The 72,089-nt window shown below is 47.4% G+C and overlaps 2 protein-coding genes across 2 annotated transcripts; both read right to left on the minus strand.

Moving 5' to 3' along the window:
• Nucleotides 1-10,567: 10,567 nt before the first annotated feature.
• LOC119284958 (tubulin alpha-2 chain) lies at nucleotides 10,568-13,745 on the minus strand. The gene is made up of 5 exons (XM_037564146.1): nucleotides 13,219-13,745; nucleotides 12,676-12,890; nucleotides 11,767-11,966; nucleotides 11,138-11,646; nucleotides 10,568-11,036 (listed from the first exon to the last, which is right to left on the minus strand). Exons 1-5 carry the CDS (start codon nucleotides 13,329-13,331, stop codon nucleotides 10,724-10,726), a joined length of 1,350 nt encoding a protein of 449 aa, XP_037420043.1. The 5' UTR covers nucleotides 13,332-13,745; the 3' UTR covers nucleotides 10,568-10,723.
• Nucleotides 13,746-13,881: 136 nt separating this feature from the next.
• Nucleotides 13,882-16,279, minus strand: LOC119284957 (beta-hexosaminidase 2-like). The gene is made up of 2 exons (XM_037564145.1): nucleotides 15,270-16,279; nucleotides 13,882-15,186 (listed from the first exon to the last, which is right to left on the minus strand). The coding sequence occupies exons 1-2, from the start codon at nucleotides 16,102-16,104 to the stop codon at nucleotides 14,222-14,224; spliced, it is 1,800 nt and encodes a 599-aa protein (XP_037420042.1). The 5' UTR covers nucleotides 16,105-16,279; the 3' UTR covers nucleotides 13,882-14,221.
• Between the last annotated feature and the right edge of the window lie 55,810 nt (nucleotides 16,280-72,089).

The raw sequence follows: 72,089 nt of genomic DNA on the forward strand, positions 1-72,089 counted from the left end.
ATATCGGAAGTGTTCCGGGTGAAATCGAGATTTTACCGGAGTACCGGGAGGTTACCGGAACCCCCCGGGAGCTATATGGGCCTTAGTAGGCTTTTAGTGGAAAGGAGAAAGGGGCAGCCCAAGGTGGCCGCGTGCCTCCCCCCTTCCCTTGTCCTATTAGGACTAGGAGAGGTGGCCGGCCCCCCTCTCTCTCTTTCCCCCCCTCAAGGAGTCCTATTCCAACTAGGATTGGGGGGGGGGGAATCCTACTCCGAGAGGGAGTAGGATTCTCCTGGCGTGCCCCCCTTGGCCAGCCAGCCCCCCCTTGGATCCTTTATATACGGAGGCAGGGGGGCACCTCTAGACACACAAGTTGATCCTTGAGATCGTTCCTTAGCCGTGTGCGGTGCCCCGTGCCACCATATTCCACCTCGATCATATTGTAGCGGTGCTTAGGCGAAGCCCTGCGACAGTAGAACATCAAGATCGTCACCACACCATCGTGCTGACAGAACTCCTCCCCGACGCTTTGCTGGATCGGAGCCCGGAGATCGTCATCGAGCTGTACGTGTGCTAAGAACTCGGAGGTGCCGGAGTAACGGTGCTTGGATCGGTCGGACCGGGAAGACGTACGACTACTTCCTCTATGTTGCGTCAACGCTTCCGCAGTCGGTCTGCGTGGGTACGTAGACAACACTCTCCCCTCTCGTTGCTATGCATCACCATGATCTTGCGTGTGCGTAGGAATTTTTTTGAAATTACTGCGTTCCCCAACAGTGGCATCTGAGCCTAGGTTTTATGATTATGATGTTATATGCACGAGTAGAACACAAGTGAGTTGTGGTCGATATAAGTCATACTGCCTACCAGCATGTCATACTTTGGTTCGGCGGTATTGTTGGACGAGACGACCTGGACTGACATTACGCGTACGCTTACGCGAGACCGGTTCTCCCGACGTGCTTTGCACATAGGTGGCTTGCGGGCGAGTGTCTCTCCAACTTTAGTTGAACCGAGTATGGCTACGCCCAGTCCTTGCGAAGGTTAAAACGGAGTCTATTTGACAAACTATCATTGTGGTTTTGATGCGTAGGTGAGATTGGTTCTTGCTTAAGCCCGTAGCAGCCACGTAAAACTTGCAACAACAAAGTAGAGGACGTCTAACTTGTTTTTGCAGGACATGTTGTGATGTGATATGGTCAAGGCATGATACTGAATTTTATTGTATGAGATGATCATGTTTTGTAACCGAGTTATCGGCAACTGGCAGGAGCCATATGGTTGTCGCTTTATTGTATGCAATGCAATCGCGATGTAATGCTTTACTTTATCACTAAACGGTAGCGATAGTCGTGGAAGCATAAGATTGGCGAGACGACAACAATGCTACGATGGAGATCAAGGTGTCGCGCCGGTGACGATGGTGATCATGACGGTGCTCCGGAGATGGAGATCACAAGCACAAGATGATGATGGCCATATCATATCACTTATATTGATTACATGTGATGTTTATCTTTTTATGCATCTTATCTTGCTTTGATTGACGGTAGCATTATAAGATGATCTCTCACTAAATTATCAAGAAGTGTTCTCCCTGAGTATGCACCGTTGCCAAAGTTCGTCGTGCCCAGACACCACGTGATGATCGGGTGTGATAAGCTCTACGTCCATCTACAACGGGTGCAAGCCAGTTTTGCACACGCAGAATACTCAGGTTAAACTTGACGAGCCTAGCATATGCAGATATGGCCTCGGAACACAGAGACCGAAAGGTCGAGCGTGAATCATATAGTAGATATGATCAACATAACGATGTTCACCATTGAAAACTACTCCATCTCACGTGATGATCGGTTATGGTTTAGTTGATTTGGATCACGTGATCACTTAGAGGATTAGAGGGATGTCTATCTAAGTGGGAGTTCTTAAGTAATTTGATTAATTGAACTTAAACTTATCATGAACTTAGTACCTGATAGTATCTTGCTTGTTTATGTTCATTGTAGATAGATGGCTCGTGCTGTTGTTCCGTTGAATTTTAATGCGTTCCTTGAGAAAGCAAAGTTGAAAGATGATGGTAGCAATTACACGGACTGGGTCCGTAACTTGAGGATTATCCTCATTGCTGCTCAGAAGAATTACGTCCTGGAAGCACCGCTGGGTGCCAGGCCTGCTGCTGGAGCAACACCAGATGTTATGAACGTCTGGCAGAGCAAAGCTGATGACTACTCGATAGTCCAGTGTGCCATGCTTTACGGCTTAGAATCGGGACTTCAACGATGTTTTGAACGTCATGGAGCATATGAGATGTTCCAGGAGTTGAAGTTAATATTTCAAGCAAATGCCCGGATTGAGAGATATGAAGTCTCCAATAAGTTCTATAGCTGCAAGATGGAGGAGAACAGTTCTGTCAGTGAGCATATACTCAAAATGTCTGGGTATAATAATCACTCGATTCAGATGGGAGTTAATCTTCCAGATGATTGCGTCATTGACAGAATTCTCCAATCACTGCCACCAAGCTACAAGAGCTTCGTGATGAACTATAATATGCAAGGGATGAACAAGACTATTCCCGAGCTCTTCGCAATGCTGAAAGCTGCGGAGGTAGAAATCAAGAAGGAGCATCAAGTGATGATGGTTAACAAGACCACTAGTTTCAAGAAAAAGGGCAAAGGGAAGAAGAAGGGGAACTTCAAGAAGAACGGAAAGCTAGTTGCTGCTCAGGAGAAGAAACCCAAGTCTGGACCTAAGCCTGAAACTGAGCGCTTCTACTGCAAGCAGACTGGTCACTGGAAGCGGAACTGCCCCAAGTATTTGGCGGATAAGAAGGATGGCAAGGTGAACAAAGGTATATGTGATATACATGTTATTGATGTGTACCTTACTAGAGCTCACAGTAGCACCTGGGTATTTGATACTGGTTCTGTTGCTAATATTTGCAACTCGAAACAGGGACTACGGATTAAGCGAACACTGGCGAAGGACGAGGTGACGATGCGCGTGGGAAACGGTTCGAAAGTCGATGTGATCGGGTCGGCACGCTACCTCTACATCTACCTTCGGGATTAGTATTAGACCTAAATAATTGTTATTTGGTGCCAGCGTTGAGCATGAACATTATATTTGGATCTTGTTTAATGCGAGACGGTTATTCATTTAAATCAGAGAATAATGGTTGTTCTATTTATATGAGTAATATCTTTTATGGTCATGCACCCTTGAAGAGTGGTCTATTCTTATTGAATCTCGATAGTAGTAATACACATATTCATAATGTTGAAGCCAAAAGATGCAGAGTTGATAATGATAGTGCAACTTATTTGTGGCACTTCCGTTTAAGTCATATCGGTGTAAAGCGCATGAAGAAACTCCATACTGATGGACTTTTTGAACCACTTGATTATGAATCACTTGGTACTTGCGAACCGTGCCTCATGGGCAAGATGACTAAAACACCGTTCTCCGGTACTATGGAGAGAGCAACAGATTTGTTGGAGATCATACATACAGATGTATGTGGTCCGATGAATATTGAGGCTCGTGGAGGATATCGTTATTTTCTCACCTTCACAGATGACTTAAGCAGATATGGGTATATCTACTTAGTGAAACATAAGTCTGAAACATTTAAAAAGTTCAAAGAATTTCAGAGTGAAGTTGAAAATCATCGTAACAAGAAAATAAAGTTTCTACAATCTGATCGTGGAGGAGAATATTTGAGTTACGAGTTTGGTGTACATTTGAAAAATTGTGGAATAGTTTCGCAACTCACGCCACCCGGAACACCACAGCGCAATGGTGTTTCTGAACGTCGTAATCGTACTTTACTAGATATGGTGCGATCTATGATGTCTCTTACTGATTTACCGCTATCGTTTTAGGGTTATGCTTTAGAGACGGCCGCATTCATGTTAAATAGGGCACCATCAAAATCCGTTGAGACGACACCTTATGAACTGTGGTTTGGCAAGAAACCAAAGTTGTCGTTTCTTAAAGTTTGGGGCTGCGATGCTTATGTGAAAAAGCTTCAACCTGATAAGCTCGAACCCAAATCGGAGAAATGTGTCTTCATAGGATACCCAAAGGAGACTGTTGGGTACACCTTCTATCACAGATCTGAAGGCAAGACATTCGTTGCTAAGAATGGATCCTTTCTAGAGAAGGAGTTTCTCTCGAAAGAAGTGAGTGGGAGGAAAGTAGAACTTGACGAGGTAACTATACCTGCTCCCTTATTGGAAAGTAGTACATCACAGAAAACTGTTTCTGCGACACCTATACCAATTAGTGAGGAAGCTAATGATGATGATCATGAAACTTCAGGACAAGATACTACTGAACCTCGTAGATCAACCAGATCGAGATCCGCACCAGAGTGGTACGGTAATCCTGTTCTGGAAATCATGCTGCTAGATCATGATGAACCTACGAACTATGAAGAAGCGATGGTGAGCCCAGATTCCGCAAAGTGGCTTGAAGCCATGAAATCTGAGATGGGATCCATGTATGAGAACAAAGTATGGACTTTGGTTGACTTGCCCGATGATCGGCAAGCAATTGAGAATAAATGGATCTTCAAGAAGAAGACTGACGCTGATGGTAATGTTACTATCTACAAAGCTCGACTTGTCGCAAAAGGTTTTCGACAAGTTCAAGGGGTTGACTACGATGAGACCTTCTCACCCGTAGCGATGCTTAAGTCTGTCCGAATCATGTTAGCAATTGCCGCATTTTATGATTATGAAATTTGGCAGATGGATGTCAAAACTGCATTCCTGAATGGATTTCTGGAAGAAGAGTTGTATATGATGCAACCAGAAGGTTTTGTCGATCCAAAGGGAGCTAACAAAGTGTGCAAGCTCCAGCGATCCATTTATGGACTGGTGCAAGCCTCTCGGAGTTGGAATAAACGCTTTGATAGTGTGATCAAAGCATTTGGTTTTATACAGACTTTTGGAGAAGCCTGTATTTACAAGAAAGTGAGTGGGAGCTCTGTAGCATTTCTGATATTATATGTGGATGACATATTACTAATTGGAAATGATATAGAATTTCTGGATAGCATAAAGGGATACTTAAATAAAAGTTTTTCAATGAAAGACCTCGGTGAAGCTGCTTACATATTAGGCATTAAGATCTATAGAGATAGATCAAGACGCTTAATTGGACTTTCACAAAGCACATACCTTGACAAAGTTTTGAAGAAGTTCAAAATGGATCAAGCAAAGAAAGGGTTCTTGCCTGTGTTACAAGGTGTGAAGTTGAGTAAGACTCAATGCCCGACCACTGCAGAAGACAGAGAGAAAATGAAAGATGTTCCCTATGCTTCAGCGATAGGCTCTATCATGTATACAATGTTGTGTACCAGACCTGATGTGTGCCTTGCTATAAGTTTAGCAGGGAGGTACCAAAGTAATCCAGGAGTGGATTACTGGACAGCGGTCAAGAACATCCTGAAATACCTGAAAAGTACTAAGGATAAGTTTCTCGTATATGGAGGTGACAAAGAGGTCATCGTAAAAGGTTACGTCGATGCGAGCTTTGACACTGATCCGGACGATTCTAAATCGCAAACCAGATACGTGTTTACATTAAACGGTGGAGCTGTCAGTTGATGCAGTTCTAAACAAAGTGTCGTAGCGGGATCTACATGTGAAGCGGAGTACATAGCTGCTTCAGAAGCAGCGAACGAAGGAGTCTGGATGAAGGAGTTCATATCCGATCTAGGTGTCATACCTAGTGCATCGGGTCCAATGAAAATCTTTTGTGACAATACTGGTGCAATTGCCTTGGCAAAGGAATCCAGATTTCACAAGAGGACCAAGCACATCAAGAGACGCTTCAATTCCATCCGGGATCTAGTCCAGGTGGGAGACATTGAGATTTGCAAGATACATACGGATCTAAATGTTGCAGACCCGTTGACTAAGCCTCTTCCACGAGCAAAACATGATCAGCACCAAGGCTCCATGGGTGTTAGAATCATTACTGTGTAATCTAGATTATTGACTCTAGTGCAAGTAGGAGACCGAAGGAAATATGCCCTAGAGGCAATAATAAAGTTATTATTTATTTCCTTATATCATGATAAATGTTTATTATTCATGCTAGCATTGTATTAATCGGAAACATAATACATGTGTGAATACATAGACAAACTTAGTGTCACTAGTATGCCTCTACTTGACTAGCTCGTTAATCAAAGATGGTTATGTTTCCTAACCATGAACAAGGTGTTGTTATTTGATTAACGAGGTCACATCATTAGTTGAATGATCTGATTGACATGACCCATTTCATTAGCTTAGCACTCGATCGTTTAGTATGTTGCTATTGCTTTCTTCATGACTTATACATGTTCCTATGACTATGAGATTATGCAACTCCCGTTTACAGGAGGAACGCTTTGTGTGCTACCAAACGTCACAACGTAACTGGGTGATTATAAAGGAGCTCTACAGGTGTCTCCAAAGGTAGATGTTGGGTTGGCGTATTTCGAGATTAGGATTTGTCACTCCGATTGTCGGAGAGGTATCTCTGGGCCCTCTCGGTAATGCACATCACATAAGCCTTGCAAGCATTACAACTAATATGTTAGTTGTGAGATGATGTATTACGGAACGAGTAAAGAGACTTGCCGGTAACAAGATTGAACTAGGTATTGGATACCGACGATCGAATCTTGGGCAAGTAACATACCGATGACAAAGGGAACAACATATGTTGTTATGCGGTCTGACCTATAAAAATCTTCGTAGAATATGTAGGAGCCAATATGGGCATCCAGGTCCCGCTATTGGTTATTGACCGGAGACGTGTCCCGGTCATGTCTACATTGTTCTCGAACCGTAGGGTCCGCACGCTTAACGTTACGATGAAAGTTATTATGAGTTTATGCATTTTTGATGTACCGAAGTTAGTTCGAAGTCCCGGATGTGATCACGGACATGACGAGGAGTCTCGAAATGGTCGAGACATAAAGATTGATATATTGGAAGCCTATGTTTGGATATCGGAAGTGTCCGGGTGAAATCGAGATTTTACCGGAGTACCGGGAGGTTACCGGAACCCCCCGGGAGCTATATGGGCCTTAGTGGGCTTTTAGTGGAAAGGAGAAAGGGGCAGCCCAAGGTGGCCGCGCGCCTCCCCCCTTCCCTAGTCCTATTAGGACTAGGAGAGGTGGCCGGCCCCCCTCTCTCTCTTTCCCCCCCTCAAGGAGTCCTATTCCAACTAGGATTGGGGGGGGGGGGAATCCTACTCCCAGAGGGAGTAGGACTCTCCTGGCGCGCCCCCCTTGGCCGGCCAGCCCCCCTTGGATCCTTTATATACGGAGGCAGGGGGGCACCTCTAGACACACAAGTTGATCCTTGAGATCGTTCCTTAGCCGTGTGCGGTGCCCCCTGCCACCATATTCCACCTCGATCATATTGTAGCGGTGCTTAGGCGAAGCCCTGCGACAGTAGAACATCAAGATCGTCACCACGCCGTCGTGCTGACGGAACTCCTCCCTGACGCTTTGCTGGATCGGAGCCCGGAGATCGTCATCGAGCTGTACGTGTGCTAAGAACTCAGAGGTGCCGGAGTAACGGTGCTTGGATCGGTCGGATCGGGAAGACGTACGACTACTTCCTCTACGTTGCGTCAACGCTTCCGCAGTCGGTCTGCGTGGGTACGTAGACAACACTCTCCCCTCTCGTTGCTATGCATCACCATGATCTTGCGTGTGCGTAGGAATTTTTTTGAAATTACTGCGTTCCCCAACAGTGCGCCCCCACCTTGACCGCTTCCTCCTCTCTCCCACTAAGGCCCAATAAGGCCCATTGACTCCCCCGGGGGGGAGGGTTCCGGTAACCCCTCGATACTCTGAAAAATGCTCGAACTCATCAGACACCATTTCGATGTCCAAACATAGCCTTCCAATATATTGATCTTTATGTCTCGACCATTTCGAGACTCCTCGTCATGTCCGTGATCACATCCGGGACTCCGAACTACCTTTGGTACATCAAAACACATAAACTCATAATACCGATCGTCATCGAACGTTAAGCGTGCGGACCCTGCGGGTTCGAGAACTATGTAGACATGACCAAGACTCATCTCCGGTCAATAACCAATAGCGGAACCTAGATGCTCATATTGGTTCCTACATATTCTACAAAGATGTTTATCGGTCAAACCGCATAACAACATACGTTGTTCCCTTTGTCATCGGTATGTTACTTGCCCGAGATTTGATCGTCGGTATCTCAATACCTAGTTCAATCTTGTTAGCGGCAAGTCTCTTTACTCGTTCCGTAATGCATCATCCCATAACTAACTCTTTAGTCACATTGCTTGCAAGGCTTATAGTGATGAGCATTACCGAGAGGGCCCAGAGATACCTCTCCAACAATCGGAGTGACAAATTCTAATCTTGATCTATGCCAACTCAACAAACACCATCGGAGACACCTGTAGAGCATCTTTATAATCACCCAGTTACGTTGTGACGTTTGATAGCACACTAAGTGTTCCTCCGGTATTCGGGAGTTGCATAATCTCAGAGTCATAGGAACATGTATAAGTCATGAAGAAAGCAATAGCAACAAACTGAACGATCATAGTGCTAAGCTAACGGATGGGTCTTGTCCATCACATCATTCTCTAATGATGTGATCCCGTTCATCAAATGACAACACATGTCTATGGTTAGGAAACTTAATCATCTTTGATTAACGAGCTAGTCAAGTAGAGGCATACTAGGGACACTCTGTTTGTCTATGTATTCACACATGTATCAAGTTTCCGGTTAATACAATTCTAGCATGAATAATAAACATTTATCATGATATAAGGAAATATAAATAACAACTTTATTATTGCCTGTAGGGCATATTTCCTTCAAAAGCCTTATCTGCAAATGGTTTTGGAAATTGGAGATTTCTGAAGGGATACGACGGCAAATACTGTATAAAAATACCTTGAGAACCAAACCTTGTCAGAGATTGGAACTACACCTGGTGGCTCTCATTTTTGGCAAAGCCTGATGGGAATCAAGTTCATATTCTAGTAATATGCTAAGAGGATTATTGGAGATGGGGCTAAAACACTATTTTGTTAAGATATTTGGCTTGGAGATGAATCACTTGCTACAAAATTCCCTAGGCCGTGTGATGTATGCTTCACTAGTGAAGCTACTCTGAAGCAAGCTAAAACTAAAGGGTGGGATCTATTCAAATTCAGAAATTTTTACATGGAGAGACTACAGATAAGTGGAGCAAGCCCAAGGAGTTGGTGGATAATGTGTCATTGAGTGGAGATAAGATAAAGTGGCATCAAAGATCGGAAGCAAACATAATTTCACTGTTAGAGATTTCTACCTTCAACTGAAAGGGAATGATCTTGTTGGATACATATTCATATGCAAATTGATGATCCCTCTGAAGAACAAAGTTTTTTGTTGGCTTGGCTCATGCTTAGAAGTAGCATACTTACCAAACATAACCTGATCAAGAGAGACCGGGTTGGAAATGGAAAAAAAATATCTTTTCTGCGCGCAGGAAGAGTCCATTACCCATCTTATGTTCGATTGTGCTTTTTCCAGGCTAATTGGACAAGTAATCTTATGCGCATTTGACATTCCTAGACCCCCGATGATGTTGGAGACATGGTTGAGGGATGTTGAGATCTTTCCCAAAAATTCAGCAAAAAATAGTGCTATGTGGAGGAGTGACTATTTGCTGGACTATGTGGAAAACTAGAAATTATGCGTGTTTTAAGAGAAAAAACCTTGATGATCCTGGAACTGTAATTTTCAGATTTTGCAATAATTTGAGTAATTGGAGTATCTTGGGAAAAGCCCCGGACGCGAAAGCATTGAAGTGCGTGTGAACTGTGAAGCTGATCAAGATGGTGATTCAAGATGTCTACATCTTGTGATGAGGTTGAAGCATAATCTTTGACTTCTCGAAATCTTCACCTTATGAGCTACATCTGATCGCATTTCCTCTCGTGAGTACCTGGGAAGTGTGGACAAAACTGTAGCTAGAGATTGCACTCTCTGCCTTCACCCATGTCTCAGCATTTCTTTGTTTCCTTTTGCTTTAGTTTCTTTGCTCTAAAGACTTTGGCGATTCCTTGCTTTCTTCATGTTGGATGCGCTTCTGGCTACCGCACGTCGTCTCTCCTCTTCGTAGTTTCATGATGCTGCATGCCACTCGGTAGCTTTTTTTCCTATTTTGTTTATGCTTTTTTTGGGGCATGATTATGTTGTTGCCCCGGTCGCCTTAGTTGCTTTGTGACTTTGGATCTTATTTTTTAGCATTAAAACTTTATTCATCAAATAAGAGCAAGATCATTTACATAAGAATGCAGAATAAAGTCCGGGACAGCGTCCCAAGTTTTAGACTTGCTAAGACTAAAACTATGCTTTGCTAAGTCATCCGCTACCATATTAGCTTCTCTGCTACAATGAGTAAAACTTTGGATCTGGTTGTATGGATGGTGTATGAATGTTTGCTTTATTTATAAAGCACTTGCCTATTTCTAGACATTTCTATAATGAAAATCGACAAGGTAGCTCGTTGTTTAAAACAAAAGCGACTGAAATAAATGCTTCGTTGGGACTTAATAAAATCTGCATCGTATGGACTAGATGCTTTGCTTTCACAATAAAACAAATGAAGTCATACCCTGCAATTTCTCGCAGTACAAAAACTCTCCGTTCATTATTATGATGTATCACTACTCAGTACTCAACTCAGTACTCATCGCCTTCGTCGTCGTCGTCTTCACCCTCGGCTCCGACCTCCTCGTAGTCTTTCTCCAGCGCGGCCAGATCCTCCCTGGCCTCCGAGAACTCCCCCTCCTCCATCCCTTCCCCGACGTACCAGTGCACGAACGCGCGCTTGGCGTACATGAGGTCGAACTTGCGGTCGATGCGCGAGAAGACCTCGGCCACGGCCGTGTTGTTGCTGATCATGCACACCGCTCGCCGCACCTTGGCCAGGTCCCCTCCCGGAACCACCGTCGGCGGCTGGTAGTTTATCCCGCACTTGAACCCAGTCGGACACCTTCAATTTGCACGCAGCAGCAACGCAAGGAAGAAGGAGAAACAGAGTCTCAATGTCAGGTGATAACAATGGAGAAACTCGAGAAGGGATTTCGGACATACCAGTCGACGAACTGCACGGTCCTCTTGGTCTTGATGGAGTGGACGGCGGAGTTGACGTCCTTGGGGACGACGTCGCCGCGGTACATGAGGCAGCAGGCCATGTACTTGCCGTGGCGGGGGTCGCACTTGGCCATGACGCTGGACGGCTCGAACACGGAGTTGGTGATCTCGGGGACGGAGTGCTGCTCGTGGAAGGCCTTCTCCGCGGAGATGATGGGCGCGTAGGAGGAGAGCATGAAGTGGATCCTCGGGTACGGCACCAGGTTGGTCTGGAACTCGGTTATGTCCACGTTGATGGCGCCGTCGAACCGCAGCGACGTGGTCAGGGACGATATCACCTGGGATATCAGCCGGTTCAGGTTGGTGTAGGTCGGGCGCTCGATGTCCAGGGACCTCTTGCAGATGTCGTAGATGGCCTCGTTGTCCAGGAGCACCACCACGTCGGTGTGCTCGATCAGCGAGTGGGTCGAGAGCACGCTGTTGTATGGCTCCACAACGGCCGTCGAAATCTGAAACAGGCAATGGTTTCAGTGAAAATGGTCTAGCTGAAACTTGCTCAAATTTTGTGAAGTTTGACTCAGGACAGAGCTAATATGAAAAGTAAATAAATAGAGAGGGAGTAATAGTACCTGTGGTGAAGGATAGATGGTGAAACCGAGCTTGGATTTCCTGCCATAGTCGACCGATAGGCGCTCCAGAAGCAATGAACCAAGTCCTGAGCCAGTTCCGCCACCGACAGCATTGAAAACCAAGAAACCTTGGAGGCCAGTGCAGTTGTCCGCCAATTTTCTGATCCGGTCAAGGCAAAGGTCCACCACTTCTCTTCCAACTGCAGCATCAGAAACAGGGTTTACAGAAAGGAGTATTTGTTAGTAGGAACATAGGGCTGTTTCCCAAGCATGACAATTTTAGTACTCGACCTTGTAGACATTTCAGACAGCGTGCAAACAGCTCAATTTCAGCTGTCTGAAACGACTTATAAAAAAGAACGGAGGCAGTAGTTAAACTGGGTTGCCTCAAGGATGAAAGGGTGTTCTATTCCTTGTATGGGCACTAAACCTCAGCATGAAATGATTAAGTTATGGACATGACTCCCACCTGACACCTGTAGCATGTTGCTTGCAATTGGTGAATTCTACTCGTATTACAATTAGAGACATTTTCAATACCCATTATTTATACTGAAATTCAGTATAACGCTTCTGAGCTCGAAATTCCATATGGACTCTTGACTAAAGTTCTTTATCTTAAACAATAAGAAAAATATATTTTCTATTTCTCAGCCGTATTAAAAATAACCAATTAAATTGTGCACAACTGACAAAAAGAACTGACCAGTTGCTCATTTCCAAACATAAGTTAGAACAGAAATTATAAAATCTTCAACTACCCAAATTTCATTAGATGACGAATCGACGATCAACATTCAAGATCCTCAAATTATAAATAAGAATCGCTCAGTTGACTTCTAAATAGTTGGTGTTCAGAAAAGATCTTTTTGGCAAAAAGGTAGGTGAGACCGAAGCATGGTACTCTACCTGTGTAGTGTCCGCGGGCAAAGTTGTTAGCAGCATCTTCATTGTGGGAGATGAGCTGCTCAGGATGGAAGAGCTGGCGGTATGCCCCCGTCCTCACCTCGTCGATGACCGTGGGCTCCAGATCGACGAACAGGGCCCTCGGAACATGCTTCCCTGAACCCGTTTCGCTGAAGAATGTGTTGAATGCATCCTTTGCAACCCCAACCGAGGTATCACTGCAATCCGATGATAAAAACTTCAGATGGAGCTGGTCAGTTTTTTCAGATTCTATCATGCAAAAACCAAATTGATCCTGAAGCAAGTGGTGTCACCAAATCACAAACAATACTTCGGGCTGTGCTGCTCAGGGGCACGCTAAAATTAAACAGGATCATCCAACCCATCTAACAAAAAAAATCCAGGGGTCTTTACATATGTTCACCACCCACAATTCAAGAACACCATCAGACAGAATTCTAATCAAGACAAATTATTCTTCAGGGGAAGACTCGGAGCTCTGTAAGGAAGAGGACAACAAATCGGAGCAGAGGAGGAGTAGCTGACCTGGGCATGAGGCCGTCGGGCTGGATGCCATGCTCGAGGCAGTAGAGCTCCCAGCAGGAATTCCCCACCTGGATGCCCGCCTGCCCGATGTGGATGCTTATGATCTCCCTCATCTCCCTCTCTCCCTCTGCGTGCTCTGCTCTGCTCTTGTGCAGCTCTGTCGCCTCGGAAGCTCAGAAATAATAGCACCTGCGCGAGGAAGCAGCCAGAAGGAGACGGAAAGGGCTTGCAGAACAGGGGGGAAAAGGTTGGAGGAGAGAAGGAGGAGCTAGGCTGCACGGCGGCGTTACCGGACTCGCGAGCTAGCGGAAAGCGATGGATGGATGGATTACACCGCACGCACGTCGGAAAAGCCACCGGTCGTAGGGACAAAATCACTGGGCGTGGACGACCTGGACCATGTCTCGCTCCCACCACCGGTGCCAAACCGAATGCTGCCACCATGATGGCGAAGGGACGATGCGTCGCTGCCGTCGTAAGACCGCAACAAGACGCTATCGTCGAAGGCGCCGTTCACTGATGAGTTCAACGGCAGGGGTGCTGGCTATCTTGATGTGAAGGCACACGGCCATGATGCTTGGAATTAGCCGCTGGCACCACTGCTCACGACGGGACTCTGCTGTGCACTAGTCGAATAGCTAGCTAGCTATCTATCTACTCATGTTATTGGAAAGTACTCCTAGATGCAATGAATTGTTCAGTGTCAAATACAGCAACCACGCACTGACGCACATCACTTCGATACTTTGATCCTACCGCCAGAACCACGAGACTGTCGAGAGGTGGAAGCTAGCAACACAAAATTGTTTATTTTGCAGTTTCTTGTTTGGTCATCCGCTGATGTTCATCACCATGTCGATCCACGGATAGCCGCTGCTGCTTCCACGTTCCAAATTCTCGGTCCCCGTGCCAGTTCGATCTGTGAACATTCCTTCCCACCATGCCACTCCGCGGCACGGCAGGCAGCAAAAGCAGGGGCCAGGCTTCGCCGGCGTGCTGCTGGCTACTGCGAGAGGTTGCACATGCCGGGGTGCAGCGGGCACCAGAGCGGCTGGAGGGGCTCGGCGCGGATGCCGCGCGCCACCATCCGGTGCCTCCAGTCGTTGAGCCGGTCCGTGGCGTTGGCGTAGCGCTTCCGCCCGCTGGCGCCCTTGTTCCCGGACCAGAGCGTCTCCGCCGCGGCGGCGGCCCTGGGCCAGAGCCTGCCGTCCAGCACCGCGGCGTCCGACTGCTCCGACCACAGCGCCACCTCGCCGCCCAGCACCAGGTTGGCCTCCTCCTCGGTGAGCCCGTGCAGGATGTCGTAGTCGTACACGCGCTGCCACGTCTTGAAGGGCGCGCACCACGACCCGCCCGTGCCCCCGGGGTCGTTGAACAGCGGCGCCCCGTCGCCCTCCTCCTCCTGCTTGTCGTACCGGCTGTCGTTGCCCACCCACCCGCCGTGCCCGCAGTCCAGGTAGTAGTAGGCCGCCGAGGAGACGATGGCGCGGTACCCGGCCGCCACGATCCGCTTCGTGTTCTCGGCCCCGTTGTTCCACGTCTGCAGCACGGTGGTCTCCTTGGGCAGCGCCGTCGCCCCCACCATCACCTTGGGCCCCAGGAGCACGTCCTCCCAGTACACCACCGTGCGGTTCAGCTCGTGCACCATGAACAGCCGCGTCGCGTTCACGAACAGCTCGAGTAGGTTGTCGTGCGTGCCGCCCTCGCTCAGGAACCGCCGCACCACCGGGTCGTCCTCCCAGCACGCCGTGTTCACCTCGTCGGCGCCGCCGTGGAGGAACGGGTCCGGGAACAGGGCCGACAGGTCGCGCAGCACGTCCTGCGCCACGCGGTACGCCTTGGGGTTCAGCGGGTTCAGCTGCCCCGTGCAGGGCTCCGCCGCCAGCGCGGGACTCGCCGTGGGCGCCCAGAACTTGTTCGCGCAGGTCACGATCTCCGGGTACGCTCCCGCCCACGAACCCGTGTGCCCTGATGAAATGTGCGCAGCAATGGCATTGAAGATACCGCGGTGGACAAATGCGGGGAGGACGAGGTCGGAGTTTCTTACTCACCAGGCATGTCGATCTCGGGGATGACGCGGACGCCGAAGGCGGCGGCGTAGTTGACGATGCGGCGGACGTCCTTGTCGGTGTAGCGCATGAAGGGGGAGTAGGAGCCGAGGTGGGCGAGGCTGGGGACGGTGGGGAGGACGATGGGGAAGGACTGGGCGTCGGTGATGTGCCAGTGGAAGACGTTGAGCTTGTTGAACGCCATGGCGCGGATGGTGTGGAGGATGTCGCGGACGGGGTAGAAGTTGCGGGCGGTGTCGAGAAGGATGCCGCGGTGGGTGAAGAGGGGGCGATCGGAGATCTCGATGCCGCTGGGGACGATCGACTGGCCGCCCGCAGCCTCGCCGCCGCCGACCCATGCGAGCTGGGAGAAGGTCTCGAGGCCGCGGATGGCGCCCCAGGGCGTGGCCGCGGAGATGTCGGCGGAGGCCGAGTCCGCGGGCACGGAGAGCGTGTAGGACTCGTCGACGTCGGGGCCGAGCGGGACCTTGGCGTCGGCGACGGAGAGCGTGAGGAGGCGGACGGGGACGCGGGCGAGCGTGTAGTTGGCGGGGGGCAACAGCGGCGTGTGGCGCTCGGCGCGGATGTGGCGGGTGTAGTAGGCGATGGCGTGGCGGAGGGCCGGGTGGGGCGGCACCGCGCGGATGCTGAAGGTCGGGGTGAGCGGCGCGTACACGACGGATGGCCACGAGATGGACGTCGGCTTGGGCCAGACGAACACTTTCTGGTGCGGCTGCGGCGGAGGAAGCTTCGAGGGCGGCGGCGGGCGGGCGGCGGGTGCGGCCGCTGGGCGGAGGAGCAGCAGGAGGAGGACGAGATACGGCAGTGCTGCTGCCATGGCCGGCCGGGGTTTAGGAGGAGTGGATGAGGGATTTCGGCGTGTTCGGTGGAGTGAGCTGCGGCCATTGGGGATCTGGTGGTCTTTTTTTTTTCTTTGAGTGGAGGGGATCTGGTGGTCAGTCGCTCTACTTTTCTCTGGCTGACTCGGTTCGAGGGCTCGGCATATGCCCCATCCGCAATACACGGAGGTAGAAAACCCGTGAGGTGAGACGGTGAGCAGCTAGTCGGCGAGCGTTTCTTCGGAGTGTTTACAAATGAATGGTTCGGGAGCGCTCCGCGCACAACATTTGTCGCGCGCGGAGCTTTCAGGAAAGAAACCAGCCAATGTGGTCCCGGTTTTTCATTTTCGTTTTTTTTATTTCGTTTTGAACCGGGTATTACCCCTTTCCATTACTGCAACATAACGGAAATATATCAAATGTCTAGAGAAAGAGGCAGGAAAGGGGAAAGCGAGTTCAGGCATCGCCGGGAAACCCACTGTAAGCACTCGCCATCGAGATTACCTACTGTGGGACGAAAACCCGGCAACACCATTACATCACAGTATCAAACCAAAACTACCAGACTGTTTTTAGTAAGCAAGGATAAAAGGGTCTAATCACCCAACCCACACACAACCAGTATAAACAGCTTCCCTCTTAGAGCAACAGCAGCAGGAACCACCTCTTTTGTACTTGGTCTTCTTCATTTGTTCTGGCCTCAGCAGGCTCCCTCATCCTGATGCGCCCCAGCACATATCTGCATCAGTCTTGAAGCATTGCTCTTCAACATGTTCGCTCCAGTCCTCAAGTCCTCTGTGTCCTTTTGCTGTTTCATCAACCCTGCCTAGTATCAAAGGAGAGCACAAGCAGAGAAAATGCATTCAAAAGGGTTTCTCAGAGGTACAAATTCGAATGTAACTCTGTTACGACACATCCAAATCGCCCAACATATGACAGCAATGCCCACTGTGTAAAAAACTTTCCCTTCTGGGAAAAACGAGTGGCACCACACATATGCTTGCCATAGATTATTTGGGCATAAGTCAGTCCCAAACATACAAGCCACTGCTCTCCAAGTTACCCTGGCCACTGGGCAGGTAAAAAAGAGATGCTGGGATGTCTCTTTTGCTGCACAAAAGGAGCATTTTGGGTCTTTTTTCCACCCCCTGTGCTTCATCACATCTCTAGTTAAAATAGCATTTTGCGATAGTTGCCACATAAAAATTTGGATCTTCAGAGGTATACTTGCCCTCCAGATCCAGTTATAGTCACACCCCACAATATGCTTTTCCAAGAAAGTGTAAACTGAACGGGTGGTGAAGTAAGTTTTAGACCCCAGCCCCCATTTGATTTTGTCCTCCTCACCAGAAACGCAAATCTTACTGGCTGTATCTACTATCTGATGCCACTGTTCCCCCATTTCATGGTTTAGCCTTCTTCGAAAGAAAGGCATGGGATCAGCCGTAAGACAAGTATTGACAGTACATTCAGGAAAATTGCATATAGAGAACAATCTGGGAAATTGTTCACAAAATGGAACTTGATCCCCAATAGGGTCCTTCCAAAGTCTGGCTATATTACCAGATTGTATCACCACACGTCTACCTGCCATATAAAGATCTTTTACTTTCATTATTGCCTTCCAACAGGGGGAGTCGCTGGTTTTCCTTTTAACCGAGGCAATAGTATCGCTGGTTTTCAGGGGGAGTCGTTGGTTTCGTACGTTTTGAAGTCTAACCCTCGTAGTACTTCTATTTTTGTTTTTTTTCCTTTTCGCGTGATAACAGACACAAATACTAGGCTACCACGTTGTTGGTTCTCTGTTTCCCTTTCTTTTCGCATTATATTTCCAGGAAATGAAGATTTATAGGGTAATTACGGGCGGGGGTTTCCAACACTATCGAATGTCAGCTTTCAAGTAAGCAAAGATAAACTTTATCATGCACGCACTAGGGTGGGAAGCATGTTCAGGCATGGGTGTCGACCGTCCAAGCGCACAGATTTGAATGAAGCCTCTATTATAGGCACAAGCGTATAGTACCAGAGGCTTGCACCAGTCCATAAATGGATCGCTGGAGCTTGCACACTTTGTTAGCTCCCTTTGGATCGACAAAACCTTCTGGTTGCATCATATACAACTCTTCTTCCAGAAATCCATTCAGGAATGCAGTTTTGACATCCATCTGCCAAATTTCATAATCATAAAATGCGGCAATTGCTAACATGATTCGGACAGACTTAAGCATCGCTACGGGTGAGAAGGTCTCATCGTAGTCAACCCCTTGAACTTGTCGAAAACCTTTTGCGACAAGTCGAGCTTTGTAGATAGTAACATTACCATCAGTGTCAGTCTTCTTCTTGAAGATCCATTTATTCTCAATTGCTTGCCGATCATCGGGCAAGTCAACCAAAGTCCATACTTTGTTCTCATACATGGATCCCATCTCAGATTTCATGGCTTCAAGCCACTTTGCGGAATCTGGGCTCACCATCGCTTCTTCATAGTTCGTAGGTTCATCATGATCTAGCAGCATGATTTCCAGAACAGGATTACCGTACCACTCTGGTGTGGATCTCGCTCTGGTTGATCTACGAGGTTCAGTAGTATCTTGTCCTGAAGTTTCATGATCATCATCATTAGCTTCCTCACTAATTGGTATAGGTGTTGCAGAAACAATTTTCTGTGATGTACTACTTTCCAATAAGGGAGCAGGTACAGTTACCTCGTCAAGTTCTACTTTCCTCCCACTCACTTCTTTCGAGAGAAACTCCTTCTCTAGAAAGGATCCATTCTTAGCAACGAATGTCTTGCCTTCAGATCTGTGATAGAAGGTGTACCCAACAGTCTCCTTTGGGTATCCTATGAAGACACATTTCTCCAATTTGGGTTCGAGCTTATCAGGTTGAAGCTTTTTCACATAAGCATCGCAGCCCCATACTTTAAGAAACGACAACTTTGGTTTCTTGCCAAACCACAGTTCATAAGGTGTCGTCTCAACGGATTTTGATGGTGCCCTATTTAACGTGAATGCGGCCGTCTCTAAAGCATAACCCTAAAACGATAGCGGTAAATCAGTAAGAGACATCATAGATCGCACCATATCTAGTAAAGTACGATTACGACGTTCAGAAACACCATTGCACTGTGGTGTTCCGGGTGGCGTGAGTTGCGAAACTATTCCACAATTTTTCAAATGTACACCGGGTGGCATGAGGTGTATCAGCTTGCTGACTTAGACCAGCGGCACAGTCATGTAGCTTGCTATATTAGCTTGGTCGTGTAGTGTGTTTGCCATTGCGGTGGCACACAACGCCTCCGACGCAAGGCGTCTCCTGCTCGCCTTCGCTCATTAAATTTTCATAAACATCTTGAAGGGGGCCTGCCGATGTCAAAACTGACAGATCTCGGGGTAGGGGTCCCGAGCTGTGGATCTCGGATTGAGGGTAACATGAACGGAGGAGACGATGTTTACCCAGGTTCGGGACCTCTCGATGGAGGTAACCCAGGTTTGGGACCTCTCGATGGAGGTAAAACCCTAAGTCCTGCTCTTTTTTATATTTATGAAGTTGTATCAAGTATAGAGTTTATCTACCTCAAGATCGTAATGTGTGGTCTAACTCTAAGGCTAGGTGAATGATTTTGCGTTGATGTCCCCTCTACGGGCTAAAACCTCTGGCTTATATACACGCCAGGGAGGGTATCTAGGGTTACAAGGCTAGCATCTAGGAGCAAGGCGGCAGGAGGGATCTTTGAGTATACGTCAAGTCTTCGGTGGAGGTAGTCTTGATCACGCCTCCTGCGTAGGGCCTCAGGAGTCCATCTTGACCACAAATGAGGGCCCATGAGCCCAACCCGGGGAGAATGGGCTGACTGGGTTAGTACCCTCTTATCCAGGACACCGTCAATAGCCCACGAACTGGTCTTCTATGTCAACAATTTCTTTCCCGATAATAATAACCTCGGATCCGGAGTCCTTGGCTCGACAGATGAGTTCCACCTTATAATCCTTGGATCACCCCTTCAAATGAGCAATGCCAGCCGAGGCTCAGCCGAACTTGTACTATCTTCCCGAAGAGGTCGGATAACTTAGCCTCGAAGGCCAACCATGTCGGTGTGGATAATCCCACTTAGTCTGACAACTTTATCGAAATGACTCACCCCACGATAGGTCGAGCAGTTATCGCTTCCCCCAAATCGCGGCAGAGTAAGTTATCCTGTCGCGATTACCGGCCCAACCCGGGGAGAATGGGCCGACCGGGTTAACACCCTGTCGGCATTCTGGGAACGGGGGTACCCAGACTCGCCTGCCTGCGGCCCACGGCGTGGCTCTGTCAGCAGCCCAGTACGACCCAACTTCAACATCGACAACCCAAGACCCTCACGAGGGGCCAAGTGTCGGTGTCAAAACCGGCGGATCTTGGGTAGGGGGTCCCGAACTGTGCGTCTAGGCTGGATGGTAACAGGAGGCAAGGGACACGAAGTTTTACCCAGGTTCGGGCCCTCTTGATGGAGGTAAAACCCTACGTCCTGCTTGATTAATATTGATGATATGGGTAGTACAAGAGTAGATCTACCGCGAGATCGGAGAGGCTAAACCCTAGAAGCTAGCCTATGGTATGATTGTTCTGTATGTTGTCCTACGGACTAAAACCCTCCGGTTTATATAGACACCGGAGAGGGTTAGGGTTACACAAAGTCGGTTACAATGGTAGGAGATCTACATATCCGTATCGCCAAGCTTGCCTTCCACGCCAAGGAAAGTCCCTTCCGGACACGGGACGAAGTCTTCAATCTTGTATCTTCATAGTCCAGGAATCCGGCTGAAGGTATAGTCCGGCCATCCGGACACCCCCTAATCCAGGACTCCCTCAGTAGCCCCTGAACCAGGCTTCAATGACGACGAGTCCGGCGCGCAGTTTGTCTTCGGCATTGCAAGGCGGGTTCCTCCTCCAAGTACTTCATAGAAGATTTTGAACACAAAGAATAGTGTCCGGCTCTGCAAAATAAATTTCCACATATTGCCATAGAGAGAATAATGTTCACACCAATCTAATCTGCTGACGTATTCCGTAGCATGACAACACCACGGCCAGGCCTTTATTCGAATCGTTTTATTATCCCACCTCAGCATGTCATGCGAGGCGGTTTCCTTGGCACGTCTTGTTAAAGCAGAGATCGTGTCCCCTTATTCCGGGATTCTCATCGATACGGGCGTGGGTAACCCAACCGCTTCTAGGACTCCTAGACTATAGGCAAGTCCAAACGGCCATGGAGAGGACGCTTGATATTCACCCTCTTTATAAAGGGACAAGGCCTTTATTTTTTCCCTCCCGTTCTCAATCGAATCCTTCCCCCACCTCAAGCTCAAACACCCAAAGTTCAGGTCAGGTGCTCCGAACCTTCAATCATGTCCGAATCTAGCCTTCAAGGCCGATGGATGCCTTCCTCCGTCACGAAAGAAGACATCAAAAAGTTGAGGGAGGCCAGATATCTGACCGTCGAGGTTTCGCATCGGCTGCCTGCCCGAGGGCAGGCCGTCCCCTCCCCCGAACCCAACGAGAACGTCGTGTTCGCCCCCCACTTCCTCCAAGGTCTAGGCCTTGCTCTGGATCCTTTCGTCAGGGGTTTGATGTTTTATTACGGGCTAGATTTCCATGATCTAGCTTTGGACTCCTTTCTTCATATCACAACATTTATTATCGTGTGTGAGGCCTTCCTCCGGGTTACCCCTCACTTTGGCCTATGGCTCAAGACCTTTGAAGTAAAGCCGAAGATGATCGAGGGGCAACATGCAGCGTGCGGAGGTGCCTCAATATGAAAGATGATGGGAGCTCCATGGCCCAAAGGTTCCATTCCAGAGGTGTCTGAATTGTGGCAACAGGAGTGGTTCTACATCACAGCTCCTAGAAGTGCCAAGTGGGCGGCCGCCCCTGTTTTCCGCTCGGGCCCTCCACCACAACTGATGTCATGGATCAGCAGAGGTCTGAGCTGGGGTCCAGCCAAGGACGTGCCTATACTGCAAAGCCGCATTCAAGATCTCTTCAATGGAGATTTTAGTTTGGTTGCGGTAATACAAGTTATGCTGGTTCGTCAAGTCCAGCCTTGCAAATGCCGGCCCCTTCGCTTGTGGGAGTTCAATCCCGAGGGACTACGTTGCATTCAAAATTTCCTTGGCCTGACGCACGAGGAGATGTACAAGTCATTCTTCGGACCTCAGGTAGAGTGTCTGGAAATCACCGAGGACGTGGGCCTGAGCAGTAACCGTGCCGCTGAACAGGTAAGGCATCTTCCGGCCAAACATACTATCTCTCATTTGTTATGAAGTTATTTCTGAGAGTTCGCTTTTTGACCAGGACTGGCTAACAAAGGCGAAGTTGATTCGGTGTTCGGCCCCCCTCCCTGAGGGTTTGGACAATCCGGTATTGGAAAAGATGCTCTAGGTCACACCTTGCCCGGAGCCCTTGAAGGAAGATACTGGGGAGGATAATACGGGCGGACGCGGGCCCCCAACGCTGCCCATTCTAACCGAGGGAGCGAGCGTCTCCGTGAAGGAAGACGACCGAAGGAGGAAAAGGACTGCGCCCGGGGATTCGGAAGCCGAAGCTTCCAAACGGGAGAAGAAGTCTCCCACAGAGGGTCCTACCTTGGGGGGTGCTTTTGCCGCACAAAGTCCGCGGGGGGATCAATTATCCAGCGAGTCATAAGTGACCCGAAATACTTTAATAGTACAGGTATGCCATCTTTTTCTTCTGAGAAAATAACCACCGCATATATCTTTGCAGTTCGGGCCTTAGCCCCTCCCAAATGAGCTCGTCTTCGGGGGATCTTCTTCCAGAGATGATGGAGAGTGAAACGCCTCCTCCGGACTCCTCCGCTCCGGAAGCGGGCGACCCCGAAGTGTCGTCGCGGAGGGCCTCTCCGAGTCCGGTGAGGCCAGAAGATAATCCCATTGACCCCCGAAGCTCCCTGTGTCCGGCTCCCGAAGAGAGCAGACAAAAGAGTCCGGCACCATCTAGTGTGCGATCGGATGTTCTGAGGGAGTTGGTGGTGTTGGGTTTCGTAGTAATTTCAAAAAAATTCCTACGCACACGCAAGATCATGGTGATGCATAGCAATGAGAGGGGGAGAGTGTGATCTACGTACCCTTGTAGATCGACAACGGAAGCGTTAACTTGGTTGATGTAGTCGTACGTCTCCACGGCCCGACCGATCAAGCACCGAAACTACGGCACCTCCGAGTTCTAGCACACGTTCAGCTCGATGACGATCCCCGGACTCCGATCCAGCAAAGTGTCGGGGAAGAGTTCCGTCAGCACGACGGCGTGGTGACGATCTTGATGTACTACCGTCGCAGGGCTTCGCCTAAGCACTGCTACAATATTATCGAGGACTATGGTGGAAGGGGGCACCGCACACGGCTAAGAATATGATCACGTGGATCAACTTGTGTCTAAGGGGTGCCTCTTGCCTCCGTATATAAAGGATCCAAGGGGGGGTGCGGCCGGCCCTAGTAGGAGGCGCGCAGGAGGAGTCCTACTCCTACCGGGAGTAGGACTCCCCTCCCTTTCCTTGTCCAAGTAGGAGAGGGGGAAGGAAGGAAGAGAGGAGAGGGGGCGCCGCCCCTCCCTCCTTGTCCAATTCGGACTAGGGGGAGAGGGGGCGCGTGGCCTGCCTTGGCAGCCCCTCCTCTTCTCCACTTTAGGCCCATGAGGCCCATTAACCCCCCCCCCCCGGGGGGGGGGTTCCGGTAACCCCCCGGTGCTCCGGTTTTATCCGAAACTTCCCCGGAACACTTCCGGTGTCCGAATATAGCCGTCCAATATATCAATCTTTATGTCTCGACCATTTCGAGACTCCTCATCATGTCCGTGATCACATCCGGGACTCTGAACTAACTTCGGTACATCAAAACTCATAAACTCATAATATAACCGTCATCGAAACCTTAAGCGTGCGGACCCTACGGGTTCGAGAACAATGTAGACATGACCGAGACACGTCTCCGGTCAATAACCAATAGCGGAACCTGGATGCTCATATTGGCTCCTACATATTCTACGAAGATCTTTATCGGTCAGATCGCATAACAACATACGTTGTTCCCTTTGTCATCGGTATGTTACTTGCCCGAGATTCGATCGTCGGTATCTCAATACCTAGTTCAATCTCGTTACTGGCAAGTCTCTTTACTCGTTCCGTAATACATCATCTCGCAACTAACTCATTAGTTGCAATGCTTGCAAGGCTTATGTGATGTGTATTACCGAGAGGGCCCAGAGATACCTCTCCGACAATCGGAGTGACAAATCCTAATCTCGAAATACACCAACCCAACATGTACCTTTGGAGACACCTGTAGAGTACCTTTATAATCACCCATTTACGTTGTGACGTTTGGTAGCACACAAAGTGTTCCTCTGGCAAACAGGAGTTGCATAATCTCATAGTCATAGGAACATGTATAAGTCATGAAGAAAACAATAGCAACATACTAAACGATCGGGTGCTAAGCTAATGGAATGGGTCATGTCAATCAGATCATTCACCTAATGATGTGATCCCGTTAATCAAATAACAACTCTTTGTTCATGGTTAGGAAACATAACCATCTTTGATTAACGAGCTAGTCAAGTAGAGGCATACTAGTGACACTCTGTTTGTCTATGTATTCACACATGTATTATGTTTCCGGTTAATACAATTCTAGCATGAATAATAAACATTTATCATGATATAAGGAAATAAATAATAACTTTATTATTGCTTCTAGGGCATATTTCCTTCAGGTGGGGCGAGCGGCCATCTCAGATGAACATCGTATGCTGATGAATACGGTGATGGAGAGAATCTCGTCCTCCGAAAGCGGATTGCATGAAGCTTTTATGAGTCTACTGATAGGCTTTGAGGTACGTAAAATAATGTATGATAGTCCTGCACATGCTAGGTGTGCCCTGTGTAGATAGTAGCCCCTGAGATTCTGGTTGTCGTCGGGAATGACGACGAACAGAGGATCATATTCCCAGGTAATAACCATACTGCCTCTATGTGCAGGTGATGGAAGATCCGGTGGCTAGCCGGACTAGCGAGTTTGCCCATTTAAAACGGCAGTTGGATGCGGCAGACGCCGACATCGAGCTTGTTAACAAAAGGCTTGACGAGGCACATGGTAAGTGTCATTATCTGGTAAATGCCACATAGTAAGAGCAGCATGATGCCAGTATCTTTAATATGTTGTGACTGCAGATGGAGCTGCCACTGTTGAAGCCTTGCGGGCAGAACTTGCCCGAGCCAAGGAACAAGCGAGGTTTGGTAATGCAGCTGCTTTGAAGGCGGCCGAAGAGTTGAAAGCCGAGATGGCCGCGCATGGCGAGAGCCGAGATAAGATGGCCAAGATGGCCATAGAATTAAAAGCCGCCGCCGACAGTTGCCGGGTTCTTGAAAAGGAAAACCTAGCGAAGGCATCAGACCTTGAGAAGGCTGCTGCGATGAGAAAAGACATCCGCTCTGCTATGAGGGCGGAGAAGGAGGAGCTGCGGGAAGCTGGGGATATTGTAGATGGGAAATCCTTTATGTTGCGGAGGAAGTTCAGAGATCCACGGTATGCCCCTCTGGATCGGCTGTGGAGTTCGGAGGATGTGTATATGGATTTGGCGGCGAGCGCTGCCGATGCGGCCAAGTACTTCCAGGGTCAGACGGACCGTGAAGTGGATCAGCTGTTTTGGACACAATTCCATTCTCCCGAGCGTCCGCTTTCATTGACTGACCAATTAGCCGAATGGGCCGAACTGAATAGGTTGTCCGGACTCACCATGAGGTCTGTTGTGGATCAGCTATGGCCGGAAAGGCCAAAACCGAACAACTATTTCAGCTTGGTGCAGCAGTTCCTTGACATGGTGCCGCGCATTAATGTGATGAAGAGGTCGGCGTGCATAGAGGGCTCACGGATGGCCTTTGCCCGTGTTAAAGCATACTGGGCGGAGATGGATGCTACCACTGTTGCAGCGCGGGATTCGGCCATAGGCCGAATGGCTGCTAAGCACTACTTTGAAGAAGTTCTTGAGGGTGCTCGTTTGATAGAGACCCAATGCTCAAAAAATATTATGTTTGAGTGATATGTAATCTCATTGTAAGCGAAATGCTTTTATAAATTTTTATAAGGCTATTTTTATACTTTTGCCTGAAAGTAATATGATGCCTCCTGGGCGGTCGTTTATGTATACATGTGTATAACCTGAAAGATTGCAGCCGTCGGCTTCAACCCCCACGCATATAATGCGGAGGTGCTCGCAAAAAACATGCGTTCACACTTAACCCAACATCTTGGTCCTATTAAGGAGGTGATAGCGGAGCAAGCGAGGCAACCGGACTATAATGCTTTAGCACTTTCACTTAGCCATAGGAGTTTGACAGTGGGGCTACTAGATAGCCCCTGGTGGCTCCGCACTCTCCCGATCCCGGGGTGCGTACATGCCTGGCCGAAAAACGGTCCTTCGTTAAGGCAGAGGAATTCTAACATTCCAACAGGTCATCGAGTGGTTGACTAGTCTCACGCTATATCATGACAGTTAGTTTTCAGCTGTCTCTACTGAGGTGCTCGTCCGGATGAACCAGGGCACAATCGCAGTAGTTCTCCTGGTGCTACCTTAGCCGGTAAAGCAGAACGTAAGGCACCAAAACACAGGAGCCGGGCAAACCCAACATTTGACCAAAGACAATGATTCGGAGCTGATGCATATAGGGCCAAACTCGCGATGCCGAACACTCCCTAAGGTATTCGGTCTTTGTGGTATAAACCGGGCCTAAATAATGGCCTTTGTAAGAAGCCCCTTGTGTCCGGGTACGTGCATTGTTCTGGCGTGGCCACATGCCAAGACGTCAGCATCCTTCTCAACGGTGGATACGTATCAACAAGAGACAGTAAAAAAGGTTTACGCAGGGTATTAATCTAAAAAGAATCCTTGGAGCGGGTCCCTGCTGCACGTCTGCGCCTGTGTCTCCATTGTGCCGTATCCTGGACGGGTGTAGCACGATGATCGTCTGTAAAAGAGAGGAATTTAGGTGAAAAAGTTGTCGTGCAAAAAGATAGTTTTTAAAGAAACCATGTATAATTCAAGATGAGAAAAAATTGTCACTTGTCTGTGCGCGTTGAGCCCCTTGTATTGACAAATAGGGGTGTGACCATTTATTCGGTATAAATAGCGGCGCCGGACTTGATTAGTTGTGTCTGAGGTCTTGATGACCTATTGGTTGCTTTCGCTGGTCCGGGCGCCTTTAGTGTGCGGCTGCCAAGGCAGCCGCACTCTCTTCGGCGTGCAGAGATCGCTTGATATTTCCGTTCACTAAAATGATGCCACGTGGACCGGGCATCTTGAGTGTGAGGGAGGCGTAGTGTGGTATTGCATTAAAGCGAGCGAAAGCTTCGCGTCCGATCAGTGCTTGATAGCCACTTTGGAACGGAGCGATGTGGAAGGTTAAATGCTCGCGAGGAAGTTATCGAGGGAGCCGAATATAACTTGTAGTAGGAGAGAGCCCGTACAACGAGCCCCTGGGCCTGGCGTTACTCCTTTAAAGGTAGTATTGCTATGGCAAATTTTTGTTGGGTCTAACCCCATCCCACGGATTGTATCCTGATATATTAGGTTTAGATTGCTACCACTATCCATCAAGACTCGTGTGAAGTGATATCTGCCAATTACTGGGTCTAATACCAGGGCAGCCCATCCTGCGCGTCAGATACTTGCTGAGTAATCGCGATGGTCGAAAGTGATCGGTTGAGACGACCAGTGGCAGGACTTCGCGGTGACAGGCACTTGGGTATATTTTCCTGGGAGTGCCGTGTTGTTTTTTCCCTTGATCACGTGTAACACGTTTACTGTTTTGACTTCTGGTGGAAATTTCTTTTGTTCCCCAGTGTCTTGCTTGGGAGGCTCGTCCTCGTCTTCACTTGGTGTATCGTCCCCCTTGTGTACGGCGTTGAGCTTGCCGGACTGCTTGAAGACCCAACATTCTCTGTGGGTATGATTAGCAGGTTTACCAGGGGTACTATGGATCTGACATACTTGGTCCAGAATTTTGTTGAGACCAGACAGTTCATCCCTGGTGCCTTTAGAGGGCGGCTTTTGCTGACCTGGCCGAGAGCTTTTGAATCCGACGTTTATTGCCGTGCCCTTCGTGTTGTCTTCTTTATTCCGGCGTTTGTTATTGCTGTTGCACCGTGACTTCCCGTTTCCATCTCTAACTTCAGATGTACTGGGGTCGCTGGTGCTGCATCTGGCTAGCCAGCTGTCCTCACCCGCGCAAAAGCGGGTCATGAGGCTTGTTAATGCGGCCATCGTTCTCGGCTTATTTTGGCCGAGGTGTCTGGCGAGCCATTCGTCACGGATGCCATGTTTAAAAGCTGCCAAGGCTTCGGCGTCCGGACAGTCGACAATCTGGTTCTTTTTAGTAAGAAACCTGTTCCAAAGCTTTCGGGCTGACTCTCCGGGCTGTTGAGTTATATGACTCAAATCGTCCGCATCTAGAGGTCGGACATAAGTCCCTTGAAAATTTGCCCGAAAGGCGTCTTCGATCTCTTCCCAACTTCCAATGGAGCTTTCGGGGAGGCCTTTAAGCCACTGACGAGCTGGCCCTTTGAGCTTGAGGGGTAAGTACTTGATGGCGTGGAGATCATCTCCTCGAGCCATATGGATATGAAGGATGTAGTCCTCAATCCAGACCCCAGGGTCTGTTGTTCCATTGTATGTCTCTATGTTTACGGGTTTGAATCCCTCTAGAAATTCATGGTCCAGCACCTCATCGGTGAAACATAGGGGGTGTGCGGCACCCTTGTAGCTGGGTGTACCGCGTTGTTCAGATGTTTGTTGTGTTGCATTGTATGCTGGGGCGCGCTTGCGTGGTCCATAGATGGATCTTGTTGCGCCGTCCTTTGGGTGCGAGCCCTCGCATGGGTCGCGTGTTGTATTGTGAGTGGCGTTGTATGCCGCTCTGTGTTGGTAGATAGGTCATCTATCCGGCCAGGTGGCTGCTTTGATATTTGGTTGTGGGGGGTCTGAGGCCTCCTCATCGAATTCAGGTAGCAGCTTCTGCTTTGGGTAGCTCTTGGAGGGGCGATTGTCGCCGTACCTCGCTGCTATGTTGAATATTTTACTCCATCTGATTTGGAGTGTGTCTTGCGCAGCCTTGAGCCTTTGCTTCTGCTTTTTAAGACTCCTTGCGGTGGCAACAAGCCTTTTACGGGCATTCTGCTGCTCCGGGTGCCTGTCCGGCGTTATGTCATCCGGACTATTATCCTTGGTAGAATTTGTTTGTTCGGTTTGATTATCCGGATTGCCATTGTCCGACAGTGGTTCGCCCTGCTCCAGCGTTGGGTCTGTGTGATCGTTATTTCTGTCGAGGCGGGATTTGGGGTGGCGCTTGCGTCACCGCTTTGACTGCTTCTCGAGGGAACAAGCCTTCGATGCGTCCTTCCGCTCCTCGTCGTCATCTTTTGGTGCGTCCACCATGTATACGTCATATGATGAGGTGGGCGTCCAGCGCCCTGTGGGTGGTGGTTCTTCTTCGCCTCCCGCATCATCGTGCATACCGTCGATGTTTTCATAGTCGAAGTCGAGCATGTCGGTTAAATCGTCGACAGTGGCTACAAAGTGGGTGGTCGGTGGGCGTCGAATTTCTTCGTCTTCCGCATCCCAATCCTGCTGGCCATGATCCGGGCAGGGCTCTCTAGACAAAGAGAGAGACTTTAGTGATTTCATAATATCACCGAAGGGCGAGTGCTGAAAGATGTCCGCGGCGGTAAACTCCATGATCGACGCCCAATCGGATTCGATCGGCAGGGGCGCGGAAGGTTCGGAGTCCAGGGAGGAGTCCGGCTCCTTGGAGTCACGAGTCTCGCGGAGTGCGGGGCTGGTGTTCGGCTCGATCATCGTTGGGATCGCAGCCCCCGACGCGGCGTCCAACCACCCATCCTCGATCGGCGCAGTTGGCTCTGAATTAAGGGTCGAAGCCGATGCGGGTGCGGCCTCCAGGGCACTGTTCGGCGGTAGAGCTAGATCATGCCCGTCGTGACAGTGCGGCGTGCTCGGCAGTGGCTCGACTCCGTCGAAGATCAAGTCCCCGCGGATGTCAGCCGTGTAGTTTAAACTTCCAAACCTGACCTGACGGCCAGGGGCGTAGCTTTCGATCTGCTCCAGATGGCCAAGCAAATTAGCCCGCAGTGCAAAGCCGCCGAAGGCAGAGATCTGTCCGGGGAGACAAGTTTCACCCTGGACCGCATCACTATCGATGATAGTAGGAGCCATCAAGCCTGACGGCGACGACACAGAGGAACTCTCAATGAAAGCACCAATGTCGGTGTCAAAACCGACGGATCTCGGGTAGGGGGTCCCGAAATGTGCGTCTAGGCTGGATGGTAACAGGAGGCAAGGGACACGAAGTTTTACCCAGGTTCGGGCCCCCTTGATGGAGGTAAAACCCTACGTCCTGCTTGATTAATATTGATGATATGGGTAGTACAAGAGTAGATCTACCGCGAGATCGGAGAGGCTAAACCCTAGAAGCTAGCCTATGGTATGATTGTTCTGTATGTTGTCCTACGGACTAAAACCCTCCGGTTTATATAGACACCGGAGAGGGTTAGGGTTACACAAAGTCGGTTACAATGGTAGGAGATCTACATATCCGTATCGCCAAGCTTGCCTTCCACGCCAAGGAAAGTCCCTTCCGGACACGGAACGAAGTCTTCAATCTTGTATCTTCATAGTCCAGGAATCCGGCTGAAGGTATAGTCCGGCCATCCGGACACCCCCTAATCCAGGACTCCCTCACCAAGCCTCGCGAGGCGAACGACACCAAGACCCCCCTGGGAGGCAGCTTCACCAGGCTGGCTCCCGAGGAGTGGAGATATCAATGCAAGGTGCACCTCGCGAGGTTCATATGACGTGAGACATGACGACCAAGGCCAGGCGGGCGTTAGTGGGCAAAGTGTACCCGTTTCCTCTTTGGTGCTAAGGAGGCAAGCGCAGGCGCGGAGTCCCTAGGCATCAAGCAAAGGTTTCCATTCCAGTGCAACAAGACCAAGACCGCTAGGACGGCAGGACGAAGGTCGCCGCGGAGCCCACCGCGGCGTCACGACCAAGAGCTTTTGCAGGCGAAGACTACTTTTGTCAGGATAGCATGTACTAGTTGTCTCCCTTTGAATTTGGTCATTGTGGGATCCCTTCCCACCTTTCATTTAGGAAGAGGACCAAGGCCACAATAAATAGGACTTAGCCGCCACCATAGAGGGGGACGGATCATTCAGACCTCCCTCACACCCACTAGCTCATTGAGCTCAAGAACACCTCTCCTCCGGAGGTTGTTCTCCACTATACTAATTCATCCTCAGCCCCTCAAGGCCAATCCACCACAAAGCAGGAGTAAGGTTTTACACTGCAAGGTGGCCCGAACCTGGGTAAACTGCTAAGTCTCTTGTTCGTTGGGTTCGTCAAGCTAGGCCATGGGATTAGTGAGCAGGCAGGTTGCGGGGGACGAGTTCTTCGCACGCACCCCAGTGTTCGAACCTCTCAAGGGTCTGCGGAACCCCGAATCCGACATTTGGCACGCCAGGTAAGTGTGCGTCGGAACTTCTCTTCTTCCAGTCGGCCCGCCATCGCCCCACAGCTCTGATGGCCGATGATCCGAGGGCTCATGTCGAGCACTGGGCTGCTTGGACCGTTCAGGCAGTGCCGTCCGCCCAAGAAGACCACCACTCCGCGCTCCAGGCGCCCCGCACACCGCCCAACACCGCCGGATGCGGGCGGCGTGCGCCGGCACCGTCCGCCCTCGCACCGCGGCGTACACGCGCCACCACACGATCTTCGGGCTACGTCATGGCGACAACACCACACACTTGTCGGGAGTATGCGAACATGCGGGTTGCCCTTATCGTGGCGCGAGAGCTGCTGTGCTGCAGCTTGGCGGAGGGCGGTCGCGACGCCCTGCTGGAGCAGGTCGCCGAGCTGCTTGACGCTGCCTGTAGGGGCGCGGCACCCTTCTGCACCCTGCCCACGCCGCAGGTTTGTGATAGGAGCGCGCGTTGGACCCCGGCGTGCCTGCGTGCCCTCCGGAGCGCTTGGGGGACCCGACAGCATCAACATGGCCCGCGGCACCGCTCGTCCTACCATAACTGCACTGCCTCCAGGCGAGACAAGCTCCGGCGGTCCCCTGCGGGGCTGCGGCGGGATGTCACCCCATGGACATTAGGGCCAGGCGCCGGGCCCGGTGGCCCATGGCGTAGGACACCCAAGCGATGGCCCCGACACAGCAACCCCAGACGCCTACGTGCCTTGCATGATGGACCTGGAGTACACGCCAGGGGAAGGCCTCGACTTGTCCCCCGAGCCAGGCTGGGCAGAAGGGACGCAACGGGCTGAGGCTTTCCACGAGGCGCCAGGAAGAATCGTCGACCCCTTCAACGACAATAATCGTTGGGTACAACCAGTATCTTAGGAGCATGCTTATGCTAACCATGGACCGCAAGTGAACCAGGCAACAGCAGCGGCCAGAGACCCCAGGGCAGTGGCTCTGCCCCCGGCAGGGAAGGCACATTGGGGGCTGCGCGGGAGGGGCCCAGAGCCAAGGCCTCCCCCGTGCCGCATGGAGCAAGGTGCAACACGGAGGTAGGAACTATGCCGGGGAAGGCGCCGACGAGCCCTTCCCCTTGGCAGAGGGCCCGTGGTCGCCGAGGGCGCCGCCAGTGTCCCCCTTGCCCCTTGGTCTCATCCTGGTTTTCGGACACCCCAACATTGGTCGGGGAGGCGCAGGGCGGGGCCCTCGTCAGGTGACATGAAGCAAGGCTAACGCTTGTGATGGTCTCCGCTCATGACACTCTCACGTAATAATCAGTGGGGCTGTACACGCCCCGGAGTCTCCTGAGTGTCGCCGTCGGGCCTCACGGGGCTCCCGCCCATGTCCAAATGGAAGCACCATGCTCTGCGCTGGCCGTCGACACTGTCCCCCAATGACTTTGCTCACATCCAGTGAAAGCACTTAGCTCCGCGCTGGTGAGAAGACAAGAAGATTAGCTAGGTGCCAGACACGGCTGTTTGCTTTCGTACCTTCTTCTGTAACTTGATTCGCCGCTTTTTGGACTGAGATTTGAAGTTCTTCGTGTTTATAAAAAACGGGGGGAATTTTCTCTTGATTTGTGTCGGTTTCTCGCTTTCCGGTTGCATGTTTTTCTGAGGGGCTCACACCTGCTTCCCCCTGCGAGCGCCTCGCGAGCGGGGGCTGGGCGTGGTATGGCGCGCCAAGCACGCTCGGGTTGTCCCAGATAACCCCAGGCCAAGGATGCATTGACCGCAGGATCGCCACGCGCATACCCTGTCATAGTCTGGCATCCGTTCCTCGTGAGGCCCTCTTGGGCGAGCTAGCAGGCCCCTCGGGAGACCTAAAACTGCGCGAGCCCCAAAGAGCTCGCCTCAGAAGGAAGGCACCTCTGTGACCACAGGACCCGCTCAAGGCCTACTAAAATCAAGATAAGTCTCATCAACAACCCTGCTTGTGGGCTCACAAGCTCGCGATAGCACATTTCAAGTCCTACTTTAAAAAGACGGGACATTGGTTTATACATTACAAGGGGCTCCCCCTCCAAAATGCTCTCATGGCGTGCGGGGCCGTGTACGAGTTTTTGCGTATAGATCAAAGCGAAGGAATGTAGGCCTAACTGGACGTGCTACCTCCAGTACCGTCCTGGCCGCCTTCATCCGCGCTACCTGTGCTGCCACTGACGTCGTCTTCAACATCGTTGTCCACGCCATCTTCATCCACCACAATCATCGCCACGTCGTCCTCGGGGGCGAACTCTGTGACCAGAGCGTCCACATGATCGGCCGCCCAGTACGCCAGGTTGTCCCGGATAACCCTGGGCATGGGGGCTATGGCGGCGTGAAAATCTAAGTGTGGGTCTGCTACCTCTTGAGCACTTGCGTTGGTTTTCCCTTGAAGAGGAAAAGGCGATGCAGCAAAGTAGCGTAAGTATTTCCCTCAATTTTTGAGAACCAAGGTATCAATCCAGTAGGAGGCCACGCACGAGTCCCTCACACCTACACAAAGAAATAAATCCTTGCAACCAACGCGATAAGGGGTTGTCAATCCCTACACGGTCACTTATGAGAGTGAGATCTGATAGATTTGATAAGATAATATTTTTGGTATTTTTATGATAAAGATGCAAAGTAAAATAAAAGGCAAAGGAAATAACTAAGTATTGGAAGATTAATATGATGGAAGATAGACCCCGGGGCCATAGGTTTCTGATGTCTACTACACAACCTTCTTCTTGTAGACGTTGTTGGGCCTCCAAGTGCAGAGGTTTGTAGGACAGTAGCAAATTTCCCTCAAGTGGATGACCTAAGGTTTATCAATCCGTAGGAGGCGTAGGATGAAGATGGTCTCTCTCAAGCAACCCTGCAACCAAATTACAAAGAGTCTCTTGTGTCCCCAACACACCCAATACAATGGTAAATTGTATAGGTGCACTAGTTCGGCGAAGAGATGGTGAAACAAGTGGTATATGGATAATAGATAAAGGTTTTTGTAATCTGAAAATATAAAAACAGCAAGGTAACTAATGATAAAAGTGAGCGTAAACGGTATTGCAATGCGTTGAAACAAGGCCTAGGGTTCATACTTTCGCTAGTGCAAGTTCCCTCAACAATAATAACATAATTGGATCACATAAATATCCCTCAACATGCAACAAAGAGTCACTCCAAAGTCACTAATAGCGGAGAACGAACGAAGAGATTATGGTAGGGTACGAAACCACCTCAAAGTTATTCTTTCCAATCAATCCGTTGGGCTATTCCTATAAGTGTCACAAATAGCCCTAGAGTTCGTACTAGAATAACACCTTAAGACACAAATCAACCAAAACCCTAATGTCACCTAGATACTCCAATGTCACCTCAAGTATCCGTGGGTATGATTATACGATATGCATCACACAATCTCAGATTCATCTATTCAACCAACACATAGAACCTCAAAGAGTGCCCCAAAGTTTCTACCGGAGAATCACGACGAAAACGTGTGCCAACCCCTATGCATAGGTTCATGGGCGGAACCCGCAAGTTGATCACCAAAACATACATCAAGTGAATCACGTGGTATCCCATTGTCACCACAGATACACACGGCAAGACATACATCAAGTGTTCTCAAATCTTTAAAGACTCAATCCGATAAGATAACTTCAAAGGGGAAACTCAATTCATTACAAGAGAGTAGAGGGGGAGGAGAAACATAAGATCCAACTATAATAGCAAAGCTCGCGGTACATCAAGATTGTGCCAAATCAAGAACATGAGAGAGAGAGAGAGAGAGATCAAACACATAGCTACTGGTACATACCCTCTCCTCGTCATGGAGAGCACCGGGATGATGAAGATAGCCAACGGAGAGGGATTCCCCCTCCGGCAGGGTGCCGAAACGGGTCTAGATTGACTTTCGGTGGCTATGGGGGCTTCTGGCGGCGGAACTCCCGATCTATTGTGCTCTCCGATTGTTTTAGGGTATATGGAGATATATAGGCGGAAGAAAATACATCAGGGGAGCCACGAGGGGCCCACGAGGGTGGAGGGCGCGCCCCTGCCTCTAGGCTTCCTCATTGCTTCCCTTACATGGACTCCAAGTCTCCCGTGTTGCTTTCCTTCCAAAAATAAGTTCCGTGAAGTTTCAGGTCAATTGGACTCCATTTGATTTCCCTTTTCTGCGATACTCTAAAACAAGGTAAAAAACAGAAACTGGCACTGGGCTCTAGGTTAGTAGGTTACTCCCAAAAATCATATAAAATAGCATATAAATGCATATAAAACATCCAAGGTTGATAATATAATAGCATGGAACAATCAAAAATTATAGATACGTTGGAGATGTATCAGCATCCCCAAGCTTAATTCCTGCTCGTCCTCGAGTAGGTAAATGATAAAAACAGAATTTTTGATGTGGAATGCTACCTAACATATTTATCCATGTAGTTCTCTTTATTGCGGCAAGAATATTCAGATCCATAAGATTCAAGACAAAAGTTTAATATTGACATAAAAATAATAATACTTCAAGCATACTAACCAAGTAATCATGTCTTCTCAAAATAACATGGCGAAAGAAAGCTGTCCCTACAAAATCATATAGTGTGGCTATGCTCTATCTTCACCACACAAAATATTTAAATCATGTACAACCCCGATGACAAGCCAAGCAATTGTTTCAAACTTTTGATGTTCTCAAACTTTTTCAATCTTCACGCAATATATGAGCGTGAGCCATGGACATAGCACTATAGGTGGAATAGAATGGTGGTTGTGGAGAAGACAAAAAGGAGAAGATAGTCTCACATCAACTAGGCGTATCAACGGGCTATGGAGATGCCCATCAATAGATATCAATGTGAGTGAGTAGGGATTGCCATGCAACGGATGCACTAGAGCTATGAGTGTATGAAAGCTCAAAAAGAAACTAAGTGAGTGTGCATCCAACTCGCTTGCTCATGAAGACCTAGGGCATTTTGAGGAAGCCCATCATTGGAATATACAAGCCAAGTTCTATAATGAAAAATTTGCACTAGTATATGAAAGTGATATCATAGGAGACTCTCTATCATGAAGACCATGGTGCTACTTTGAAGCACAAGTGTGGTAAAAGGATAGTAGCGTTGTACCTTCTCTCTTTTTCTCTCATTTTTTTTATTTTTTTATTTGGTCCTTCTCTTTTTATGGCCTCTTTTTTTATTTGGGCTTCTTTGGCCTCTTTTTTTCATCCGGAGTCTCATCCCGACTTGTGGGGGAATCATAGTCTCCATCATCCTTTCCTTACGAGAATCATAGTCATTGAACATTCCGGTACACCGCCGGAGGCATTCATATAGAGTAATATTTTGTTCTAAGAATCGAGTTGTAATTCTTGAGTTGTAACTAAATAAAAGTGTGATGATCATCATTATTAGAGCATTGTAAGTGAAGATATAAGTGAAGATCAATGAGTAGTCGAATAATTATGCAACTATGTAAAGACTCTCTAACATTTAATAATTTCAGATATTGGTATTTTATTCAAACAGAAAGCAAAGCAAAAGAAAATGACATCTAAGAAGATCAAACATCATGTGAAGAAGCAAAAACTTAGGATCAACCGAAACTAACCGATAGTTGTTGAAGAAGAAAGGTGGGATGCCAGCCGGGGCATCCCCAAGCTTAGAAGCTTGAGACTTCTTGAAATATTATCTTGGGATGCCTTGGGCATCCCCAAGCTTGAGCTTTTTTGTCTCCTTAATTCCTCTCATATCATGGTCTCCCTAAATCTCAAAAGCTTCATCCACACAAAACTCAACAAAGACTCGTGAGATAAGTTAGTATAAACCATTGCAAAAACCTTATCATACTCTACTATGGCAAATCACTAAAATTATTATTCAACATTGCATACTAAATGCCTCTGCATATTTAATAGTCCTATCCTCAAATAGAATCATTAAAGAAGCAAACATATGCAAACAAGGCAAACATAACAGCAATCTGCCTAAACAGGACAGTCTGTAAAGAATGCAGCAATATCCATACTTCCCTATCTCCAAAAATTATGAAAGAAAATTCCCACTGCAGTAAATTTATCAGAGCTTAATATGAAAAAGGTTTCAACATTTTATCACATTCTTAATTTTCTAGGGAATTATTGCAACAGAGGTAAACTTTCTGTTTTCAAACAGCAACATGTGGACTTCTAAAATAGGCATAGTCAAGGCTATCAATTCCACTTCTGTTGAAATAAAAGATGCAAAACATTGTTCTAAATAACAGCAAGAAAATATTAACAAAATAAATTGACGCTCCAAGCAAAACACATATCATGTGGTGAATAAAAATATAGCTCCAAGTAAAGTTACCGATGAACGAAGACGAAAGAGGGGATGCCTTCCGGGGCATCCCCAAGCTTAGGTTCTTGACTATCCTTGAATATTACCTTGGGGTGCCTTGGGCATCCCAAAGCTTAGGCTCTTGACACTCCTTATTCCATAGTCCATCGAATCCTTACCCAAAACTTGAAAACTTCACAACACAAAACTTAACAGAAAACTCGTAAGCTCCGTTAGTACAAGAAAGTAAATCACCACTTCAAGGTACTGTAATGAACTCATTATTTATTTATATTGGTGTTAAACCTACTGTATTCCAACTTCTCTATGGTTTATAAACTCTTTTACTAGCCATAGATTCATCAAAATAAGTAAACAACACATGAAAAACAGAATCTGTCAAAAACAGAACAGTCTGTAGTAATCTGGATCAAACGTATACTTCTGGAACTCATAAAATTCTCAAATACATTGTTGGACCTGCGTAATGTATCTATTAATCATCTTAAAAAATAATTAACTAAATATCACTCTTCAAGTAAAAATGGAAGCAATTCTCGTGAGCGCTAAAGTTTCTGTTTTTTACAGCGTGATCAACAAGACTTTCCCCAAGTCTTCCCAAAGGTTCTACTTGGCACAAACACTAAATAAAAGAATAAAACCACATCTAAAAAGAGGCTAGATGAATTATTTATTACTAAATAGGAGCAAAAATCAAGGAACAAAAATAAAGTTGGGTTGCCTCCCAACAAGCGCTATCGTTTAACGCCCCTAGCTAGGCATGATAATTTCAATGATGCTCACATAAAAGATAAGAATTGTAACATAAAGAGAGCATCAAGAATATGACTAGCACATTTAAGTCTAACCCACTTCCTATGCATAGGGCTTTTGTGAGCAAACAACTTGTGGGAACAATAATCAACTAGCATAGGAGGGCAAAACAAGCATAACTTCAAAACTTGAAGCACATAGAGAGGAAACTTGATATTATTGCAATTCCTACAAGCATATGTTCCTCCCTCATAATAATTTTCAATAGAATCATGAATGAATTCAACAATATAACCAGCACCTAAAGCATTCTTTTCATGATCTACAAGCATAGAAATTTTAATACTTTCCACACAAGCAAAATTCTTCTCATTCGGAATAGTGGGAGTATCATAAGAGACTTGAATACTATAAATTGTTTCCACATTAAAAGAGTAATGTTCAGAAAAAGGGTAATCATAATCATGACAAGTTTTACAAATATAATCACTACTTTTTATAGCATAAGTATCATCACAATAATCATCATAAGTAGGAGGCATGCTATCATCATTATAAATTTGCATATCAAAACCTGGGAGACTAAAAATATCATCTTCATTAAACGTAGCATCCCCAAGCTTGGGACAAACATTAATTGCAGCAAATATATTCTGAAAAATCTCATCTTCATCAAACATAGCATCCCCAAGCTTGGGCCTTTTCATATCATAAGCATAATCACTCTCATCATTAATAGTATGGATAGCACCAATAGTATAGCAATTATCATAATATTTTAAGCAAGTGCCAAAAAGATTTTCAATATCATAAGAAGTATCATTAGCTTCCACAATTATATTTTCATGAGGCACAATAATAATAGGAGTAGCATTATTTGGGGGATATATATTTTTACCTCTTTTCCTTTTTCTTTTCTTCTTCTTCACCACATCATGTGTGGGTTCAATCCTCTTTTTGGAGCTCCTTATTAATGAGATTGGTCGAATAGGAGGCTCCTCCTCGTTACCTGATTCATCATAAGAAATAATAGGAGGATATTGGGAAATCTCTTCCCTTTCATTAGTATTCTCTTCATCTTCTATTTGTTTTCTTTTCTTTATGTAGTTGGCAATATAAGGATTTTCAATACAATTCACCGCATAATACATATAAATTCCCTCTAGATCAAAATGAAGAACTCTATTAAGGGCAAATTTTGGAATATCCTTAGTTATACGTTTCATTTCTTCATAACCCAAGAGCAAACTAAGTTCATTATGATGTGCATGGGAAATCAAGTCATCACAATTTTTGGACACGATACGATCATTAAACAATTTGCATTGGGTATTGAAATGATCATGTTCATTGCAAAGCTCACAAGTATGGCCAATATAATTTAAATTTTCAGCACATTCATCTAGCCTTTCTTGCAACAATTTAGTTTCTAAGTACTTATGCCTCTTGCAATATCTACCTTCCCTATTTGGTGTGTACTTACAAACTCAATGTACTCCACAAAAATTGACATGTTTATAGGAGACATCATAACTAGTGCAATCATCATTAGTATCATGGATATTCAAAGAATTCGTACTAACAACATTGCAATCATGCTCATCATTCAAATATTTAGTGCCAAACATTTTATAGATTTCTTCTTCTAGCACTTGAGCACAATTATCCTTTCCATCATACTCACGAAAGATATTAAAAAGGTGAAGCGTATGAGACAAACTTAATTACATTTTTTTGTAATTTTCTTTTATAAACTAAACTAGTGATAAAACAAGAAACTAAAAGACTCGATTGCAAGATCTAAAGATATACCTTCAAGCGCTAACCTCCCCGGCAACGGCGCCAGAAAAGAGCTTGATGTCTACTACACAACCTTCTTCTTGTAGACGTTGTTGGGCCTCCAAGTGTAGAGGTTTGTAGGACAGTAGCAAATTTCCCTCAAGTGGATGACCTAAGGTTTATCAATCCGTGGAGGCGTAGGATGAAGATGGTCTCTCTCAAGCAACCCTACAACCAAATAACAAAGAGTCTCTTGTGTCCCCAACACACCCAATACAATGGTAAATTGTATAGGTGCACTAGTTCGGCGAAGAGATGGTGAAACAAGTGGTATATGGATAATAGATAAAGGGTTTTGTAATATGAAAATATAAAAACAGCAAGGTAACTAATGATAAAAGTGAGCGTAAACGGTATTGCAATGCATTGAAACAAGGCCTAGGGTTCATACTTTCGCTAGTGCAAGTTCCCTCAACAATAATAACATAATTGGATCACATAAATATCCCTCAACATGCAACAAAGAGTCACTCCAAAGTCACTAATAGCGGAGAACGAACAAAGAGATTATGGTAGGGTACGAAACCACCTCAAAGTTATTCTTTCCAATCAATCCGTTGGGCTATTCCTATAAGTGTCACAAATAGCCCTAGAGTTCGTACTAGAATAACAACTTAAGACATAAATCAACCAAAACCCTAATGTCACCTAGATACTCCAATGTCACCTCAAGTATCCGTGGGTATGATTATACGATATGCATCACACAATCTCAGATTCATCTATTCAACCAACACATAGAACCTCAAAGAGTGCCCCAAAGTTTCTACCGGAGAATCACGACGAAAACGTGTGCCAACCCCTATGCATAGGTTCATGGGCGGAACCCGCAAGTTGATCACCAAAACATACATCAAGTGAATCACGTGGTATCCCATTGTCACCACAGATACGCACGGCAAGACATACATCAAGTGTTCTCAAATCTTTAAAGACTCAATCCGATAAGATAACTTCAAAGGGGAAACTCAATTCATTACAAGAGAGTAGAGGGGGAGGAGAAACATAATATCCAACTATAATAGCAAAGCTCGCGATACATCAAGATCGTGCCAAATCAAGAACACGAGAGAGAGAGATAAAACACATAGCTACTGGTACATACCCTCAACCCCGAGGGAGAACTACTCCCTCCTCATCATGGAGAGCACCGGGATGATGAAGATGGCCACAGGAGAGGGATTCCCCCTCCGGCAGGGTGCCGGAACGGGTCTAGATTGGCTTTCGGTGGCTATGGGGGCTTCTGGCAGCGGAACTCCTGATCTATTGTGCTCTCCAATCGTTTTAGGGTATATGGAGATATATAGGCGGAAGCAAATACATCAGGGGAGCCACGAGGGGCCCACGAGGGTGGAGGGCGCGCCCAGGGGGGTGGGCGCGCCCCTGCCTCTAGGCTTCCTCGTTGCTTCCCTTACGTGGACTCCAAGTCTCCCGGGTTGCTTTCCTTCCAAAAATAAGTTCCGTGAAGTTTCAGGTCAATTGGACTCCGTTTGATTTCCCTTTTCTGCGATACTCTAAAACAAGGTAAAAGATAGAAACTGGCACTGGGCTCTAGGTTAGTAGGTTAGTCCCAAAAATCATATAAAATAGCATATAAAAGCATATAAAACATCCAAGGTTGATAATATAATAGCATGGAACAATCAAAAATTATAAATACGTTGGAGACGTATCAGTCTCACTAGTGGATTCTCTCAAGAGCATAAGTATTAACGGTGGGTAAACAAATTACTGTTGAGCAATTGACAGAATTGAGCATAGTTATGAGAATATCTAGGTATGATCATGTATATAGGCATCATGTCCGAGACAAGTAGACCGGCTCCTGCATGCATCTACTACTATTACTCCACACATCGACCGCTATCCAGCATGCATCTAGAGTATTAAGTTCATAAGAACAGAGTAACGTTTAAGCAAGATGACATGATATAGAGGGATAAACTCATGCAATATGAAATGAACCCCATCTTGTTATCCTCGATGGCAACAATACAATACGTGCCTTGCTGCCCCTACTATCACTGGGAAAGGACACCGCAAGATTGAAACCAAAGCTAAGCACTTCTCCCATTGCAAGAAAGATCAATCTAGTAGGCCAAACCAAACTGATAATTCGAAGAGACTTGCAAAGATAACCAATCATACATAAAAGAATTCAGAGAAGATTCAAAAAATTTTCATAGACAAACTTGATCATAAACCCACAATTCATCGGTCTCAACAAACACACCGCAAAAGAAGATTACATCGAATAGATCTCCACAAGAGAGGGGGAAAACTTTGTATTGAGATCCAAAAAGAGAGAAGAAGCCATCTAGCTAATAACTATGGACCCATAGGTCTGAAGTAAACTACTCACACTTCATCGGAAGGGCTATGGTGTTGATGTAGAAGCCCTCTGTGATCGATGCCCCCTCCGACGGAGCTCCAGAAAAGGCCCCAAGATGGGATCTCGTGGATACAGAAAGTTATGGCGGTGGAATTAGGGTTTTGGCTCCGTATCTGGTAGTTTGGGGGTAAGTAGGTATATATAGGAGGAAGGAGTACGTCGGTGGAGCAACAGGGGGGCCACGAGGGTGGAGGGCGCGCCCAGGGGGGGTAGGCGCGCCCCCTACCTCGTGGCCTCCTGGTTTATGTCTTGATGTAGGGTCCAAGTCCTCTGGATCATGTTCGTTCCGAAAATCACGTTCCCGAAGGTTTCATTCCGTTTGGAATCCGTTTGATATTCTTTTTCTGTGAAACCCTAAAATAGGCAAAAAAACAACAATTCTGGGCTGGGCTTCCGGTTAATATGTTAGTCCCAAAAATAATATAAAAGTGTATAATAAAGCCCAATAATGTCCAAAACAGAATATAATATAGCATGGAACAATCAAAAATTATAGATACGTTGGAGACGTATCAAGCATCCCCAAGCTTAATTCCTGCTCGTCCTCGAGTATGTAAATGATAAAAACAGAATTTTTGATGTGGAATGCTACTTGGCATAATTTCAATGTAATTATTCTTAATTGTGGTATGAATATTCAGATCCGAAAGATTCAAGACAAAAGTTCAATATTGACATAGAAATAATAATACTTCAAGCATACTAACTAAGCAATTATGTCTCTTCAAAATGACATGGCCAAAGAAAGTTATCCCTACAAAATCATATAAGTCTGGCTATGCTCTATCTTCACCACACAAAGTATTTAAATCATGCACAACCCCGATGACAAGCCAATCAATTGTTTCATACTTTTGGTGTTCTCAAACTTTTTCAATCTTCACGCAATACATGAGCGTGAGCCATGGACATAACACTTTAGGTGGAATAGAATGGTGGTTGTGGAGGATACAAAAAGGGGAAGATAGTCTCACATAAACTAGGCGTATCAACAGGCTATGGAGATGCCCATCAATAGATATCAATGTGAGTGAGTAGGGATTGCCATGCAACGGATGCACTAGAGCTATAAGTATATGAAAGCTCAACAAAAGGAACTAAGTGGGTGTGCATCCAACTTGCTTGCTCACGAAGACCTAGGGCATTTTGAGGATGCCCATCATTAGAATATACAAGCCAAGTTCTATAATGAAAATTTCCCACTAGTATATGAAAGTGATAACATAGGAGACTCTCTATTATGAAGATCATGGTGCTACTTTGAAGCACAAGTGTGGTAAAAGGATAGTAGCATTGTCCCTTCTCTCTTTTTCTCTCATTTTTTTATTTGGGCCTTTTCTTTTTTTATGGCCTCTTCTTTTTTTTCGTCCGGAGTCTCATCCCGACTTGTGGGAGAATCATAGTCTCCATCATCCTTTCCTCACTTGGGACAATGCTCTAAAAATGATGATCATCACACTTTTATTTACTTACAACTCAACAATTACAACTCAATACTTAGAACAAAATATGACTCTATGAGAATGCCTCCGGTGGTGTACCGGGATATGCAATGAATCAAGAGTGACATGTATGAAAGAATTATGAACGGTGGCTTTGCCACAAATACAATGTCAACTACATGATCATGCAAAGCAATATGACAATGATGGAGCGTGTCATAGTAAACGGAATGGTGGAAAGTTGCATGGCAATATATCTCGGAATGGCTATGGAAATGCCATGATAGGTAAGTATGGTGGCTGTTTTGAGGAAGGTATATGGTGGATGTATGATACCGGCGAAAGGTGCGCGGTATTAGAGAGGCTAGCAATGGTGGAAGGAAGAAAAGTGCGTATGATCCATAGACTCAACCTTAGTCATAAAGCACTAATATACTTATTGCAAAAATCTACAAGTTATCAAATAAAAGTATTACGTGCATGCTCCTAGGGGGATAGATTGGTAGGAAAAGACCATCGCTCGTCCCCGGCCGCCACTCATAAGGAAGACAATCAATAAATAAATCATGCTCCGACTTCATCACATAACGGTTCACCATACGTGCATGCTACAGGAATCACAAACTTTAACACAAGTATTTCTCAAATTCACAACTACTCAACTAGCATGACTCTAATATTACCATCTCCATATCTCAAAACAATTATCAAGTATCAAACTTCTCATACTATTCAACACACTCATAAGATTATTATTATTATTAATCTTGAATGCCTAAAATAATTAAAGCAAATTGCCATGCTGTTTTGTAGGACTCTCAAAATAATATAAGTGAAGCATGAGAGAACAATAGTTTCTATAAAACAAATCCACCTACGTTCTCTAAAAGATATAAGTGAAGCACTTGAGCAAAAACTATATAACTCAAAAGATATAAGTGAAGCACATAGAGTATTCTAACAATTTCCGAATCATGTGTGTTTCTCTCAAAAGGTCTGTACAGCAAGGATGATTATGGTAAACTAACAAATAAAGACTCAAATAATACAGGACACTCCAAGCAAAACACATATCATGTGGTAAATAAAAATATAGCTCCAAGTAAAGTTATCGATGGAAGTAGACGAAAGAGGGGATGCCTTTCGGCGCATCCCCAAGCTTTGGCTTTTAGGTGTCCTTAGATTATCTTGGGGGTGCCATGGGAATCCCCAAGCTTAGGCTCTTTCCACTCCTTGTTCCATAATCCATCAAATCTTTCACCGAAAACTTGAAAACTTCACAACACAAAACTTAAAGTAGAAAATCTCGTGAGCTCCGTTAGCGAAAGAAAACAAAACACCACTTCAAGGTACTGTAATGAACTCATTCTTTATTTATATTGGTGATAAACCTACTGTATTACAACTTCCCTATGGTTTATAAACTATTTTAATAGCCATAGATTCATCAAAATAAGAAAACAACACACGAAAAACAGAATCTGTCAAAAACAGAACAATCTGTAGTAATCTGTAGCTAACGCAAGATCTGGAACCCCAAAAATTCTAAAATAAATTGTTGGACGTGAGGAATTTATCTATTAATATTTTTTAGCATAATTTATCTATTAATATTCTTCAAAAATAATTAACTAAATAGCACTTTCCAAATAAAAAATGGCAGCAGTTCTCGTGAGCGCTAAAGTTTCTGTTTTTTACATCAAGATTAAAAAGACTTCCCCCAAGTCTGCCCAACGGTTCTACTTGGCACAAACACTAATTAAACACAAAAAACACAACCAAAACAGAGGCTAGATAAATTATTTATTACTAAAAGGATCGAAAAGCAAGGAATAAAAATAAAATTGGGTTGCCTCCCAACAAGCGCTATTGTTTAACGCCCCTAGCTAGGCATAAAAAGCAAGTATGGATCTAGGTATTGCCATATTTGGTAGGCAATCCATAAGTGGCTCTCATAATAGGTTCATAAGGTAATTTAATTTTCTTTCTAGTAAAGTGTTCCATGCCTTTCCTTAACGAAAATTGGAATCTAATATTTCCTTCCTTCATATCAATAATTGCACCGATCGTTCTAAGGAAAGGTCTACCAAGAATAATAGGACATGAAGGATTGCAATCGATACCAAGAACAATAAAATATACGGGCACATAGTTCCTATTTGCAACAATAAGAATATCATTAATTCTTCCCATAGGTTTCTTAATGGTGGAATCCGCAAGGTGCAAGTTTAAAGAGCAATCTTCAAAGTCATGGAAACCTAACAAATCACACAAAGTCTTTGGAATCGTGGAAACACTAGCACCAAAATCACACAAAGCATAGCATTCATGATCTTTAATTTTAATTTTAATAGTAGGTTCCTACTCATCATAAAGTTTTCTAGGGATAGAAACTTCCAACTCAAGTTTTTCTTCATAAGATTGCATCAAAGCATCAACGATATGTTTAGTAAAAGCTTTATTTTGACTATAAGCATGAGGAGAATTTAGCACGGATTGGAACAAGGAAATACAATCTATCAAAGAACAATTATCATAATTCAATTCCTTGAGATCCAAAATAGTGGGTTCATTAATATTTAAAGTTTTGACTTCTTCAATCCCACTTTTAACAATTTTAGCATCAAGATCTAAAGACTCAGAATTTTTGGAACGCCGTCTAGGTAAAGGTGGATCATATTCAGTCCCATCATTATCAAGATTCATATTGCAAAACAAAGATTTAATAGGGGACACACCAATAACTTTTAGATCTTCATCTTTATTATCATGGAAACTAGAAGAACACACTTTTATAAAGCAATCTTTCTTAGCACGCATCCTAGCGGTTCTTTCTTTGCACTCATCAATGGGAATTCTCATGGATTTGAGAGACTCATTGATATCATGCTTAGGTGGAATATATCTAAGTTTCAAAGAATCAACGTCAAGAGAAATTCTATCAACGTTCCTAGTCAACACATCAATCTTAAGCAATTTTTCTTCAATCAAAGCATTGAAATTCTTTTGCGAAGTAATAAATTCTTTAATATTAGATTCAAAATCAGAGGGCATCTTATTATAATTTCCATAAGAATTGTTGTAGGAATTACCATAATTATTAGAGTAATTACTAGGATACAACCTAGGATTAAAGTTTCCTCTATACACGTTGTTACCAAAGTTATTCCTACCAACAAAATTCACATCCATAGATTCTCTATTATTCTCAATCAAATTATACAAAGGCATATCATTAGGATCATAAGAAACACTTTTATTAGCAATTAATTTCATAAGTTCGTCCATCTTTCCACTCAAAACATTAACTTCTTCTATCGCATGCACTTTCTTATTAGTAGATCTTTCAGTGTGCCATTGAGAATAATAAACCATAATATTATCTAGGAGTTTAGTAGCTTCTCCTAAAGTGATTTCCATAAAAGTGCCTCCCGCGGCCGAATCTAAAAGATTTCTAGTAGCAAAATTCAATCCGGCATAAATTTTTTGTATAATCATCCACAAATTCATACCATGCGTGGGGCAATTACGTATCATTAATTTCATCCTCTCCCAAGCTTGTGCAACATGTTCATGATCAAGTTGCTTAAAATTCATAATATCGTTTCTAAGAGAGATGATCTTAGCGGGCGGAAAATACTTAGAAATAAAAGCATCTTTGCACTTATTCCACGAATCAATACTATTTTTAGGCAAAGACGAAAACCAAGCTTTAGCACGATCTCTAAGCGAAAACAGAAATAGCTTCAATTTAACAATATCATTGTCCACATCTTTCTTCTTTTGCATATCACACAAATCAACAAAGTTGTTTAGATGGGTAGCGACATCTTCACTAGGAAGGCCGGAAAACGGATCTTTCATGACAAGATTCAGCAAAGCAACACTATTTCACAAGATTCAGCATCGGTAAGAGGAGCAATCAGAGTGCTAATAAAATCATTGTTGTTGGTGTTAGCAAAGTCACACAATTTGGTATTATCTTGAGCCGTCGTGACAAGCAAGCAAACCAACACACAAGCAGACAAGAGACGGGCAAAAAAGAGGCAAATAGAGAAAGAGGAGGAGGACAGAGAGAGAGAGGGCGAATAAAACGGCAAGGGTGAAGTGGGGGGAGAGGAAAACGAGAGGCAAATGGAAAATAATGTAATGCGGGAGATAAGGGTTTGTGATGGGTACTTGGTATGTTGACTTTTGCGCGAACCTCCCCGGCAACGGCACCAGAAATCCTTCTTGCCACCTCTTGAGCACTTGCGTTGGTTTTCCCTTGAAAAGGAAAGGGTGATGCAACAAAGTAGCGTAAGTATTTCCCTCAGTTTTTGAGAAGCAAGGTATCAATCCAGTAGGAGGCCACGCACGAGTCCCTCACACCTACACAAACAAATAAATCCTCGCAACCAACGCGATAAGGGGTTGTCAATCCCTACACGGTCACTTACGAGAGTGAGATATGATAGATATGATAAGCTAATATTTTTGGTATTTTTATGATAAATATGCAAAGTAAAATAAAAGGCAAAGGAAATAACTAAGTATTGGAAGATTAATATGATGGAAGATAGACCCGAGGGCCATAGGTTTCACTAGTGGCTTCTTTCAAGAGCATAAGTATTCACGGTGGGTAAACAAATTACTGTTGAGCAATTGACAGAATTGAGCATAGTTATGAGAATATCTAGGTATGATCATGTATATAGGCATCACGTCCGAGACAAGTAGACTGACTCCTGCCTGCATCTACTACTATTACTCCACACATCGACCGCTATCCAGCATGCATCTAGAGTATTAAGTTTATAAGAACAGAGTAACGCTTTAAGCAAGATGACATGATGTAGAGGGATAAACTCATTCAATATGAAATGAACCCCATCTTGTTATCCTCGATGGCAACAATACAATACGTGCCTTGCTACCCCTACTGTCACTGGGAAAGGACACCGCAAGATTGAACCCAAAGCTAAGCACTTCTCCCATTGCAAGAAAGATCAATCTAGTAGGCCAAACCAAACTGATAATTCGAAGAGACTTGCAAAGATAACCAATCATACATAAAAGAATTCAGAGAATATTCAAATATTGTTCATAGATAAACTTGATCATAAACCCACAATTCATCGGTCTCAACAAACACACCGCAAAAGAAAATTACATCGAATAGATCTCCACAAGAGAGGGGGAGAACTTTGTATTGAGATCCAAAAAGAGAGAAGAAGCCATCTAGCTAATAACTATGGACCCGCAGGTCTGAAGTAAACTACTCACACTTCATCGGAAGGGCTATGGTGTTGATGTAGAAGCCCTCCGTGATCGATGCCCCCTCCGGCGGAGCTCCGGAAAAGGCCCCAAGATGGGATCTCGTGGATCCAGAAAGTTACAGCGGCGGAATTAGGGTTTTGGCTCCGTATCTAGTAGTTTGGGGCTACGTAGGTATATACAGGAGGAAGGAGTACGTCGGTGGAGCAACAGGGGGCCCACGAGGGTGGACGGCGCGCCCAGGGGGTAGGTGCGCCCCTACCTCATGGCCTCCTAGTTGATGTCTTGATGTAGGGTCCAAGTCCTCTAGATCATGTTCATTCCGAAAAACATGTTCCCGAAGGTTTCATTCCGTTTGGACTCCGTTTGATATTCTTTTTCTGCAAACCCATAAAATAGGAAAAAAACAACAATTCTTGGCCGGGCCTCCGGTTAATAGGTTAGTCCCAAAAATAATATAAAAGTGTATAATAAATCCCAATAATGTCCAAAACAGAATATAATATAGCATGGAACAATCAAAAATTATAGATACGTTGGAGACGTATCAGGGTCGAGGTTCTGGAGGTGACTGAAGACGCATGAGAATGCCCACCCAAGGAGGCCCCGGCTCCTCTCCTCAACGAGCTCTTGAGCCCTCGCGACCCGGTCCTCCAGGCGTGTCACGCCCTCGGTGAAGAAGCGGAGGTGGCCGGTGTAATCTTCCTCGCGCGGGTGAGGGGCGCGCTCCTCGTAGATGGTGCTCAAGGCTCGATTGGACCTCACCCTGAGGGCCTGGAGCATAGAAGCATGCTCACGCTGCAGCGACCGCCGACGGCACGCCTCATCCGCATTCTTCTTCGTGAGGGACGCGACGCCATTGATCTGCCGCTGGAGTGAGAGCAAGTCAGCGCGTGTGGAGGCCAAGTCAGCCTGGGCTAAAGCCTGAGCTGCCTTGGCGGGCCCCTCGCGCTTCTCGGTCTTGTTTAGCTTCACCTTAAAGAGTGACGGTCCTTCCCTTAACCTCGGCTTCCAGGAGCTCTAGCTTTAGGCGGTACTCGTCGGCAAGATCTGCGCGAGCCTTCGCCACCCTGCGACCGACTTCCTCCTGGATCTTGGCTTCCCGCGCGGTGACGATGTCCTCAGCCGTGGCCATCTGGCGCTCCCTAATGACCCACAAGTATAGGGGATCAATTGTAGGTATTTTCGATAAGTAAGAGTGTCGAACCCAACAAGGAGCAGAAGGAAATGACAAGTAGTTTTCAGTAAGGTAATGTCTGCAAGTGCTGAAATTGTAAGTAGCAGAGTAGTTTGATAGCAAGATAATTTGTAACGGGCAAGTAACAATAGTAGTAACAAAAGTGCAGCAAGGTAGCCCAATCCTTTTGAGGAAAAGGACAGGCCAAAACGGTCTCTTATGATAAGCAAAGCGTTCTTGAGGGTACACGAGAATTTCATCTAGTCACTTTCATCATGTTGGTTTAATTTGTGTTTGCTACTTTTATAATTTGATATGTGGGTGGATCGGTGCTTAGGTGTTGTTCTTACTTGAAAAAGCTTGCTACTTATGGTTAACCCTCCCGCAAGCATCCACAACTACGAGAAAAGTATTAAGAATAAATTCTAACAATAACATTAAACTTTTGGATCCAATCGGCCCCTTACGGAATAGCGCATAAACTGGGGTTTAAGCTTTTGTCACTCTCACAACCCACGTCTAATTGCTACTCCACAATGCATTCCCTTAGGCCCAAATATGGTGAAGTGTCATGTAGTCAACGTTCACATGAAACCACTAAGGGAATAACAACATACATACTATCAAAATATCGAACACATATCAAATTCACATGATTACTTGAAACATGATTTCTCCCGTGACCTCAAGAACAAAGGTAACTACACACAAATGATAAACATGCTCATGATGAGAGGGGTATTAAATAGCATATTGGATCTGAACATATAATCTTCCACCAAATAAACCATATAGTAATCAACTACAAGATGTAATCAACACTACTAGTCACCCACAAGTACCAATCTATAGTTCCGGTAACAGGATTGAACATAAGAGATGAACTAGGGTTTGAGAGGAGATGGTGTTGTTGAAGATGTTGATGGAGATTGCCCTTCCCAAGATGGGAGAGTTGTTGGTGATGACGATGATGATGATTTCTCCCTCCGGGAGGGAAGTTCCCCTGGCGGAATCGCTCTACTGGAGGGCAAAAGTGCTCCTACCCAAGTTCCGCCTCGAGGCAGCGGCGCTTCGTCCTGAAAGTACTCCCCTTATTTTTTCTAGGTCAAAATGACTTATATACCAAAAGATGGGCACCGCAGGTGGGCTGAGGAGGGCACAACCCATCAGGGCGCGCCTGGGCTCCCTTGCGCGCCCAGTTGGGTTGTGCCCACCTGGTGGGCCCCCTCTGGTTGTTATTTGATCCAATAATTCTTAAATAATCCATAAAAAATCCCCGTGAAGTTTCAGCTTGTTTGGAGTTGTGCAGAATAGGTGGCCTGGCGTAGCTTTTCCAAGTCCAGATTTCCAGCTGCCAAAATTCTCCCTCTTGGTGTGTACCTTGCAAATGATGAGAGAAAAGGCATTAGAATTACTTCAAAAAGCATTATTATGGATAAAAACATTATAAATAACAATAAGAAAATATGATGCAAAATGGACATATCAACTCCCCCAAGCTTAGACCTCGTTTGTCCTCAAGCGAAAACCGAAATTGAAAAACATGCCCACATGCTTTGAGAGAGAGAGAGGTGTCGATAAAAACAAAATACGGACATAGAAGCATCATGTTGATTATTATAACAGCAACAAAATAAAACATCAGACTTTTATCATAGAACTTTTATCATATGCTTCTCATGAATAAGTAATAGTTCATCACACAATCGAAGTATAAAGCAAAAACTCTATTAGAAACCAACAAACTATGTTCTCAGTCAACTTTGCAACTACAATTCATCATATTTTCAGGAAGGGTCACGTGTCGGAGCCTTTAGTCAAGTCCACGTACTCAACCATCATATGGTCTTCTATGATTGCTAACACTCACCGCGTACCCATGAGCAAAACGTTTCAACCGGGCACATAGAAAGATAGGGGCTTATGGTTTTTCCTCCCAACGTACTCACCTCAAGGGTGATGTCAACAATAATAACTCATGCCATCCATATTCAACCGAACATATGTGCCTAGATCTTTCCTCACCACATGTGCTTGCCAAAGGAGAAAAATAAAAGGAATAGAGAGAAAACCTTTGACTCTTGCATAAAAGTAAAAGATAGGCCCTTCGCAGAGGGAAGCAGAGGTTTCCATGCACTTATTTGTTTGTACGCGCAATCCCTTAGTGCAAAAGAACGTCACGTTACATTGCCCCTTGTGATAGCAACCTTTATTATGCAGTTTGTCGCTTTTATGCTTCACCATCACAAGTTCGTGCAACGCTCAATTTTCTCTTACACTAAATGATCTCACACTTTTAGAAGCAATTTTCATTGCCTTTTTGCACCGATGACAACTTACTTGAGGGATCTTGCTCAATCCCTATGTAGGTAGGGTGGACACTTGAAAATAAGATTTAGGTTTAAGGGTTTTTGGATGCACAAGTAGTATCTCTACTTAGTGCGGAATTTTTGGCTAGCAAAGATAGGGGGCAAGCACCACATGTTAAAGGATCCATGACAATATGAGTTCTATGTGAATACGAACAAGCATAAATTATTACTTTGTTTTCCTTGTCCAACTTCAACAATTTTGGCATATAATATTTTGATGAGGGCTCACAATCACGAAAGATTTCTAGGATAGTATATTTATATGTGAATCTTCTCTTCACTTATTAATTCTTTCATGAGTGGCATCATTGACTAATGCTATGTTTATCAATCTCTAATAAAATTTTCTACTTTACTTTTCCATATGTGGTGCCATCACCTACCATAGGATTAGTATATAATCTTTTCATTATTTCTACCCTTTCTTTTATTTATTACCTTTATCCTTTCTCCTTTCTTATTTCTTTTCTTTATTTGCAACAAGAGAGTAAAGAAAGCAAAAACTCATACTAAAATTCATTATATAACTTGCACACGGTTACAAGGATAGATCACTAAGAAAACTCTCAAAGAAGAAATGATCGAACTAACTTTTATTCATCTAAAGCAAAAGATTGAACTAAAATAAGTAAAAGCAAAAGGATAGTGGGATGATACGATACCAGGGCACCTCCCCAAGCTTCGCGAAAGCCAAGGGGAGTTCCGATACTCAATTTTCTTTTGGTGGTGAAGAAGATGATGGTGGTCATGAAGCATTCTATCCTTAGGGATCAAGAGATTCTCCAATCGACGGATGACACTCCGGAGGTGGGTCATGTGCTCTTGATGCAGAATATTCTCACGAGTGAGATACTTATTTTGTATGCGAACTATTTCAATGATGTGAAAGGCTTCAATCTCAGTAGGAGTAAGATGAGTAAGGTAAGGTTTAAGGATATCTTCCTCCTCCTCCTCAGCTGGCAGCGCTTGTTCGAAGACTCGAGGTTGATCTACGGTAACCTCCTTGCTCTCATCTCCTCTGATGGCTTCTGCGGGCTCTTCTCTCTTCAACTCGATCTTCATCAACCAAGCATCCTCTTCCACGATGTTGGAGGAGCTGGAAGACATGATGCTTGGCTTGATAAATCTGATTGGAAATGGCAAGAAAAGAGAACATAGGATTTCTCCGCAATACGGTGATCAATAGGTTCGGGAAGTATATATAGATTTTTTTATCTTGGAGGCTAAGCAAATGGTAGAAAAACGGAGTACGAAAGGTGTCCCAGGTGGGCACAACCGACCTGGGCGTCTTGTGCCCACTAGGGGACGCTTCCTAGAAGTTTCTTTATTCCCAAAATTCTTAAATATTCCAAAACTGATAACAAATATTTTTGCGGATATTTTGGAGTCCGTTTACTTACCGTATATCGTACCTCCTTATTTTCACCATTCTGGAGTGTTCCGGAAGGACTCTTTTATGTGTTCTTACGGTGTCAAAGTTTGGACAATATTACTTTCAACATTAATAGGCGTACCTAAGATATAATGTTTTTATTCGTTGCCCATTGACAACCTTCGGGTTAGTACCTTCGGAATTATTTATTTTGATGGCTCCAGACTCATAAACCTCCTCGATGAGATACGGGCCTTCCCATTTTGAGAGGAGTTTTCCTGCAAAGAATCTGAAACAAGAGTTGTACAAAAGAACATATTCTTCGACTTTAAACTCACGCTTTTGAATTCTTTTGTCATGCCATATTTTTACTTTTTCTTTGAATAATTTTGCATTTTCATAAGCTTGGGTTCTCCATTCATCTAGAGAGCTAATACTCCCTCCGGTCCTTTTTAGTTCGCATATAAGATTTGTCTGAAGTCGAACTTCGTAAACTTTGACCAAGTTTATAGAAAAAAATACCAACATTCAGAATGCGAAATCAACAACATTAGATGCGTCATGACTTTAGTTTTCATATTGTATAAATTTAGCATTGTAGATGTTAATATTTTTTCATATAAATGTGGTCAAACTTTACGAAGTTTGACTTCAGACAATTCTTATATGCAAAGTAAAAAGGACCAGAGGGAGTATCAAATAACTTCTTTTCACCAGCAAGTTTGAAATCATAATTGAGTTCTTTGATTGCCTAAAATGCTTTATGTTCTAACTCAAGAGGCAAATGACAAGCTTTTCCATATACCATTTTATAAGGAGACATACCCATAGGATTTTTATATGATGTTCTATAAGCCCAAAGTGCATCATTTAATTTCTTAGACCAATTCTTCCTGGACCTATTAACAGTCCTTTGCAAAATTAATTTTATTTCTGTATTGCTAAGTTCAACTTGACCACTAGACTAAGGATGATATGTTGATGCAATTCTATGGTTAACATCATAGTTGGCAAGCATTTTACGGAAAGCACCATGAATAAAGTGTGAACCACCATCAGTCATGAAATATCTAGGGACTCCAAACCTTGGGAAAATAACTTCCTTAAGCATCTTAATAGAGGTGTTGTGATCAGCACTACTGGTTGGAATAGCTTCTACCCATTTAGTAACATAATCAACAACAACCAAAATATGTGTATACCCATTAGAGGAAGGAAAATGTCCCATGTAATCAAATCCCCAAACATCAAATGGTTCAACAATAAGTGAATAATTGATAGTCATTTCTTGACGCTTACCAATATTACCTATTCTTTGATAGTCATCACAAGATAAGACGAACTTATGGGCATCCTTGAAGAGAGTAGGCCAATAAAATCCAGATTGCAATACCTTGTGAGCAGTTCTATCTCCAGCATGATGCCCTCCATAAGCTTCAGAGTGACATTTCCATAGGATTTGTCCCTATTCATGCTCAGGTACACAACGTCTAATAATACCATCTACTCCTTCTTTATAAAGATGTGGGTCATCCCAAAAGTAATGTCTTAAATCATATAATATTTTTTCTTTTGTTGGTATGTAAAGCTAGGTGGTAAATATTCAGCAACAATGTAATTAGCATAGTCAGCATACCAAGGAGTACTGTTAGAAACATTTATTGCAGCTAACTGCTCATCAGGAAAACTATCATCAATAGGTAGTGGGTCATCAAGCACATTTTCAAGCCTAGACAAATTATCAGTTACTGGGTTCTCAACTCCTTTTCTATCAATGATATGTAAATCATATTCTTGTAACAAGAGAACCCATCAAATAAGTCTAGGTTTAGTATCTTTCTTTTCCATAAGATATTTAATAGCAGCATGGTCTGTGTGAACAGTTACTTTAGAATCAACAATATAAGGTCTAAACTTATCACAAGCAAACACCACTGCTAAGAAATCTTTTTCAGTAGTAGCATAATTTCTTTGAGCACTGTCTAGAGTTTTACTAGCATAATGAATAACATTCAATTTCTTATCAAATCTTTGTCCTAGAACAACACCAACAACATAATTACTAGCATCACACAAAATTTCAAAAGGCAGGTTCCAATCAGGTGGTTGAACAATAGGTGCAGAAATTAAGGATTTCTTGAGTGTTTCAAAGGCTTCTAAACAATCATCATCAAAAACAAAAGGAACATCCTTTTGCAAGAGACTAGTAATAGGCCTAGAAATTTTAGAAAAATCTTTGATAAATCTCCAATAGAAACCAACATGATCTAAGAAACTACGAATAATTTTTATATCCTTAGGACATGGCATTTTCTCTTCCATCAACCTTAGCTTGGTCCACTTTAATACCTCTTTTAGAAATTTTATGACCCAAGACAATGCCTTCATTAACCATGAAGTGGCACTTATCCCAATTCAAGACAAGATTTGTTTGTTCACATCTCTGCAAAACTCGATCAAGATTGCTTAAACAATCATCAAAAGACTTCCCATAAATAGAGAAGTCATCCATGAAAACCTCAACAATCTTTTCACAGAAGTCAGAGAATATAGCAGTCATACATCTTTGAAAGGTAGTAGGTGCATTACATAAACCAAAAGGCATACGTCTATAAGCATAGGTTCCAAAGGGACAAGTAAAAGTGGTCTTTTCTTGATCAGGTTGAGAAACAGGTATTTGTGAAAAGCCAGAATATCCATCGAGGAAGCAAAAGTGTGTGTGCTTAGATAGTATTTCAAGCATTTGATCAATAAAAGGAAAAGGGTAATGATATTTTCTAGTTGCTTTGTTTATTTTTCTAAAATCTATTACCATTCTATAGCCTGTAACAATTCTTTGTGGAATAAGTTCATTCTTATCATTAGGAACAACAGTTATACCTCCTTTCTTAGGAATACAATTAACAGGACTTACCCATCTACTATCAGCTATAGGATAGATTATACCTGCTTCCAGAAGTTTTAATATTTCCGTTCTTACCACTTCTTTCATCTTCAGATTTAACTGACATTGGTGATCAACAACGGGTTTAGCATCAGGTTCCATATTAATTTTGTGCTGACATAGAGTGGGACTAATGCCCTTTAGATCATCAAGAGTATATCCAATAGTATCCCGGTGCTTCCTTAGAACTTTCAATAATCTTTCTTCTTCATGTTCTGAAAGGTTAGCACTAATAATAACATGATATATCTTCTTTTCATCAAGATAAGCATATTTCAAAGTGTTTGGCAATTGTTTTAATTCAAACATAGGATCACCTTTAGGTGGAGGAGGACCTCCTAGAGTTTCAATAGGCAAATTATTTTTAAGAAGAGGACGTTGTTCAAAGAAAATTTTATCTATTTCATTTCTTTCATGTATATGAAATCATTCTCATGGTCTAGCAAATATTGTTCTAGAGGATCAGTAGGTGGTACAGCAATAGAAGCAAGACCAATTAATTCATCCTTACTAGGAAATTCTTTTTCATGAATATTTCTACTAAACTTGGAAAAATTAAACTCATGAGACTCATTACCAAAACTAACACCGATAGTTTGTTTCTTGCAATTTATCTTAGCATTAACGGTGTTCAAGAAAGGTCTACCAAAGATAATGGGACAAAAGTCATCTTGTGGGGAACCAAGAACAAGAAAATTAGTAGGGTATTTTATTTTCCCACACAAGACTTCAACATCTCTAACAATCCCAATTGGTGATATAGTGTCTCTATTAGCAAGTTTAATAGTAACATCTATTTCTTCTATTTCTGCGGGTGCTATGTCATTCGTAATTTCTTGATATAATGTGTAGGGAATAGCACTCACACTAGCACCTATGTCACATAAACCATGATAACAGTGATCTCCTATTTTAACTGAGATGACGGGCATGCCAACAATAGGTCTATGTTTATCCTTTTTTATCAGGTTTGGCAATTCTAGGAGCTTCTTCACATAAGTAAATAACATGCCCATCCATATCTTATTCTAAGAGATCTTTAACCATAGCAATACTAGGTTCTACTTTAATTTGTTCATCAGGTTTAGGCGTTCTAGTATAGATTTTGTTAACCACAGTTGAAACTTTAGCATGCTCCTTTATCCTAACAGGGAAAGGTGGTTTCTCTATATAAGTAGAAGGAACAACTGGATCAACATTATAAAGTATAGTTTCTTCTTTAACTGGTACCGGTTATTTTATTTCTTGTTTAATAGGTGGGCGATATTTAATCCACTTCTCCTTAGGGAGTTCAACATGAGTAGCAAATGATTCACAAAAGGAGGCTACTATCTCAGAGTCAAGTCCATATTTAGTGCTAAACTTTTGAAAAGCATCGGTATCCATAAAAGATTTAACACAATCATACTTAAGTTTAATCCTGACCTTTTACCTTTGTCAAGTTCCCAATCTTCATAGTTGCATTTAATTCTTTCCAAAAGATCCCACCGGAATTTAATAGTCTTCTTCATAAAAGAACCCGCACAAGAAGTATCAAGCATGTTTTAATCATTGCGAGAAAGCCGAGCATAAAAGTTCTGAATAATAATTTCTCTTGAGAGCTCATGATTGGGGCATGAATATAACATTGACTTAAGACTCCCCCAAGCTAGAGCGACACATTCTCCTTCATGAGGCCAAAAATTATATATATAATTTAAAGATCGCGATGAACTAGATGCATAGGATAATTTTTTTGGTGGAACTCCAGTTTCAAACGATTCCAATTCCATGATCCAATATCATCGCATAGCCTATACCATGCCAATGCTTTTTTCCCTTCAAAGATAAAGGGAAAACTTTTCTCATAACTTCATCTCCGGGTAAACCTGCAAGCTTAAACAATCCACACATTTGTTCTACGTATATCAAGTGCATGTCAGGATGTTTGGTTCCATCTCCTGCATAAGGATTAGCTAGCAGTTATTCTATCATACCCGAAGGAATTTCATATTCAATATTTTCAGTAGGTGCAGTGGGTTGAGGGTAACTAATTGTGGTTCCGGACGAGGTAGAGATACCTCGAACAAACCCCTCAAAGGATTGTTTTCCATAGTGATAAGTGACAATAAATTTCAGAACACTATATAAATGTTTCCTTACCAAATTCCACTTACCAAAGGCGCTTCACTCCCCGGCGACGGCGCCAGAAAATAGACTTGATGACCCACAAGTATAGGGGATCAATTGTAGGTCTTTTCGATAAGTAAGAGTGTCGACCAATGAGGAGCAGAAGGAAATGACAAGTAGTTTTGAGTAAGGTAATGTCTGCAAGTGTTGAAATTGTAAGTAGCAGAGTAGTTTGATAGCAAGATAATTTGTAACGGGCAAGTAATGATAGTAGTAACAAAAGTGCAGCAAGGTATCCCAATCATTTTGAGGAAAAGGACAGGCCAAAACGGTCTATTATGATAAGCAGAGCGTTCTTGAGGGTATACGGAAATTTAATCTAGTCACTTTCATCATGTTGGCTTAATTTGTGTTTTCTACTTTTATAATTTGATATGTGGGTGGATCGGTGCTTAGGTGCTGTTCTTACTTGAAAAACCTCCTACTTTTGATTAACCCTCCTGCAAGCATCCGCAACTACGAGAAAAGTATAAAGAATAAATTCTAACCATAGCATTAAAATTTTGGATCCAATCGGTCCCTTACGGAATAGCGCATAAACTGGGGTTTAAGCTTCTGTCACTCTCACAACCCATCATCTAATTGCTACTCCACAATGTATTCCCTTAGGCCCAAATATGGTGAAGTGTCATATAGTCGACATTCACATGACACCACTAAGGGAATCACAACATACATACTATCAAAATATCGAACACATATCAAATTCACATGATTACTTACAACATGATTTCTCTCGTGACCTCAAGAACAAAGGTAACTACTCACAAATGAAAAACATGCTCATGATCAGAGGGGTATTAAATAGCATATTGGATCTGAACATATAATCTTCCACCAAATAAACCATATAGTAATCAACTACAAGATGTAATCAACACTACTAGTCACCCACAAGTACCAATCTATAGTTCCGGTAACAAGATTGAATACAAAAGATGAACTAGGGTTTGAGAGGAGATGGTGCTCTTGAAGATGTTGATGGAGATTGCCATCCCCAAGATTGGAGAGTTGTTGGTGATGATGACGACGATGATTTCCCCCTACGGGAGGGAAGTTCCCCCGGCGGAATTGCTCTGCCAGAGGGCAAAAGTGCTCCTGCCCAAGTTTCGCCTCGAGGCGGCGCACTTCGTCCCAAAAGTCCTCCCCTTATTTTTTTCTAGGTCAAAATGACTTATATACCAAAAGATGGGCACCGGAGGTGGGCCGAGGAGGGCACAACCCACCTGGGTGCGCCAGGGTTGTGCCTGTCAGCGTTCTGGGAACGGGGGTCCCCAGACTTGCCTGCCTGCGGCCTGCGGCGTGGCTCAAAGGGGGGCCCAGCACGGCCCATCTTCATCAACACAGACCCAAGACCCTCGCGAGGGGCCAAGCCTCGCGGGGCGGACGACACGGAGCTTCCTCAGGCACGGCCCCATCAGGCTGGCTCGTGAGGAGGTGGAGAGATCAAGGCGGGGTACCTCATGAGGTGCCCGTGATGCAAGCCATGACGACCAAGGGCGCCATACGGGTGCTAGCCCGCGCAGTGTCCTGCTTTCCTCTTTGGTGCAAAGGGGGCAAGCGCAGCCACGGAGTACCGAGGCATCGGGCAAAGGTTGCCATTTCGGTGCAACGAGACCAAGACCAGGAAGACTGCAAGACGGAGGTCATCGTGGAGCCCAAGATGGCGTCACCACCAGAGCTTTATGCAGGCGAAGACTACTTTTTTCAGGGTAGCTAGTACTAGCTGTCCCCCTTCAAATTAGCCCGCCATTGTTGGCTCCCTTCCCGCTCAATATTTGGGAAGAGGACTAGGGCCTCTATAAATAGGACCAGTCACCCATAGAGAGAGGAGGTTGGGTTGTTCGTTGAGAGAGAAAGAGGAGAGGTTCAACCAGAGAGAGGTTCAACCAGAGAGAGAGAGAGAGAGAGAGAGAGAGAGAGAGAGAGAGAGAGAGAGAGAGAGAGAGAGAAGGGTGGCTGAACTCCTCCCAGCAGTTCATCGCCCCAGCCAAGGACAGACCCTCGCGAGGCTGTTCTTCCTTGTATCATTCATCATCATCAGCCCAAGAGGCAATCCACCACGCCACACACTGGGGTAGGGTATTACACCAGAATGGTGGCCCGAACCAGTATAAACCCTGTGTCTCTTGTGTTGTTCTTTCCATAGCTTAGATCTTAGCGAGGCGGAGGGGTGCAAGTAGATAGGAGGCGAAATCTCCGCGCGCACCCCAGTGTTCGAACCTCAAGGGTCTACCGGAACCCGAAATCTGACATTTGGCGCGCCTGGTAGGGGTGCACCGGAATCCACCTTCTACCGCTTCGTGCCCCGTCGCGTCGTCATCACCATGTCCGGCGACCAGGCGGGCAACCAGATCCATGGGCGGCGTGGCCCGCCCGCGCAGAACTGCTCGCCTCGGGCGACCCCGTGTCCCAGGCAGCTCGCGGTCCGCAGGGCGCTGCGGGCCACGAGTGAGGCGGACAGGCTTCGACAACTCCCACACCACGGCAGGCGCGGTCGGCAGCAAGGGACTCCAATCACGGCGCGACCACGACACCGTACACCCGCCAGGAGCAGGCGAACTCGAGGGCCGCGCTCACGGTGGCCCGAGAGCTTCTGCAGTGCAGGCTGCTGGAGGGCGGCCGCGACGTGCTGTTGGAGCGGGTGGCGGAGCTCCTGGGCTTCGCCGCCTCGGGGGCTCACCCCTTCTGCACCCAGCTCCCATCTCAAGCCCAGGGCGGCCCGCGCGGGGGCTCCGCGCGTGTCCGCGGGCTCCAAGGCTACTCCAATGCCAGCGAAGCTGTCAGCACCAGACCGGTGGCGGCGCTGCCCCCGTTCCCGGTCCGTGAAGAAGAAGGACTCGACACGACCCGCGGCCCCAGTGGACAGCCGCACTGCCACCCCACGGTGGGCACGTCAGGCAGGACCGCGTGGCACACGGGGCACTACGACGTGGCCTTCGGGATGGCGGCACCAGAGGAATACGTGCCCCTCATGATGGACCAAGGACACCCTCATGAGAGCGAACAAGGCTCGCTCTTCAGCCCAAGTTGGGGGGACGAGGCGCCAGAAGCTGAGCCTTTCCGGGAGCCCCGGGACGGTCCCGCTGGCCACGCTGGAGGCAACGATTATCGGGTACCCCTAATTCTTCAGGAGCAGGCATACGCTAACCATGGATCGCAGGAGGTGTAGGTCGCCACAGCGAGCAGCTGCCCCGCTCCCACAGTCTCCTACCCCTCGGGAGGAGGGTGCAGGGGGCTGTAGGAGAGGGGCCGGGATCCAACATCACCACCGCGGCGTTCGGAGCAAGGTGTTCCCAGGAGGTAGGCCCTCCGCTGGGGAGGTGCCTTAGGGCCTGCCCCCGGCGGAGGACCCGTGGTCGTCGGGGGAACCGCTGGCGACCGCTCTACCCCATCGGCGGCGTCCTGGTTTCCGGTCGTCATTGATGGCACTAGAGTGTGGCGTAAGGCGGGGCCCTCATCTGGCGATATGAAGCAAGGCCGGTACCTTTGAAGAAGGCCCAGTGCCTATGAAGCTCGTCGCCCCATGACACTCTCACGTAATAATGAGTGGGGCTGTACATGCCCCGGAGTCTCAGGGGTGCCGGCCTCAGGCCCTGGGGCTCCCTCCCACGCCCAGTGGCAGCACTTAGCTCCGCGCTGGTGAGAAGACGTCCAAGACTAGTCTAGGTGCCGGACGTGGCCTTTTGTCTGCTTTTGTTGCTTTTCCCTTTGGTTGTCGCTTTCCCCCGCTGGATTCAAGTTGGATTCGAATTTGAGATTTGCGTGTGTTCGGGGAAGGGGTGCTTAGTCTCGTTCGAGCAATTTCTCGCGTTTTGGTTACCACTTCGCCTCAGTTGCCTCCCCTCGTGAGCCCCTCGCGAGCCGGGTCAGGCCTAGCTTGTGCGCAGCCCAGACTGCCGCCGACGTGTCCTCTCAGGAGGGTATTTTACTGCAGATCCTACGGATCCAATCAGGGAACACTCGGGACACCACAGCCTCCCACAGGCTACCTCAGGGCCAGCACGGGACAAAGGTAAACTAGCCGACCGGCGCGTCGCTTAGGCCAACCACTTGGCGCGGGCGCATGGGCAATGTAGCGTCTACTAATACGATGAACACAAGTTTTACATAAGGCACCCCCCCCTCCAAAATGCTCTCACTGCCATCAGGCCAAAACCTGAGTTCTATTCATGCAGGGTAAGGAAGTAGGAACGATGCACAATCAGTCGGACAAATCCCCCAATGCGTTCTCAGGAGCACCACCCGAGCCGTTGCTGGCATCGCTGAACTCGCCATCGTTGTCCGCGTCGCCGCCAGCGGCGTCAGGGCCGTTCACCACGCCGCCTTCGTCGGCCTCCACGATCACGCCATCATTGTCAGAAGCGAAGGCCCTGATAAGAGCATCCACATTGTCTTCCACCCAGTGCGCCAGATCGTCTCGGATGGCCTGGGGGACTGGGGCGATGGCGGCGTCGAAATAAAAGTGGGGATCCATGTTCCAGAGATGGCTGAAGACGCGAGAAAAGGCGCGCCCGAGCAGGGCGCGGCTCCTCTCCTCCACCAACCTGTCAGCCCTGACCGACCGCGCCTCCAGCTGCGTCACCACGTCAGTGAAGAACTGAAGATTGCCAGCATAGTTGACTGCGTGCGGCTCGCCAACAGCTGCCTTGCAGATGTTGCCCAAGGCTGTGTTGGCTCTTTCCTGGAGCGTGGTGAGCATGGGGCCGTGCTCATGCTCCAGGATCCGCCGCTGACGTATCTCGTCCGCGTTCTGCGTGCGACGACCTCAGCCTCCTCCACCTGCTGGCGGAGAAGGAGCACCTCGGCCTGGGAGGTGGTTAACTCACCTTGCGCCACCTCAAGGGCGGCCCGAAAGGCATCGGCCCGCCGCGTCGCCTCCTCCAGCTTGGCCCTCAAGGCAGCAGTCCTGCCTTCAGCTTCGGCCCGGATCAACCCCAGCTTCTCTTCTAACTCGTGCTCGAGGTTCAAATGTGCCACCGCCACTCGACGTCCGACCTCCTCCAGGACGCGAGCTTCCTGTGCAGTGACATCATCCTCCGCCTGCGTCACCAAGCGCTCCCTCGTCTCCAGACGCTTGTACTCGCGGGTATGTTCGGCGGCTTCCAGTGCAGTGCCTCCTCACGCTTCTGGAGCTCTGCAGAGTCACCGGAGGCCACCTTCATCGACGCGAGGGCTGCCTCGCGCAGCTCCACCTGCTCCTCCAGTGAGTGGCACCAAGCCAGGAGCTCCCGAGCCCGCTCCTCCGCCGCCGTTCGCCGCCGGTCAGCTTCCCGAGCCTCCTCAGCGGCCCAAGATCGGGCCTCACGAGAGGCCACCAGCGACGCCTTGGCCTCTGCATCGTCAAGATCGCGCTGACGACACGCAAGGGCGATGGCGCCCTCCAGCTCGCGCCTCTCTGCAGCCAGGCGCAGGCCCTCGGCCTCAAGGCGCGCGTCTTCATCGGCAAGCTCCTCACCAAGCAGGCTTACCGCGTCAGCCGCCCTTCGAAGGAATCCTTGGCGGAGAGCGCGACGCTCCCGAGCGCACTCGAGCACGTCTTCCACACCATCATCTGCCCCAAGCAAGCGCCGGGGGCCACAAGTCAGCATTCCCGCTCCGAGCTGGGGGCTGGGGGCTGGCACCCTCGCGACGGCCGGGCACGCCGCGTCAGAAGCCTGGCCTGGGGCCAGCCCGTCCCCAGGTGAAGAGCGCAGGGAGCGCCTCAGCCAGTCGCAGTCCACGACCAGGCGAGAAGCCCACGGCAGGCTAGCTATGCCACGAGAAGGCCCGCGAAGGAGGATCGCGAGGTGCGCAGGGCCACGATACGCCTCGGGACGGTTCGCCTCTTCGATCGCCCTCACCACAAGGGCTCCGCTGCTTGGAGCACTTGAGGACGGTGGAGGGGGCGAAGCCAAGGGGGACGGCTCCTCAGCCGTCTCCGCAAGCTCGGCTGGAAGGGGCCTGCGAAGCAAGGGTCAGTAAGAGCAACAGAAGGATCGGGAGCTGGGAAAGGAGAAGGCTTACTCATCAGTGGCGAAGTACTTCCTACGCTTCTACAGGCGACAAGGGTAATCGTCGCCCAGGGCCTCCCTTCTCTTCCGGAGGGCCTCAAAGTCCACGCGGAAGCGGCCTAAGAGTTAGGCGCAGGGATTAACCTACGACGAAGATGGAGTGTCAAGGCGATCTGCGTGAGGGGCGCCTGCTTGATGTGCGCTGCCAATCGCCTCGCCAAGAGAAGCCGCCGGAGCCTCAGGGGCCTCAGTCGCAGGCGCAGAGGGCAGCTGCTTGTCACCCTCAGCCTCAGAGGCACGGCCCCCAATAACTACTTCCTCATGAGCATCGCCCGGCGCCGTCACCCCATCGGGAGCCCCCTCGGCCTCTGGCACCTCATGCCTCCCTGCTCCGCCACTTGAGGAAGAGTCGCCTTGGCCGACTGGAAGGGCAGTCATCACCACTGGGTTCTCGCGAGGCCCCTGGAGACCGGCGGGGCGCGGCCCCCACTCATCGAAGATAGGCATCTGCCTCACAAAATCGCCCCTGCTCTGGCAGAGGTACAGCAAGGCCCCTCCCTGCTGGATGCTGCCAGGGTTGGGGTCCCCAGTCAGGGTCAAGAGCGCCATCCTCAACACTTCAGGCGTCAGGTCCTCTTCCTGGAGCCTCATACGATCATCGCGCCCGCTGAAGGCCCACATCCGGTGGGAGTGGCGTTGGAGAGGAGCAACGCGGCGTAGCAGGAACTCCTTCACCACCTTGGGCGCTGTCACGCCAAGCGACCTCAAGAACGCGAAGCGGTGCCAGACGAAGACGAGCCGGGGGCTCTCAAGCGTCTCCTGGCCCCAGCCCAAATTGGGGACATCGGGCGAAGTTGGCTCCGACAGCAGGGGGCTGGGCACCCCAGCATCCACATACAGCCACCGCTCGCGGAACCCAGCCGCGGGCGGAGGGAGCTTGAAGTCAATCCCAGAGGCCGCTGTTTCAGACGCGGCAACGAAGCTCAGGCACGCCCAGCATTAGGTAGGGTCAACCAGGCGCAGCGAGAAGAAGTGGCGCAGCAAGGCAACCGAAGGAAGGATGCCCATCATAGCCTCGCAAACAAAGGTGAAGACCGAAAGGAGAGTGATGGATTCAGGACCCAGATGCATCATGTGGATCTGATAGTGGGAAAGCACGGCATTGAAGAAATCATAAAAGGGAGGAACCAGACCCGCCCACAGGGCGTCGACGAAATACGGGACCTCGGTGACTATCCTGTCGATGGAGAAGTGGGACGCGGGCCAGGCTGTCATCCTCCCACATTCGTTGAAGATAGTGGCCAGAGCCGAGCTGACCTTGCCCAAGCCCTCGGCGGGGGCCGCCAACGGCGGCGGACAAGGCGGAGACACGGGTTTCTTCCCTCTTCCCTTCTTCGTCGGAGCCATGGCGATGGGAAGGGGGGGGGGAAGGTTCAAGATTGAGTTGAAAACAGAAACCGGAGTTCGAGCGGAGGAAGGACAGAGTGTGCTCGAGCAACAGAAAGGGGAACGACTGTGTACGACTACGAGTCTGCCTAGCATGGCGTAAAATAAGGAGGGCATGGGGGAACCGTGCCGCCCATGTCCAATCAACCGCCACGCGGCGCCCAAGGCCGCAGGCTGTTAGGGCCCGCGGCGCTTCACTCTTGCCCTTCCGCCTTCCTGCACAGCCAAGTCCGGGCGCGCCTTGGGCCCGGGGGCTACTGTCGGCATTCTGGGAACGGGGGTCCCCAGACTTGCCTGCCTGTGGCCTGCGGCGTGGCTCAAAGGGGGCCCAGCACGGCCCATCTTCATCAACACAGACCCAAGACCCTCGCGAGCGGCCAAGCCTCGCGGGGCAGACGACACGGAGCTTCCTCAGGCACGGCCTCATCAGGCTGGCTTGCGAGGAGGCGGAGAGATCAAGGCGGGGTACCTCACGAGGTGCCCGTGACGCAAGCCATGCCGACCAAGGGCGCCAGGCGGGTGCCAGCCCGCGCAGTGTCCTCCTTTCCTCTTTGGTGCAAAGGGGGCAAGCGCAGCCACGGAGTACCTAGGCATCGGGCAAAGGTTGCCATTTCGGTGCAACGAGACCAAGACCAGGAAGACTGCAAGACGGAGGTCATCGTGGAGCCCAAGATGGCATCACCACCAGAGCTTTGTGCAGGCGAAGACTACTTTTGTCAGGGTAGCTAGTACTAGCTGTCCCCCTTCAAATTAGCCCGCCATTGTTGGCTCCCTTCCCGCTCGATATTTGGGAAGAGGACCAGGGCCTCTATAAATAGGACCAGTCACCCACAGAGAGAGGAGTTTGGGTTATTTGTTGAGAGAGAAAGAGGAGAGGTTCAACCAGAGAGAGGTTCAACCAGAGAGAGAGAAGGGTGGCTGAACTCCTCCCAGCAGTTCATCGCCCCAGCCAAGGATAGAACCTCGCGAGGCTGTTCTTCCTTGTATCATTCATCATCATCAGCCCAAGAGGCAATCCACCACGCCACACACTGGAGTAGGGTATTACACCACAACGGTGGCCCGAACCAGTATAAACCCTGTGTCTCTTGTGTTGTTCTTTCCATAGCTTAGATCTTAGCGAGGCGGAGGGGTGCAGGTAGATAGGAGGCAAAATCTCCGTGCGCACCCCAGTGTTCGAACCTTGAGGGTCTGCCGGAACCCGAAATCCGACAGTGCCTACCTGGTGGGCCCCCACAGGTAGTTATTTGCTCCAATAATTCTTAAATAATCCATAAAAAATCTCCGTGAAGTTTCAGCTTGTTTAGAGTTGTGCAGAATAGGTGGCCTGACTTAGCTTTTCGAGGTCCAAATTTCTAGCTGCCAGAATTCTCCCTCTTGGTGTGTACCTTGCAAATTATGAGAGAAAAGGCATTAGAATTAGCCCAAAAAGCATTATTATGGATAAACACATTATAATTAACAGTAAGAAAACATGATGCAAAATGGACGTATCACTCCCTCACCTCCAGCCGCTCAAGCTCTAGGCTGTGCTCGAAGGCCTCCAGCACCAGTGCCTCCTCGTGTTTCCGGGTCTTGTTCTCTTTGGAAGGTGCTTCCCTCGGTGACGCGGCCAAGACAACCCTGCGCGCTTCAATCCGCTGCTCAAGGGCAGCGTTCGAGGCCAGGAGCTCCCGCTCACGCTCCTCGGCAGCCTCACAGCGATGGTCGGCCGCTCTGGCCTTCTCCAAGGCCCACGCACAGGCCTCTCGTGAGGTCGCAAGGGACGCTGCGGCCTTTGCGTTGGCGTGCTTATGCCGAAGATGCCCAAGGTTGATGGCTACCTTCAACTGATGCCACTCGTGCGCCAGGTGAAGGTCTCCGTCTCAAGGCGAGCATCGACATCAACAAGCTCTTCTCCGAGCCGGCTCAGCGCACCGATCGCCTCCTGGAAGAGCTCGTGGCATACAGCACCGTGCCCGCGCGCGAGTTCCAGCACACGACCAAGCCTATCCTTCGTGTCGAGGGTTGTTGGGGAAGCTTGAGGTGGCCCGCCTGCCCCTAGCAGGGGGCTGGAGGCCGGTGCCTTCCCCGCCACCTTTCGGGCCTCGACGGAGGTTCTGGGTGGCGCGGACTTGCCACCCAAAGACGAAGGCAGTGCTGGGGTTGCCGAGCCACCAGTGATGACCAATGGAGGAGCCCTCGGCACGCCTTCTGCACCCCAAGTCCGGCCGTGAAGGAAGGGCGCCACGTACGCAGGATCAAGACCCCCCATCGGCGCGCCCGCCTCTCGGGCAGGCCCCGTGACTTGCGCAGGGATCAGGCATGGGGGGCTCGAGACCAGGAGCGAGCCAAGGACTGGTGGAGGCCGCGCCTCGGGAGACCTCGCCACCGCAGCCGAAGGGACCCTGAAGATCCATTGTCAGGAAAGGACACAACACGCAGGAAATCGTGAAGATAAGGTACTTACTCGTCTATGGCTATATAATTCCTCTACTTTAGCAGCCAGAAGGCGTCACCACTGCAGCTTGGAGCCCCATCCTCTTGCGGAGTGCTTCGAGGTTCAGGCAAAGCTGGCCGAAGCCCTGGGCGCGACCGTCAGTGTCTGGGGCATTCGGCGGGGTTCTTGAGGTGGTAACCTTGGGAGGGTCGGACTGCGGCAGCTCCCTAGCCTCTACCTCAATACTGCTTGTCCGAGCTTCGGGGGCGGCGACCACAGGAGCGTCGGATCATGCCAGCTCTCGGCTGCCCCCTTAGGACAGCTCACCCGAGCCTCGGGGGTGGCCATCTCAGGAACACCGGGCTGCGTCGCCTCTTCATCAGCCGCCCCAGTGGCCCACGACGGTGCTCGCCCCCTGCATCCACCTCTGGGGCACGCACTGCGGGGTCGGTAGGCAGGGGGACCACGAGGACGGGGTTCTCGCAAGGTCCTTCAAGGCCGGCCGGGCGTAGCTCCCACTCATCAAAAAGGCGCATCTGCCTCACGAACTCTTCCCTGTTTGAGCAACAGTACAGGAGGCAGCCCTCCTCCGGAAGCATGGTTGGCGCCTGGTCGCTCGTCAAGATCTCGAGCACCGCACACAGTGTCTCGGGAGGAAGCGTGGGCACCTGGATCCTCATCGGGTCACCGTTGCCAATGAAGGCCCACATTTGTCGGGAATCATGCTGAAGCGGAGCGATGCAACACTGGACAAACTCCTTCACCACCATGGGCGCCATCACCCCGAGCTTCTTCAACCTGGCCAGCCGACGCCAGACATGAGCAAGCCGATGGTCGACAAGCTTCGCGTGCCCCTAGCCGGAGCTGGGTACGACCGGCACTCGTGGAAGCGTGAGCAGGGAGTTGAGCATGCCAACATCCACAAACACCCACCACTTCCGGAATCCACTTATAGCCGGCGAGAGCTCAAAGTCGATGCCCGAGCCGGCTGTCGCCGCTACAGCCTGAAAGGCCATGCACCCCGAGCGCTGGTGGGCGTCAACCAGGTGAAGTGAGAAGAAATGGCGAAACAAGGCCATGGAAGGAGCGATGCCCACCATGCACTACAAAAAAGAAACATCCGTGACATTTTGGGCCGAACGAATTTTTTTTCTATCATACATATGACACTTCTATGACGATAATTGTGACAAAACCCTGTATCATCATAGATGTGGTGGGCTCCTACTTCTATGACAAAAAATCATGACAGAAAATGGGCTTTTCGTCCTGGGCGGGCCGGAGACGCAGCTGCATGACATTCTTTGGGCCGTCCATGACAGAAATAATCGTGGTAGAAGCGAGGGGGAGGACAATTTCGGGGAGTTCCCGGTTACGGTGGGAGGTCGGGGGCCGAGCGATGCGTGTTTCTCTCGTACACGTACGCGCGTGTGTGCGAGGCGTTGGCTCTAACTGAACCCGAGCGAGGCATTGGGCTCTAACTGAACCCGAGCGATTGCACTGCAGGCTACGCGTTACTGAACCCGAGCGATCGATCAATGGCTGTTAACTGAACCCGAGCGATTGCACTGCAGGCTACGCGTTACTTAACCCGAGCGATCGATCGATGGCTGTTAACTGAACCCGATCGAGCGATTCCTTCGCTACTGCTGCTAACTGAAGCCGATCGATGGGATGAACAGTGAGCGTTGTGGCAGGGGGGGTTGGATGAACAGTGAGCGGTGGCGTTGCCTTTGGATGAACAGGATCCCATGGTGTGGTGGAGGGCTAGATGAACAGTAGACGATGGAGGGGTCCCGTGGAGGGGTGGATGAACAGGACCCCGTGGTGTGGAGGGCTGGATGAACAGTAGACAATGGAGGGGTACCCGTGGAGGGGTGGTTGAACAGGACCTCGTGGTGTGGAGGGCTGGATGAACAGTAGACGGTGGAGGGGTGGTTGAACAGTAGCCGGTGGAGTAGCGCGCGGTGGAGGCTGGATGAACATGAGCCCATGGAGGCTGGATGAACAGGAGCCCGTGGAGGCTGGAGGAGGTCGACGGTGGAGATGAATAGTATCTCGTGGAGTCCCGTTTTGCGGTACGCCACACCCCTCCCGATGAACAGGACCCCCGTTTCGACCGTAGCACTCCAACACAAGTCCATTTCCTCCGTTTTGCGGTACGCCACACCCCTCCCGATCAACAGGACCCCCGTTTCGACTGTAGGAGGTCCGTTTCCTCCGTTTTGCGGTACGCCACACCCCTCCCGATGAACATGATCCCGTTTCGAATGTGGTCGGTCGAACACAAGGCCGTTTCCTCCGTTCTGTAGTACGCCAAGCCTCGTTTCCATCGCCTGTTCCGTCCAAGCCCTCATGATGAACACGACGCATTCCGTTGCCTCCCCATGAACACGACGCATTCCATTGCCTCCCCATGAACGCGACGACGACGCTGTTTCTCCGTTCCGACCCAGCCATGTACACGAGCCCTCGCCGTACGTAAGCGCGAGTAGGCGTTCGAGACCCCGCCCGTAT

The sequence above is a fragment of the Triticum dicoccoides genome, chromosome 4A (genome assembly GCF_002162155.2).
Source record: "Triticum dicoccoides isolate Atlit2015 ecotype Zavitan chromosome 4A, WEW_v2.0, whole genome shotgun sequence".
Lineage (NCBI taxonomy): Eukaryota > Viridiplantae > Streptophyta > Magnoliopsida > Poales > Poaceae > Triticum > Triticum dicoccoides.

What these genes read in the sequence shown, in the direction of transcription:
- LOC119284958 (XM_037564146.1), bottom strand. Translation starts at nt 13,331, where the DNA reads ATGAGGGAGATCATAAGCATCCACATCGGGCAGGCGGGCATCCAGGTG. An exon ending in CCCGACGGCCTCATGCCCAG is followed by an intron (nt 12,891 to 13,218) that starts GTCAGCTACTCC and finishes ATCGGATTGCAG; the next exon opens with TGATACCTCGGTTGGGGTTG. An exon ending in TGCCCGCGGACACTACACAG is followed by an intron (nt 11,967 to 12,675) that starts GTAGAGTACCAT and finishes CTGATGCTGCAG; the next exon opens with TTGGAAGAGAAGTGGTGGAC.
- LOC119284957 (XM_037564145.1), bottom strand. Translation starts at nt 16,104, where the DNA reads ATGGCAGCAGCACTGCCGTATCTCGTCCTCCTCCTGCTGCTCCTCCGC. An exon ending in CCCCGAGATCGACATGCCTG is followed by an intron (nt 15,187 to 15,269) that starts GTGAGTAAGAAA and finishes ACATTTCATCAG; the next exon opens with GGCACACGGGTTCGTGGGCG.